This window comes from Magnolia sinica, chromosome 8, assembly GCF_029962835.1.
Source record: "Magnolia sinica isolate HGM2019 chromosome 8, MsV1, whole genome shotgun sequence".
NCBI classification, from domain to species: Eukaryota; Viridiplantae; Streptophyta; class Magnoliopsida; order Magnoliales; family Magnoliaceae; genus Magnolia; species Magnolia sinica.
In genome coordinates, this window is record NC_080580.1 from 9,093,381 (window position 1) to 9,147,904 (window position 54,524).

At 38.9% G+C, this 54,524-nt stretch overlaps 2 protein-coding genes across 6 annotated transcripts; one reads left to right on the forward strand and one right to left on the reverse strand.

Annotated features, from left to right (window-relative positions):
- Positions 1–19,498: 19,498 nt before the first annotated feature.
- LOC131252798 (transcription factor EMB1444-like) lies at positions 19,499–28,051 on the forward strand. 4 transcript variants are annotated; one of them, XM_058253511.1, is made up of 11 exons: positions 19,499–19,803; positions 19,908–20,706; positions 21,687–21,881; positions 22,405–22,483; positions 22,566–22,607; positions 22,764–22,823; positions 23,747–25,099; positions 25,227–25,328; positions 27,009–27,158; positions 27,285–27,410; positions 27,772–28,051. In XM_058253511.1, the coding sequence occupies exons 2-11, from the start codon at positions 20,606–20,608 to the stop codon at positions 27,859–27,861; spliced, it is 2,298 nt and encodes a 765-aa protein (XP_058109494.1). In that variant the 5' UTR covers positions 19,499–19,803; positions 19,908–20,605; the 3' UTR covers positions 27,862–28,051. The 4 variants fall into 4 exon arrangements, with proteins under 4 accessions (XP_058109494.1, XP_058109493.1, XP_058109496.1 ...); XM_058253510.1 differs by having other exon boundaries at positions 19,911–20,706; XM_058253512.1 differs by having other exon boundaries at positions 19,501–19,803; positions 19,911–20,706; positions 27,012–27,158.
- Positions 28,052–28,140: 89 nt separating this feature from the next.
- Positions 28,141–51,027, reverse strand: LOC131252799 (ultraviolet-B receptor UVR8-like). Of its 2 annotated transcripts, none has more exons than XM_058253515.1 (11): positions 50,694–51,027; positions 47,517–47,590; positions 47,340–47,424; positions 46,822–46,953; positions 46,492–46,725; positions 45,693–45,932; positions 44,056–44,099; positions 32,501–32,683; positions 31,963–32,053; positions 28,666–28,709; positions 28,141–28,479 (listed from the first exon to the last, which is right to left on the reverse strand). In XM_058253515.1, exons 1-11 carry the CDS (start codon positions 50,899–50,901, stop codon positions 28,357–28,359), a joined length of 1,458 nt encoding a protein of 485 aa, XP_058109498.1. In that variant the 5' UTR covers positions 50,902–51,027; the 3' UTR covers positions 28,141–28,356. The 2 variants fall into 2 exon arrangements, with proteins under 2 accessions (XP_058109498.1, XP_058109497.1); XM_058253514.1 differs by having other exon boundaries at positions 45,693–45,938.
- Positions 51,028–54,524: the final 3,497 nt, after the last annotated feature.

The window sequence follows — 54,524 nt, forward strand, 5'->3', positions numbered from 1 at the left end:
CTCAAACTGGTTACCAAACTATGACGGTAATGATGACACTAATGATGACAATGATGAACAATTATATTAACACCATCTACTCTTTGAATTACTAAATATAGATTTTCCTTTCTTTTTTTTTAATGTTTTTTAAAGTCCCATGGAATTTGTTAAAGGGTGTTTTGCTGTGGGCCCATTTTGACAGCTCTTCCAAGCCATTCATTTAAAAAAATTATTCAATTGTCTTGTCCAAATGGGCCATGTGTGCATTGGATCCATCTCATATACATCACTTTCTTAGGGTGTATTCTATGCAATATATTGTCTTTGTCTTGACATTTTTTTCATGTTTTTATAATGTATTTGACCTTTTTTGGGGCGGGTGTATGATATCATTCCTTACTTCATCAATGTGTGGTAGATGAGATCCATGGAAAAAATGCAACAAACAGCGGCAGGTGTAGCTTCTGTTCCACCCAGTAATGCATCCACTCTGTCCCATCCTTGGATGATCCAAACCGTTCATATTGTCGAACCCACGGCAGATTAGAGACCACCTCAAAATCACCCCACATGTTGATTTTAATGGCCAGATTTAATCCTGGTTAAATTTGGACATTGGTTGCATTTTAACTCTTTCCCATGACGGTTAGGATCGTCTGATTGATGAGATATTAAGGTATGGCTCATCCGATAATGGGGCCCACCAGATGGATGCCTTTGGTTACAAAATCGGGATCTACATGTGCCGTTGCTGGGTCAAATAGAAAAGCGTATTGTGTCCGTTGATCCTGTACAATGTGGAAGCATCCTCGGCGTTGAAGTTGGTGCATGTGGGACCCATGGTTCAGTGATCCCTGCCAATCATCTATTTTTGGCCCATGAGGAATGGACCATGCCCCATCCTACCTGCCAATCTTGAGCATTTCCTCAGCTTAACGTGGACCACTGCTGTATTTCGTTTCCTGACCGTCTATTTTACAGGATATAAACCAAATGGGATCCAGGATATATTTAACAATTGGTCCATCACCATGGTGGCCCGTCATATCAACGGCCGAGATCGTCCATCCATGGGCCCACTTGAAATAAAATGAAAACGCGAGTACATATTGCATGTAACACCTCCATTGGAAAAGACTATTATCGACAGGTCCACGTCCCTTTCGGGTCCCTTTGTCAGTAGAAGCATTTGAGAGGTTGAGGATGCTGGGAATCGCTCAAACCATCACTTTCTTTATGTAGAACTGTTAGTTGTAGTTTTTACAAAATGGCAAGGTTCCATGGCCACCCTATATTTCTACTTTTGGACGGTTATGATTTCACATCAACTAGGGGGAATAATACAAAGAGGCTGCGATCATGAGGATTCGCAAGGTGGGCCACCTACCCATACTTAAACAATTAAATGAAACAAAAGCGGATATTTGATACTCTGGCGGAGTGTGACGCTGGATACGCAGGTACTCAGAAAGTGTCCACGTGGCAACTATAAGTTGTGGGACCCGCTGTAGTTAAATCAAATCCCCAAAAATAAATTGTTTGGGCAATTTCTAACCGTTGATTGGCTGACAGTTTGTTGAAATAGGACAGTTGGATATTTGTAAGTTTTAACCGTCCAATACATGTCCACCAATCAAGTAATCAGGTAATCAGATTACCGTGAATTTTGGTTCCGGATACATCTAAACTGGAGCCCATAGTTTGGACAGTTAAATTTAATTAATTAAATGGCAAGAATTTAATTTGTATTGTATGAGCGTATCATCCATCACACTCGGCCAGAGTATCAAAGTTTTTTCCCGGAAGAGAAAAAGCTAACGTATGAATAGTGCGGACTGCGGACTGGAATTCTTTTTATGATCTTCGACACGATGATTTGGGCGCCATACTCGGGCTTTTCGATTGCACATACGTGCCCCTATGTTATTGATCTTAACCGTTGATCTGATGGAACTACTAATGGATGGGCTTTATTCTAAATTTTTTTCACGAAAATAGAAATCCTACCCTTCAAATAGAGGCATTAAAATTGACGGTTAATAACAAAGATACCACAGTGGTGAAGATGAAGATCAAAAGCACACCAGATTCTTAGTGGAATATCTGATCAAGGAGATTTCATGGCGTGATACGCCCAAGATGTTGCCCAAAAACCAACGGTCGGGATCGTCGGAGCATACGCAAGTGTTCCATCGATGTCCTCGGGTCGAGTATCATACACTTCCTTATCGTGAGGATTGGGCTGCTTGCTTTATCGTGCGTGATAGACACGACAAATCGTCCTTCAAGTAAACTTGTATTTATTGCTAACAAGTGGATGAGATCTGGTCCGTTTATTAGGTGGGCCTTTGTCGGGTTAATTGCTCCTAGACCAATCATAGTCATAGCCACTGGATGTGTACCATTGGTTCTCTTTCTCTTTTTTCTGCCTCGTCATCCCATACAAATTGCCAATCTTATCTTTAACATTGGATTGCCTGCCACCCCGACCCCATGAAGTTCCTCCAGTCGGAAGCTAGGTGGGGCCCACTCTAATGTTTGTCGAAAATCCACCCGTCCATCTGTTTTTCCAGCCCATGTCAAGACATGTTTTTTAAAAACGAGGCGGATCTAAAACTCAAGTGGGCCACACGACAAGTTAAAGTGGGGAGGTAAATGCTACGGTTGAAACTTTCCTAAGGCCCACCGTGATGTTTATATGCTATGCAAACCATTCATAAACTCGTACGTACTGGGATGAACTGAAACTACAACAATATTAGCATGGACTCCAAGAGTTCTGTGGCCCAAAAATGTTTCAACGGTGGCCTCTCAATCTCTACTGTTTCCTGGCTGTGGTCCACTTTGGATCTGCCATATTTTTAATTTAATGACCTAACATGAGCCGGCAAAAATGGACGGACGAGGTGGATTCCTCACAAATATCACGGTGGGCCCCACCTACCTTTCCCAAACACGGATCACCGGCAATTCCCGTCCTAACATTGTACGGTTTTTACGCGCTAAATGCTCCACTCGGTGTGGATTTAAAGCTGGGCTGCCAAAGCGACCGGTTTTGTCTTGTTATACCCGGACCCACACGCGGACCCGCCGAAGCCATTAGTGGGTTTAAATGAGATTAGGTGGTAGTGGGTTCTAAAATCCCATGGATTATCCCAACGTCCTGTCTAGGACTCGCATAAAGCATGGGTTGTAAAGCTCCTTCTGGAAACAGCAACGACGCAGAGGTTTCTGCGATCCTACTTTGAGTTTTGTATAGTTAATGGTTGGTGCTATATGGACCGACCATAATGTATGTGTTTTATCTATACCATCCATCCATTTTGAAATATAATTTTAGGGCTTATTCTCAAAAAGTGAGGTAGATATAAATCTCAGGTGGACCACACCATTGGAAAACAATAGTGATTGAATTATACCGTTAAAAACCTCCTAGGGCCAACTATGCGGTCCACTTGAGATTTGGATCAAACTCATTTTTGGGTTCATACCATAAAATGACATAGAAGAATTGGTGGACGGCATGGATGAAACGCATACATCATGGTGGGGCTTATACAGCAACGATTGGTATTGGCTAGATGAGTAGTCAACCTATTTCCCAAACATAAAGTGGGATGGGCCTGAGCAATGGATTAGACGACGATCCTTGACACAGTATAATTATTACATTTTAGTAATTTTATCTCACTTAAACCCATCTAATCCCATGCTGCAAGCACTCCTTTTAAGGTCCCCATCCCACGGACTCTGTAATTTACCATAGGGTTATAACACGATAATAATACGGTGCACTGAGGCCTAGTTGACTATCACCATAATGTGATAGAAAACTCACATGATAACAATTGATTGGATAGTGTCCAGCTGTCCAATCACCTAATCCTCTCAAGATGTGGATTGCAAAGATGTGTTGACATGGCAAAGTTATGTGAGCCCAATCATGATGTATGTGTTATATCAGCACAGTCCATCCATCCAGCAAGATCTTTCCATGATAAAAAAAATGAAGTAGATTTAAATCTTAAGTGAACCACATGTTTCTGGAAATTGAAGACCTGCGGTTGAAAATTTCTTAAGGTCCATGTAAGCGTTGGATCAAGCTAATTTTAATCTTCCAAGTTTTTCCTTCATTTAAGTTTATCTAGTGACAAAAAAATATCATGGTTGGCTCCAAAAAAGGTTTCAACTATATGCATGCTGCTTGGTCCAGTTTAACTTTACATCTGCTTGTTTTTTAGACCATGCTCCAGAACAATATTGCAAAATAGACGGGCACAGCGGATGAAGGACATTGAAGAATTTACATACATGTATCCAACCTCAATGGTTGTTCGCGTACATATCCATGGTCGGGAGTAATCCCATCTGAGTAGCATATGTGCTAATATTCCATATTTCATTTTACTTCCAATCACATTAATAATTATTAGAGTTCTACATGAATTGAGTTAGGTTGGTCAGCTTCCTTGACTCAACTCGGAAAAGCTCGACCCACCTTGGCTCAAAATTAGATTTGAACCGAGTTGAGCTTGTTTTAGGAGCTGGAAAATTTTCAAGTCAAGTTCAATCTTGCTTGAGCTTGACTCAACTCGGCCTAAACACCGACTTGAATCAACTCGAATTAAATCAACTAGGTGACTCGATTATTTTGATCTTGATGTTGCTTGATGAGTATTTGATGAAATGCTTTCATGAAGTGTTGTTTATTGGAATTCCCTTATATCATGTATTCTCAAAATTGGGTATTCCATGGAAGATTGAAAAAACAAATCCTCACAAAATAAAAAAAAAACTTTATATTTTATGATTATTCTTGTATTTTGATATTTACTTACTGAGTGTTTGATGAAATACTTACAAAACGCTTTTACTTATTTACATTTGAAGTGTGGGAGATTGAAGATGCAATCAATGTACTTGAGAAAATATCATATATGCTTAAACTTGGCTCGAGCTACTTGTGTTGTTGGTTGAATTGACCATGCTAGCTAATCAAGCTCAAGGATCGAGCCAAGCCGAGTTCGAATAGGAGTTAACCGCTAGCTAAGCTAGGTTTGGCTGCTTGCCAAGCCGAGTTGTGCCAAGCTCGACTCTAGTAATTATAATCATTACTTATAATACATTACAACATTAATGGCTAATCCAAACAACCCCTAAAATGCTATTTGAAATGGAGTCTGGATCCTTCATTTGCTAGGAAGAGGGATTTCCTGTTCTTTGTAATGTAATTGAGCCAAGAGGAATTTCCTATTCTTTGTAATGTAATTGAGCCATGCCATCATTGATGACATAGGATGTCGTAAGTGATGCCACGACCCAGTCACAATGCAAGAAAACAGGAAATCCATGTTCTTAGAAAACCAAGGATCCATATCCTTTGGATTTCTGTGTAAATGGTCAAATTTATAATTAAATATTCAGCCACTAAAGGTAGAAATCCCAAAATAATTTTTATATACAAATATTCAGCCACTAGAGGTAAACAGTTTGGCTTGAAAAGTTCTTTTCACGAACCTTAGCCCGAGAGTTAGAGGTTGTAAATGGTTTTATGGGTAAGCTGAAGAGGCAATTTAAACCTCATAAAAGTGCTGCATTAAAATAAAGGATTTAAATGTTTAATATGAAGTTAGACGACATTTTATTAAAAGTTGTATAATATAGAAGTGGATTGCATACTAAGTAAACCCTGTGGGGCCCACCATGATTTATGTCTTTTATCCATGCTCGTCCCTCCATTTTACCTGTTCATGTTCATTTTAGTGCATGAGTCTAAAATTAGAGCATATCCAAAGCTCAAGTAGACCGCACCTTAAGAAATGGTGTTTATTGAACGCCTACCATTGAAAACTTCGTAAGGTGATAAAAGTTTTGGATCAAACTTATATTTGTTTTTTTTAGTCCCTCATCTGTCTTTGTCACCTTATGAACAGCTTAAATGATAAATAAACATCACTTTGGGCCCTAAGAAGGTTTCAATAGTGGATATCACTTTTCTCATATTTCTTGTGTTGTGGTCTGTTTAAGATTTGAATATGATTCAATTTTGAGATCATGCCCTAGAATAATCTGTACAAACTTATGTACAGCGTGGGTAAGACACATACATCACATTAGGCCCTATAGAGTTTACTTATGCATACTGAGTATCTCAACAAGCAATCCAAGTGTAATACATATTTTACATATAAAGCATATAAATACATGTATTAAACTGAATCCTTTAATTATACATGAGATGGGATTGTTTTCAAAAGGAATGGCGAATACATACATTTGCTATGATGACGCAAATAACTTCCAATATGTCATGTCTATGAGACATCCAACCTATCCAATAGGTTGGCCGCAAATTGAAAATAGCCTGCAGCAAAAATCAACTCAATGTACTTGCCATGCAGACCCCACTTGTTTTTTATTATTTATCAGCATGCACCTATGCATTATTTTCTATGTTGTGGCCCACAATGGAGTGTATATGACATTCAATCTATCCATCACGTCACCCATCATGAAAATAAAATGGCCTAAAAATCATAGATGTAGTCATCATAAGGTTACGTGAAAGAAAATAATGGACAACCACTCAAAATCTCGAAATTCACATTATTAACGATTTGTTTGGTATGATTTACGAGGAAAACATCGTAAGCTTGTTAAATACAATACATACACCACAGTGGCCACATCTCTGGCTCATTGTATTGATGAGACCTCATTTGTAAGGGTGTACATGAACCAAGCTAGCTCGGTTAGCTCACTCGACTCGACTCGAAAAAGCTCGATTCGATCCTGTTCGAAGTCGAGTCGAGCTGATTTTTTTAGCTCGAAAATGAGTTCGAGCCGAGTTCAAGTTGGCCCTAGCTCAAATTGACATGGATCGAACCCAGCTCGAATCGAACTAGTTCGGTGACTCGGTTACTTTAATATTGATGTTGCCCACCAAGTGTTTGATAAAATGACTCAAAGAAGTGTGGTCGGTGGCAAGGCAGGTATGTATATGAAACCAATATTCTTTTTTTCTTGATTTTTATGTTGCTTAGAAGCTGTTTGATAAAATACTTGTAAATCATTGCTGCTGTCTCAAATACAGTGAGATTTTGAAGGTGCAGACTAAGTGTTTGTGAAAATGCTGCAATAGTGAACTCAGATTGATGTTGGCTCAAACTGGACTCGAACTGGCTTGAGTTGTTGACCGAACAGAGCCGAGCTGGCTAGTCGAGCTCAAGGACTAAGCCGAGCCGAGTTTAAGCTGAGGTCAGCTAGTGGCTGAGAGAGTTGAGCTAAGGCCAGCTCGACTCAATTCGACTCGATGTACACCCCTACTCACATGGAAGCAATTGCATCCTGCCTTCGAATAAGGCTCAACTCAATTCGACTTGATGTACACCCCTACTCATATGGAAGCAATTGCATCCTGCCTTGGAATAAGGCAGGGCTCCGTGGGTCCCACCATGATGTATGCGTTTTGTCCATGTTGTTCATCCATTTTTCTATATCATATTAGGATATGAGCTCAAAAGATAAATCCAAGGCATAAGTGCTTCATATGATGGGGATTGAACTCCCACCATTAAAAACTTACTGGGGGCCATGACAGTTTTGGATCAAGTCAGAATTTATGCTGTCCTTTCATCCAGGTTTGTGTGTCCTTATGAACAGGTTGGATGGATAATAAACATCATGATGGACCCTTAAAAAAATTCAACGGTGGGCATCATTATCACTACTTCATCCCGTGGTGTGGTCCACTTGAGCGTTGGATCAATCTCCTTTTTTTTGCTGATACTATAAAGTGATATGGAAATTTGGATGAATGGCATGGATAAATCCCATACATCATGGTGTGGTCCACTTCCTACTCATATATGTGTCTAATAATTATTAATATTGGATCCAATTGTATATTATCTACCGTGGTGGACCCAATCCCGACTCTAATTTTATTTTTTTTAACAAAAGTTAAATTCAGACCTGTTTAAATAGATGGACGGCCCACCATGATTTTTGTCTTTTATCCATGCCCATCCCTCTGTGTTAACCATTCATCTTAGTGCATGAGTCTAAAATTAGAGCATATCCAAAGCTCAAGTAGACCACACCTTAAGAAATGGTGTTTATTGAGCGCCTACCATTGAAAACTTCATAAGGCGACAAGTTTTGGATCAAGCTTATATATATATATGTATTTTTTGTCCCTCATACATGTCAACAGCTTAAATGATAAATAAACATCACTCAGGGCCCTAAGAAGGTTTCAATAGTAGATATCACTTTTCCCATATTTCCTATGGTATGGTCTATTTAAGATTTGGATATGATTCAATTTTGAGATCAAGCCCTAAATGATCTTTACAAACTTATGTACCGCGTGGGTAAGACACACACATCAATGGTGGGCCCTACGGAGTTTACTCATACATGCCGAGTAACTCAACAAGCAAACCAAATGTAATACATATGTTTATTATTTGTAAATAAGTATAAAACTTGTATAATACATATTTTACATATAAAGCATAAAAATACATGTATTAAACTGAATCTTTTTATTATACATGAGATGGGATTGTTTTCAATGGGAACGGAGAATACATACATTTGCTATGATGACGCAAATAACTTCCAATATGTCATGTCTATGAGACATCCAACCTATCCAACAGGTTGGCCGCAAATTGAAAATAGCCCGCAGCAAAAATCAACTCAATGTACTTGCCACGCAGACCGCACTTGTATTTTATTATTTATCAGCACGCACCTGTGCATTATTTTCTATGGTGTGGTCCACCATGGAGTGCATATGACATCCAATCTATCAACAGGTCACCCCATCGTAAAAATAAAATGGCCCAAAAATCATGCAGATGTAGTAATCATGAGGCTACACGTTAACCCGGCTAATTGTATTGATGACTGATGAGATCTCATATGGAAGCCGACTGGGTCCTGCCTTAGCCCTTACAGAAGAAGGCAGGGCACTGTGGGTCCCACCATGATGTATGCGTTTTATCCATGCCGTTCATCCATTTTTCTATATCATTTTAGGTTATGAGCTAAAAAATTAGGTAGATTCAAGGCATAAGTGCTCCATATGATGGGGATTGAACTCCACCATTAAAAACTTAATGGGGCCGTGAAAGTTTTGGATCAAGTCAGCATTTATGCTGTCCTTTCATCCAGGTTTGTGTGTCCTTATGAACAGATTGGATGGATAATAAACATCATGATAATTCAACGGTGGCCATCATCATCACTGCTTCATCCTGTGGTGTGGTCCACTTGAGCCTTGGATCGGTCTCATTTTTTGGTTCACATCATAAAATGATATGGAAAATTGGATGAATGGCATGGATAAAGACCATACATCATGCTAGGCCCCAGAGAGCAATGAAGGACACAATCCGCTTCCTACTCATATGTGTCCAATAATTATTAATATTGGATCCATTTGTATATTATCTACCGTAGTGGACCCAATCCCAACTCTAATTTTATTTTTTAACAAAAGTTAAATTCATGCCCGTTTAAATCCACGAATGGTCCAGATTTCATCCACATTTACCACGTGTACGGTTCCAAAGGGAAAGTCATGAAACTCAAATGAGACTTTTCCTATGTACTACATTTAGTAATGTACTTCCGCTAAAGGAAATTGTATTTAATCATGATGTGAACTTAGATAGGAAAGCTTGGTATGCAATCATGCAATGGTAGTATTTTCTAGCTTTGTTTTTATTTATTATTTAGGTAAGTTTTAATATAAAATTTCAATAATTTCCATTAATTTATGTGAGGGTTGACTAAAACTGGAAGAATTATCCATTAAATATTTACTATTTAAAGGAACTAACTTACACGTAAGAAGACTTGTTAATAATAATCTCCTGGCCGGTGTCCTAAGTGAGCCCATGACATCACAGCCGTCCAGTCCAAATCAAGCAGTTGGTAGGTGCGACGGCGCACCGACAACGCCCGGCCATCCAATCAGGATCGTGCATTTGTTCGCGCATTGCGAGTAGCATCGGCTCAAAGTTAATCACGTGCAGGCCCACCTTCCCTTCTCTCCTGTCGATGAATGAATACCGTCGGATTAATCACAGACAAGATTGTAAAAAAGGGATTTGTTTGTATGATACACGTGTTTGAGATGTGAGCTTTCCATGAGGTTTGAAATAATGCTTTTTGGCGGGTGACCCCAGCATCAGCCAGCTAGTTGTATCAAGGCTACGTGGGCCCCACCATGATGTATGTGTTTTATCAAAGCTGTCCATCTATTTTTCCGGCTTATATTAGAGCATGGTTCAAAAGATGGGGTAGATTTAAACCTCTGATGGACCACACAACAGGAGACGGTGGTGATTGAATTCCCACTGTTAAAAACTTCCTACGACTCACTGTAATGTTTATTTTCCATCCACACTGTTGATCAGGTCACATGACCCTGGATGAAGGGACACCACAAATATCTGCTTGAACCAAAACTTCTGTGGACCTTAAGAAGTTTTCAATGGTAAGAGTTCATTCCCTACTGTTTTAAGTGGTGTGGTCCACTTGAGATTTGGATATGCCTCATTCTTGGGATCATGATCTAAAATGGGCTGTAAAAATGGATGGACGGTGTGGATGAAACACATACATCATGGTGGGCCCCATGTAGCTTTGGCACAACTAGCTGGCTGATGTTCGGGTCACCACCCAAACCGCGCCCTGTATGATCTCTTGCCTAAAAATTCTGATAATTTCAAATCTTCAAGTGGGCCACACATGTACAAAGTAAATTTTTGGCCAGCTATTCATTTGTTTTGATACGTTGTGGCCCACCTGAGGCGTGAGATGGCCTGATTTTTATGCTAGAACATCTAAAGAATGTATCTCACCTGATGGAAAGCCGAGATCTTGTACACGTGTCACATTGTGACTCATGCCCAGCAGCACACTTGCGAAATAAACAAAGCTCGTGTTTAAGGAAAAAATAAAATAAAATCTCGTCAGCTTCCCATTTCATTTGTTTTAAAATTAAAAAAAAAAAAAAAAAAAAATCTTTCTTGTACTGCTTTGTTTTTTTATGTTTGTATTTTCATGAGGTTTTCCATTTCTCCTCGGCCGCCTCGTCTCGAACGTATGCAAGTCACGTGCCAAAATCCAGTGAGTTGCATGATCCTCCGCTGTGGAGATGATTTACTCAGGTTTTAGGTTCGTACACGTGGTGGCCATGGTTGAGTGATCCAGACCATTGAATATTTCTTTATCTGAGAAAACAATAGAAAAATTAAGAAACTACTTCGATACACTGGCGGCAATGTTATGGCTGATACGCGGGCACTTAGAAATTGAAGACGCCCCATGTGTAAGGGAGTGGATTAGGTGGGGCCCAGCCTCACCGAAGACAGTACAGTCCTTACTATGCTACCTTGATGTGTGTATTTATATCCACACCGTCCATCCGTTTTACCATATCATTTTAGGGCATGAGCCTAAAAACCAAGTAGATCGAATTCCCAGGTGGGCCATACCATAGGAAAGAATAGTGATTGGCCATTAATGGCCCCCATAAGTTTTGGATCAAGCTGATACTTGATTTTTCCCCTTATCAGTGGGTTGGATGGCAAATAAACATTAAAGTGGGCCGTACGAAGCTTCTAATGGTAGGGCATTCAATCACCACTGTTTCCTTTTGTATGGTCCACCTGAAATTAGGATTTTCTTCATTTTTTATTTCATGTCCTAAAATGATATAACATGACAGATGGGCACCGTGGATACAGAATACATACATCAATGTGGGCCCTTATTGAATTGGACCCCACAATAAGGACCCGCAACGTCTTGGATGAGGCCGGGCCGCACCAAATCTGATACCGTGTACTATTCATCTCAAACATATTGAACGGTAGAGAGAGTCGAACCAGCTTTGGATTAGTTTATATATATATATATATATATATATAAAAACTCATTTATTGTCACGATGCCTTAAATGACTGATTTATGGATATTTAATAGTTGGTCAAGATTGGAAAATAATCAACGCTTTGTATTTTCATAAATCAGGTATTATATTCATCCAACTAAATTATTTTAGGTTATAAACTATCAAAAGTTGGTTTTTTATTTAAATGTTTAACTTGATTTTAATATATGCCAGGTGTAAAATGCAAGTGCTTGTGCATCATCATGTACCCTGTAAGAGTATCAAATAACTGTCAAATGGGAGGGAAATTAATTAAATTAACTTTTAATTACAGCATCGTAAAACCTTTGACTTTAACATTTGAAGCCATTATTTGTTTAACTTCCGGGTATTTTTTGACTATTTTGGAACAAAAATACTCATTTATTAGCCATCTCTTCATACTGCGGTGACTTTTCATGAAATTCGAGAAAGCCTTTTAAGAATAGAGAGTGGGCCCCACTAAATCAACTACTGGAGCCAACACCCCGATCCATAACTTAAGTGATAGCCTGAGTGAAAGATACCTCACCTCAACACTAAGGTCTTGGAATCGATTCCCAAGTAGGGGTGGCTAACGGTGAAGTGTAAACTGACAATGTTGTGTACTAACAAACTAACAAAAAAAAAAAAAAAAAACTACTGGAGCCACCCATCAACCAGTATAATCAGTTCACTTTAATTAAAAAGTTCTGAACCTATTGTAGGATCATTTCAAATAATTTTGGAGTTGTCTTTAGCTCACGACCATATTAATGTTGTGAGTTAATTTCGAACAGTTTCCTCAAGTTTAGTCCATCCATGATGAGTTTTACTCTCAAACTTTGGCAAATGGCATGAAATTAAAATCTATTTCATGTTGATGGCTTAGATCTACTATAGGAGGATCCACTGGGCCACAAACAAGATGTAGGATGGGTTCAATAGGTCGGTCCCTCACGCTGAATGGTCATTTAGCATTTTCTTTCTTTTTCTTCTTCATTTTTTTTTTTCCACGATAGGAGACCATTTGGCTGTTAAGACTATTATCACCTTCTTGAGACCCACTCCGACGAGCTTTCAAAGTCATTCCTTCTATTCTGTTGAACTTCTGATTGTTTTTTTTTTTAATAAAGATTTATGACCACACACTCCAACATATATGTTATGGTAGCCAAAGGTAAGTTTAGTTTAGCATAATATTGTCTTTTTTATGTATATGTGTGGCTTTTTTTTTTTTTTGTGTGATAAGTATCAATAATGGGAGTTTGTGAAAAGGAGGATAGTGTAGTTGTTCTCGTTATAATTATTTCTTTATTATTTTATGGATATGAATTATGAACGTTTGTAAAAAGTGATAAATTTGTAATAGAAAAATATTATAATTGATGAATTTTAAAATAAAAGAATGCTGTAATGAATGAATATGATGAATGTTGTCCAAAAGTAAGCCCAAAGTTAATGTGGATCATCGGTACTAGGAAAATGAATATAACTTCCTCGTTACACATACAGTTTAGGTGATCTCATACTCATTGGAAATGTAATTTAATAAACTTTGAAATGACTTTGGAATCACTTCATTTAGACACTGTTTGATTACACAAAAGTGGGCCCAACATTATTGTGGATCACTAGTTCAATAAAAATGGTCAACTCTCCCTCGTTGTATGTTCGATTTAGCTAATCTTATACTTGTTGGAAAGTTAATTTGATGAAATTTCAAATAACTTTGGAATCACCTCATTAGGACATCATTTGATTTCCCCAAAGTTATTATGCATCACTAATACTCACTGTGGATCGTATATCCTATGAAAATGATCATTACTCTCACATTACATGTTCGATTTGGATGATCTTATACTCGTTGGAAAGTTAATTTAATGAAATTTTAAATCACCTCATTTGGACATCATTTGATTGTCCAAAGTGAGTCCAAAGTTACTATAACGGTGATACTCATTGTGAATTGTTGATCACATAAAAATGGTCATAATTCCCTCGTTACATGTCTGATTCGAGTGATCATGTACTTGTTCGAAAGATAATTTGATAAACTTTTAAATAACTTTGTAATCACGTTATTTGGACACTATTTAATTGTCTAAAAGTAAGCCTAAAGTTATTGTAGATCGTCGATATTCATTATGGATCACCGATACTCACTACGGATCATGGTTCCCAAAAAAATAGACATAACTCATTCATTACATGTTTCATTTAGGTGATTGTATACTCGTTTAAAAGCTAATTTGATGAAATTTCAAATGATTGTAAATCACCTCAATTGGACTCGTACTTAATTAGTTATGAGTTTTTGAAATCATATAATTTCCATTATCTAACAAAAAATAAGGAGAAAAAATTCTTAAGAGTACTATGGGGTCCAGATTTGCATATCTCATTTTATTTTTGGCTCATGCCTTAAAATAATCTAGCATAACAGATGGATGACATAAATAAGCCATATACATTATGGTGGACCCAATGTGAAATTTACACTCAATTTTAACGATAAAAAAACAAAAACGTGAATATAGTAGTGGGAGAAGTATTAGAATTACTACAATAAATAATTATTACTATTTCCTTCATATTTACCATGGGAATTAAAAAATGAACACCTTTAGGATTGTATGGATGGCATGAGAAAGAATAAAAATGTAATATATGTTTAATGTTTTTTTAATATTATTATTTAGATAACAAAGAAAAAGTAGATTCTATAAATAAAAAGTAAAAAATCACTAGATATTTTACTTAAGATTTTCTAACATAAAAAAGCTAAATAACTATTATAAAAGGAATGTAAAAATTTTAATTACTAATCAAACAAAACTTTTAAAAATGAAATTCATGGGAAACCATGTTTCAATGATACTTAAATTGAAATAATATGTAGATAATTATTACAATTTTCTTTTCTTTTCTCATAATTTGCAAACCCTAGATATAGAGCGTAGACTTGCGATGTAACTCTTCTTTTGTGCAAACATATCACTGCCAATAAATATTTGTAACGTGAAAATGATAAATTCCTTAGTTGAAATTATTTATCTCTGAAAGGACAGTGGTCCCAATATTAGTTGAGCCACAACTGCAACTTAAGTTAGATTGTCGAAATTCAAAAATAGTATGAATGAGTCCCTCATTAAATGAATTTACTGGCCTTATTTTTATTCCATGTAGGCCTACCATTTAAATGATACAAATATCTTACACAAATGCCGTGTGGTTGCAAGAAAATGGTAGTGCATGACAAGCTAGTTATATGCATTTAACTTTCTTTTCTATGAAGGTCAACATCCAAGCCATGCAAATGGTGGCCCACCTACTATTTGAATGAAACATATATTTTACACAAATGTCATGGTTGCGTGAAAATGATGGTGTATGACGTCTTACAAAAATGTGCTCAACTTTCTTTTCTACAAAAGTCGGCATCCAAGATGTACAAATGTTAGCCCACCTACCATTTGAATGATACTGATATCTTATACAAATGTCACGGTTGCAAGAAAATTGTGGTGTATGACAAGGTAACCAGATATTTTCAGCTTTCTTTTCTACAAAGGTTAGCATCCAAGACATATATGTGGTGGCCCACCTACCATCTAAATGATACGTATTTTATACAAATGTCATGATGGTTGAGCACCGTCTTCCTCAAAGGGAGAACTGTTTTGAATCCATGGAACTTCTCTGGACTCCTCACAGAGACTTCTCGAAATCATGAAGAAAAGAATAAAGGAAATAGAAAATAAATTCTATGAAATTTGAAACTGATTGATGATTGCCTAATCTATATGCGTTTGTTATATCATTAATATAGAAAAATAACTAAAATTCATAATTACAAAAAATAGTAAATGTATAACTTTAATATAAATCTTAATTTTACTAAAACTCTTCTAAAGCCTAATTTCTAGAATTTAAAATTTTAAATAAACTCTTGCTAGAAGAGTCCTAGAAAAATTACACGTTGTTTCTAAAAAGTGAATAAAATCTAAAACTCTAAAAATTGAAAAATATTAAAAAATTCAGAATCACTAAAAATAATAATTTTTTCCTAAAAATTTGTTTTTGAGCTAAAAGCGCATGTTTTCTAACAAAATGGACAAATGCAATCCACCTTGTGTATCAGTTCACCTTGAATGACCCATTTCAGTAAAGATTGATAGGTTGTGCACCCCGTAACGATACCTGGATAAAAAGTTATAGTCAAGTTACGGTCCACCTTCTTTTGACCCAACCATGGTAGGAATGTATCTGTGACACGTTGTACATCAGACAAGATAGCTAGATGTATCTGATTTTCTTTTCTACAAAAACTAAATCTAAGCCATATAAATGGTGGCTTGACTATCATTTGAATGATATAGATATCTTAAGCAAATGTTATGGCTGCAAGAAAATGGTGGTGTATGACAAGTTAGCCTGATGTATTTATTTTTCTTTTCTACATAGGCGAGCATCTAACTATAAAACTATATGCGGAATTGTAAAGGACTGTCATGTATCGAGTATGGACATCAAATAAATTGAATATATGACGTACCTGATTGGGACGTTATTGCTGTAGGCTTGATGTCGTAGTCTATCACACTTTACACCCTTATAGAAGTACTGGAATGAGATCGAAGCTTTTGTTATACGTATGATTGGGAACCCAACCCTATTTATATAGATTAGAAGATTGAGGAGTTTGGAACCTATCAAAACTCCTCTATTTAAGGCTCCACACGAATTTGATAATCCCGATTCGACTAACACACAGTATCATAGTTGCAGCACACTTCTCCTTACAAGATTTTGTATATATCACAACTAAGTGAGGTCCACTGGTACACCCAATCACATTATCCAACCCTTAAAACAATTCAAACTGCCCTCCTTATAGAAATCTTATACTACCATGTATAAATAGTGACCAACCTACCCTTTGAAATATTAAGATATCTTACACAAATGTCACGGTGGTGGGAAAATGGTAGTGTATGACAAGTTAACCAAATGTGTTCAGTTTTCTTTTTCAGAGAGGCTAACATCATGCTGTACAATTAGTGGCCCACCTATCATTTGAATGATACAGATATTTTGTACAAGAAATAATAGTGTGTAACGGTTAGCAATATTCAAGCTGACTGTGGCCCACCTAGCATTTGATTGATGTATTTAGTTTACATAAATGTCACGGTTGCAAGAAAATAACGGTGGATGACAAGTTAGCCATGCATGTTTCAATTTTCTTTTTTGTCAAGGACAACGTATGAAACGGATTGGCTACTCACCCTACCAGGAGCTCGATGGCTGGTGGCAGGCGCTCTGTGGGACCCTCCAGGATGTATGTGTTTCATCCATTTTTTACCAATCATTTTAGGGCGTGATCCAAAAATTGATAGGGATGTAAATCTCAGGTGGACCACACCACAGGAAAATAATAGAGATTGGATATCCACCATTAACATCCTCCTAAGGCCCATTGTACTGTTTATTTGAAATCCAATCTGTTGACTAGGTCACACAGACCCAAATGTGGCCCAAATGAATGGAAAAAACAAAGATGAGCTTGATCCAAAACTTTCATGCCCACAAAAAGCTTTTAAGAGCCGAAGTTCATTCAACACTGTTTCCGGTAATGGGGTCCACCTGAAATTTATATCCCTCTCGTTTTTGGGTTAAGGCCTAAAATGATCCGTAAAAAGGGATGAAACACAGACATCATGGTGGGCCCCATATAGCACCGACCACCAGCCACGGGGCTGGTGGCAGGGGGAGTAGCCAATCCGTTTCCGACAACATCTAAGCGGTACATATGGTGGCCCACTTCATGAAGGTGCCGTACCAATGGTGGCCCTTACTGTGAAGGCCACCTGGAGGGAAGAAAACATATGAAAAGAAGGAAACAAAGAAACAATCAACTCATTAGTTGGTCCACACATTCATTTAATCGAACCATCGATTGTCCATTGATTTGATGGTGCGACAATGGGCCATCTCTCTCTCTCTCTCTCTCTCTCTCTCTCTCTCTCTCTCTCCTTCCTGGAGTGATCTTTACGATGCTTTCGAGCATTTTAACGGTTACGATGGTATGGAGAGGTGACACGTGGCAGGAAAGAAGCTCTGCAAACCAATGATTCCTCACAGAAAGGAGATCCTCAGAGCTTAGACGGAAAATGGCAGGCAGAAAACCGAAGAGTTTCTGTAGTACGATCTGATGGGGTGTTTATCGTGGAGGAAAGATAAAATACTCTGAGAGACTATGGAAGTTCATACCCACCTTTCCCACCTATTGTACCGATGTCATAAGTCAATCCAAATGGTTTTCCACTTCCTATATAGACCGTCCCAAAAATTCTCCGTGATTAGACAAGCATAAGAATCCAATTAATAGAAGTTTTCTTATTGAATTTGGACGTACATATTTTCTTTTTAGACATCAAATAAGATGATAATCTTAAATAATCCAATCCGTGTAAATTTAATATAATTAATCTATCGACTATGTGTTCCATGATTTAAACGGTTTAGATTGAGTATATTATGGATACACGTGTCAAATGAACGAGTGAATGTATACGATTCCCATACTCAAGCAGAGTGTCATGTATATCCTCCCGTCCCCAACCCCAACCCGCCAAACATTAATTTATCACCCGGGAGTAATTGGATAGTTTGGGAGAGTCTAAGATTTATTTTATGCATGCATTCACACACGTACACGTGAAATAAAATAAATGAAGATAAACTGTAGAAAAAAAATGTGGGTCCCACTGTAATATAGAAGATAAACTCAAAAAAAAAAAAACTGATATAACCTAAGATTAGTAGAAATTTATCTTCTAAAATCAAACTGTTGGGTGGATTTTTAAGCATCGATTAAAATCAATTAATTACACATAAATTAATATTTTTTTTTGTGGCTTTTGGACTATAAAAACTGGTACAGAATATTTGTACGGTTAGATTGAGTTGAATATATGCCACGTGTCTAAATTTTGAGAGAATGTGTATTTAAATTCAATCTCTCTCGGACCACCAAAATTTTTCTTTAATTTATCTCTGTTGGATTATACCATACTCTCGCAGACGATCGCATGTATGCGCACATCTACATATATATGCGACAGACATACATTCCATCCAAACTGTCTGAATTGTGGACCACTTTTTTTGGGCATACATAATAAATAACACAATTAAAAAATTCCTAACCATTCAATTATTTAATATTTTCTCATTAACATAGATAGTTTTCTTTATAAACGTCCAATTGATGTACAAAAAAAATAAAATAAAAGACTAATTTTTAATAGATATAAACTTTTTAACTAAGTCTATACAATTTGGACGGATTGGATTGAGAAATAGTAAAATAATGAACATGTTACTAAGGGAGGTGTATAATATTTAGATGCTCTTACAGAGTAGATAGAAAAACCTCTTTTATCTCGTCCGAGGTGGGACCGGAATCCCACTCACCCCATGGAAAAATCATCAAATACGATTCTGAGTAGTTTGAAATCCGACAGTGAAAGAGAGAGAGCGCTGTGGTGCGGCTACTATTTAAGCTCAGAAGCTGTCTGGAGCAGGCATTTAGCGGAGAGAGAGAGAGGGAGAGGGCGAAAACCCTAGCTCGGAACTCATTTTGTCAGATTTTCATCCTCTCTGAGTATTTTTGAAGATAGAATCTCTTCTAGTAGCTAGATCGTTTCGTAGAGATCGGATTTTTTGCAATTTTTGGCGATTTTCTCAGCATTAGGGGCAGAGGAAGGAGCCAATTCGAGGAAGTTTTCGTCTCTGTAAGTCGAGGGTTCTTCGAAGCTTTGAACGAGGCGAAATCGACAGATTTCGACGGTCTTTCGAGGGAAAACGGTCGAGAAAGGGTAAGAACGCTGATTTATTCGGTCATTTTTGTGTTAGATTTTTCTCGGATTTTAAACTGATGAGGCAGCTGATTTCAGTAGGATTTTTTAATGATTTTTCTTAGCAGAATGCTGGATTTTGTCGTTTCTGATGGCGAGAAAGAGAGAGCTTCTTTAAGTTCCTCAGATCGTGATGGAAATTGAAAGGAAATTGCTGAGAGAGGTGGAAAATCTCTTTTCCTTTGTCTGAATGTTTTAAAATCGCTTAAGAAAGGGTTTGCGTTTTCCACAACGGCACTTCTCATTTCTTTTGGCGGGCAACGAGATCAAGACTGTGAGGATGGTGCCGTTTGAAAAGCGTGAGAAAGATTGCTTGTTTGAGGTTATTTGAGGAATTCCGGTAATTTCACTTTAGAAGGTTTGGGTTTTGAATATTTAAAAGGAGTATTTTGTGTTATATCTGGAAAAAACAAGCAAGAGAAGAAGATTGTTAGATTCTCTTTCTTTCGTGTGTAAACGGGAAAAATATGGCAACTGTCTCGCAGAAACTTGAGTACATGGAGAGATCTCTTGCTTTCAACCCCCTTTAACTCTCACTGTATTAAAAAAAAAGTCTGTTAAACAAAAGAACTCTGTTCATGAAAGCGGGTGAAGTGATGGGCTGTCTGCTACTTGGTTCAACGGGACCACCAATAAAACGGCGAGCAGGACTCCGTAGAAAGCAAGCTGGGCGAGGGTCATACAGAGGTAGCTAGTAGAGTGTTGTGTGTTGACTTGGCAATATCGTTTTCGACAGCGTTGGGCGTGTTTGTTCTCTCAGCAGATGGGAAGTGCTACTACACTGAGGCAGTTGCTGAGGAGCCTTTGCCATAATACGCTATGGAAATATGCAGTTTTTTGGAAGCTTAAGCATCGGAGTCGGATGTAAGTCGTTAACTGGCCATTTTGTTCAGTTGGGTGTTTTTCTATATTGTTTTTCTTGTTATGTGTGCGTTCATGTACTATGATCCTCAATGCTGTGCCAATGACGTAATCGCTGAGGTGCATTTTATAGGCTTATAAAAATTAATGACAGCAATCAAACAACACTATTGAATTTCTAGTGTTAGCTTCATAACCAACAGTGCTGTTCCTTTTCTCAGCAGTCATTTCCCCATTCTTAAATCTTTTTTTTTTTTTTTGGTGACTCTGTGAAGGTTTGAGACGGCACTAATTTCGAAGTACACTGGCAAGATTGCGTTTGTGTTTTAGACCAATGTTTTAAAGGTGGGAACGAAGGCCAGATTGTTGTTTCAGGTGGTGGTTTTGCATGTGCAAACGTTAACACAGAGGCATTCTCAGTATGATCTTCTTTAGATGTGCCTTTTTTTGAACTACATGCGTGCAACTCTAGATTTCTTGATCTGCGCTGTCTTTTCAATCAACCTTGTCAGGACAGAAATCAACATAACACTTTTATTTACCTTCTGCAGTATTATTCATTTATCTAATGCACATACAGTTCTCTTGTTTACCGTGGTATCTCATTTATAGTATTTTTATGTGCCTTTAAATGTATTAGTTTTTCTGGCGATGTTGTGTTCGGCAGCCTGTCCTTGAGTTTTGTAGGCTCAAGGCTATCTGATTATCGCCATTGTTACAGAATCACACTGCTTTTTTTGGTCCTGACTCCTGATTATTTTGTGGGACTTAGATCATCTAATGCTTTCTTTATGTAGCTCACATGGGTATATGATGTGCAACTCATGCAGCATGAATGTGTTGTACTCTTGATGGTAGAAAAAAATGATGCTTCTTGTTCAATAAAAATAACTTGGAGTTTCCTATGGTACTTTCTGTGATAAATGCTTGAACATTTACTCTGGTTTTATATGTTTGCTGAGGTTGGTTTCTTTCTATTGCAGGCTACTGACATGGGAGGATGCATACTGTGATTTTCCAAAACCGAGAGATACGGTGCAACATCTGCCTGACAATGTATGCTTCAATGACACAACTTTTGGCTCTGAAATAGACGAACGCAGTTTAACATCTGCAGCATATTCAATTGGACTGGCGGTGGTGAACATGTCGTGCCTTCTATATGCACTTGGAGAAGGGTATGTTCATGTGCTTACCCATTCATGCTCTTTCTTTGGGTGATCTTAAAGAAACAAATGTGCATTGTAATTCATCTACATGCTATCTGTGTGTCACTAAATTCTTATCTTCGTGTTCTCTTCCTTTCTGGAAAGGATAAACTGCTCTCTCTCTCTCTCTCCATGTGAGTTCAGCAATTCACTCAATCAATATCATTGCAGTGCATGCAACCGAAAATAAAGGCAATCTTATGCACAAAATCATAGGCTATTGCTGTCAGCTGCAGCACTTGTTCTTCAGTGTTTTGGTGACATTTTGCTAGATTTCGGCCTTCAGTGTGCTGTTTCGATGTCTGCTTCCCTCTATTTACAGTTAATAATAGTGCAGCAGAAGTAGACGTACTCTTCGAATGAATAGGTTTTTATTTCCCAGCAAGCGATGTAACTTGCCTAATATGTATTAAATCAGTTATAAAATGTGGCTGTGGTTCTGTTCTGAACGCTTTTTCTAGATGCGGGACTTATTCATACTTTTATCAAGCAGGATTGTGGGTAAAGTGGCATTCAATGGGAGACATTGTTGGAGATTTGCTCATGAATTTAGCTCTAAATTGGTGCCTGAGGTGAGAAATTATTAGCTGAAAAAAAATCGGCAAAAGCATTTCAAATAAGAATCAGAACTGATGCAAATTTTGACTATTGCAGTATCCAGAAGAATGGCACCTTCAGTTTGCAGCTGGTATCAAGGTAACTTACTTCTGATTGGTGATTGTTAATCTCACAGTGCCATTTTTTTGGTTCTTGTTTTTTTTGTTTTTTTTCCTTCCATTCTTTTTCTTCTTCTTGCCTATCGTGAGTATTTCAGTGGAGACAATGCTTCATTGCAGTTTTAATGGTTTGCAGACTATTTTGCTTGTTCCTGTGGTTCCGCATGGGGTTGTGCAACTTGGCTCCTTAGAAACGGTGCGTGAATATTCAAGTCATAGTTGGTTTTTGGATATGTAGGAGTTCAATTCCATCTCTATTATGTGGTCCTTATAGAATATTTCCATTGAGATATTTTCTTGCTCCAAGGTGTTCCATTGTGCGTAGTACATCCCCATTCACTATACTCATTAGATAGAACCTGGTATGCTTAGTACTGATTACTGAATATGGCTATTGTTGTCTGGAACTGTTAAGGGCAGACTAGTTGCATGAGTCTTTGACCTTGGGATTCCTAGTTTAGTTTCTCACTTGGCAACCTTGTAATTTCCAACTTAGTTTCTACTTTTTTGCTGCCTCTCCCGTCTACAGTCCTACTTCCAACCACTTGTAACTAACAGCCAGACCATTTTGAGGTATACTTAGGCCTGTGGTCACTGTATTCTACAACGGTAATGGTGACCATAACAGCCATTGCCGTTAATGTTACGATATCGGCGATAATGGCTTTTATGGATTTTTTTTGTCTTTGAAAAAACTTATTTCGGCCCTGTAATGGTCTTTTTCGCAGCCATTATGGGTCAATTTTTCCATAACATCCGTAACCATTTTGAACACTTGCCTCTAGTACTAGGACCTGCACATGTTCCCGGTGTCTATTGTGCTTTGGGCTCCTATAGCCCCTTTTTGTGTGGTGTAAGCATCATTTGCTAGACTGATGCAATCTGCAGTCATGATTAACTCATCCTTTTGGTTGTCTGATGAAATTGCCTGGAATGTAAGAGTCATGAAGAGATCTTTCTCTCTGTCCATCTTTGCTTTTCCTTTCTTTTACTTTTACTTTTTTTACTTTTTTGTAGTGTAAATATTGTTCAGCACACATGCATAAAATGACCTTCCAGTCCCCGAAAAGCTTAGAAAACTGCAAATATTCATCTCAATTTCCTTGTCTTTGGGATCAGGTGGCAGAGGATCTGACTCTGGTGGCCCATATCAAGGATTTATTCAATACCCTTCAAAATGTTTCTGGGGATTCTTCACCCTTCACTTCAAGCGGGAGTCTTCTTGGTCCATCATCGTTTCCCTCTCCTCTCTTTGGGGACTTTGCCATACCATCAGCTATGACCAGTAACCTGATGAATCCATCCCAACTGGAACTGTTAATGAGCAATGACCCATTGATTCCTGATGTGGGTCCAGTAACGGTGGACGTAATTTCCACTATCAATCCCAGCCTTCCCCCACTCATCATGGTTCAAGATAACCTTCAGGCCCCACAGAAAACCATGCAGCATTTGCTGGGAGCAGAGTCAAAAGGCAGTTGTATAGATGGAAATGCAAGGGAGGCGATGCATGGTGTTATGTCGGCAAACTCATCTGTAATACCATACGCTCAAAACCAGTTCATGAATCCCAACCATATGGAGATGACCGTTAATGACATTTCTGCCTTTTCTTGTGTCGAGGAAGTATTACAAATTGCCCCTCATTGCGATGCTGTTAATCCACGAATATCTGTGGAACAACCAAGCATGTTGGATTCTTACCAGTACCTGAAGGATCCGCTGAAGAGAAGTGGTCAGGATATGAATGCAAATTCAGCTAAAGGATATGATTTTTGTTCTTTAGGACATATAGTAGATCAACCATTTGCAAACATGATTGCTGAGGAGATCAGCCATAAAACTGGAAGTGACTTTTTAAGCTTCCCTGCTGACTCTGAACTGCACGAAGCACTTGGGCCCATTTTCAGGAAGGAATACGATGTCTGTGATTGGGACCCTGCTGTTTCAGGGGAAGATGGATGCAGCAGCTCGAGTCTGTTCTGCCAAACGGATGGATGGTTTTTGAGAGACCACCATGATGAAGAGCATCTCTTGGATGCAGTGGTTGCCAGTGTATATGGTGCGTTAGATGAGAATGTGCCTAACAGATCCAACAACATCAGATCTCCTAGCAGCTCATCAGGACAGCTTACCATCTCTTGCCAAACACAGAGCCGATCCGAAGGTGGTGTCTTGGCAGGAGACAATTCCAGTCCATGGAGCGTCAGTAAGCCTGGATTCACTGCTCGAGGCGATGGGTTCGCAGGTTCTCCAACTGGGTCATCATCGAGGACCACAAGTGTACTGATCGATGATGGGCCACAAAAAATGGAACTGGGATCTGTCCAGTCTAAGAAGGGCATGAAGGCCTATCAAGGAAGCAAAAGAAAGGCCAGAGCTGGTGATTTTCAGAGGCCAAGGCCAAGGGACAGACAGATGATCCAAGACCGTGTTAAAGAGCTGCGTGAAATTGTCCCGAATGGCGCAAAGGTACGTACTTGGTCATATGTTTCTCACACATGCACATCACTTGTGCACATGCATGCATGTGTTGGCTATATTCCAGTATCTGCACTAGCATGCAATTCACTGCGGTATATCTGCTTTGTTGATACAGTGTAGCATTGATGCACTATTGGAACGGACCATTAAGCATATGCTGTTCTTACGTAATGTTACCAACCAAGCTGAGAAGTTGAAACAATGCAGGCATCCGAAGGTATGGTAGATTCTGAGAAGCTGATCATGCAATGTAGGTTTCTTTTTCCAGCTGTTGCTTAACATGGTTTAAAGAATTGGCGACTTGACCCAAGGGGGTGACTTGAGGTATCGAACTGGATCAGGTCGGACCAATTCCAAGTTGACTTGGACTTATCATGTTAGACTCCATGGTTTGTTTGCTTGTGTTCAGATCTTGCAGTTATTGAAAATATTACATTATCATCAAATTCATCATCATCGCAATCTTGCTGCAAAAATAAATAAATAAATAAATAAAATTTCCACAACTACTTGGGGTTGGCGTTACAGATCCTGTTTTGCCGATCAATCTTATATGAGTCCCTAACCTCTGTAAGCCAGCAGGCAAGCTTTCATATCCCTTCTCAGCACATCAACAATCACATCACATCCCCTTTTCTGGCTCTTCGACCTTAAGGAATGTTGCCCTCCTTGATCTTTATTGCCTGTGACGGAACCATCTTAATATGCTGCTATCCATCATTTCATCTCTTATTGTGACTCTACTAGTAGGCTGATTAGGATGATCTAATTGTTAATTCTATAACTTCCCAATCTTCTTACACATTAATCTCAACATCCTCATTTCTGCAACACTCAAATCTTCTGCTCATCCTGCATTTACATTGGGCAACACTCGTGTAACAGAGCGGGTCAGATAGCACTATTACAAAAGTTTCTCTTGGGTAACGTGGGCGTGCAGAAAAATAAAATACCATGCTGTTTTATTTATCTAGAAAAAGATCAGTATCTTATTCAACCCTTTTTAAGGATAATCTGAGCACCACTTCGATGCTCCCATGGAGCAGGGAAAGTTGGTGCGTGCAATACTCCCACCAGTTAAATATGGTTGGTGGGAATCAATAAGCATTTGTAGTTTGAATTTTGGTAAGTCCATCTCCGAATGCGTGTTAAAATTCCCACCGTGATTTCTCCCAGTGTTCAATATTTCTTTCAAGTCTTATCATTTACATATTAATTTTGCTCTTCTACATCTTACTTTTAATTGCATTATTTCTCATGATATTTCCAGAAGGTAAATGCTGCCATTCCCATGAAGGAGGGCCTAAAGTTTTCTGAGTGAGACATGGCATGGCCAATCATCAACCTGGATGGTTCATTCAATCAATCATATTGTATTGGGATTTCGGGGCAAATCATGGTGCAGAAATCACACCAATAAGATGATCCTAACCATACAATCAATAATAGCATAGAAAATGGACGGTAAAGATAAGAGCGGAAAAACAAAAAAAAGTCTTAACCAACATGTTGAAAGGCTATTCGATGGGTCCCACCAAAGATTTTGGTCCATCAATGTTAACCATATGATCTATGGGTGATTATAAAAACCAAGATCATAGCACCTACATTCAAAGGGTTAGGGTTATTCGAGTAGTGTGATTTTATTTTTTTCTTCCAACATGCCTTCTCCTCGATGTAATGCATTAATGGGTCTAGGTCAGTGATTGAACATGCCTTGTGCCACCTTGAGCCATTTTATGAAAATCATGCACAAAAATGAACTCCACAATAGGAAGAAGATAGGAAATACCAGTTCTGCTTTTGTATTGTTTATGTTTTATCCCCAGCTTCTCAATCTACAAGTTGTAGTAATCTCTCATTTAACATTAGAAATTTACTGACCGAAAACACCCAGCAGGTTACTGGTGACGGGAATGAAAATTCATCGGTGCCTCCCCAAAGACAGCAGAATGATGGCACGTGGGCCTTTGAATTGGGAAGTCAATCTGGAATCTGCCCTATAATTGTTGAGAACCTGGACCAACCTGGGCACATGCTGGTGGAGGTGATTTATTTTATTTTATTTTTTATAATATCCTGGAATATGTAATGTTAAGTTGTGCTGCTGCTACTTGTTGGAATGCTAATTCTGAAACTGGTTTGATTCATTTGTTCGTGGCATTCATCTCAGATGCTATGCGAGGAGCACGGACTATTCTTGGAAATTGCCCAGGTCATCCGCCATTTGGAATTGACTATCCTGAAAGGAGTTATGGAGAGCCGGTCTGACAAGATATGGGCACATTTCATCGTCGAGGTGCTCAACCCTCCCTATTTCTTGACAAATTTCATAAGAAAAAAAAAAAAAGCAAATCGGTGGGCTACCTGCAAAACCTCCCTACTCGCTCTATTCATTCAGTCGGGCCCCAGTGCATGCAAGTCAGTGGTCCGTTCATCAGTTGCGCCACATGAATGTCAACCACAGATCAAATTTTTCCAAATCAAATCCATGTCTCTGTAACACTGGCCCACCTGATGTGGACACTGCATTGGATGGGAACACTATGGAGCGAGTGGGTCTGGATCAAATTCAGTGTATGTAGATTCAAAATTCTCTCTTTGCAGAAAGGGTGAGACATTGAACATTTTGTAACCTTCAATTTTTCCATGTGGAACAGGCATCTAGAGGCTTCCAGAGAATGGACATCCTTTGGCCCCTGATGCAGCTACTACAGCGCAACAGCAATCCCATCCCAAGCAAGTTCTGATAAGATTGATAATTTCTACTACATCTGTGACATTTTAGCTTGTGTGATTTAGAGAGATAAAAATACTCGAGTTATTCTTTTTAAAAACGTGCTTGGCATTTTACTTCTCAGAAGCTCATATCTTAAGTTACAGCCAAGAAAAAACCAACTGAACTTGTATTGAAACTAGTAGATTTTACACCAGGTGATATAGGTTTACATCTTCACACACATCATTTCTTCCAACTAGTCCATATGCATTGCATTGGCCACATCTTGTGGGGTAGAACAATTCCAACGGACCCAACCACAAAAGAATGATATACAAATGCATATGTAATGTGTAGTACAATAGGCTATATGTACATGGTTGGTTACATATACATATAACATTGGGTACATATATGTGTTCGCATGTCGAGAGCTCTACAAACCCTATCAAAATTCTGGGGTGCGCCCTCGTGCCATGCTGCTGTTTTGTCCTCCTTTTTTTCTTTTCTTTTTCATAGTTCAGATTCACGTGGGAGGCTCAGCGAGAGCAAGCGTGTGCCACCACCCGCAGGCAACTTTTGTTGGCAGGACATCATCGAGTGGGACTTGAGAAGGGGTGTTCCGGTCAATCATGTCGCCCAAGCCAAGCTGTTCATGTGTAGAAGAATAAAAAAAACATGGTTTAAGATAAAATGGGATACGAATAAGGAGCACCTGCGCCAGGGTTCGAACCCATGGCTCACTAGTAGACAGCATATTTCAACGTTGAGATTATGGGCGCTACCCATGTGGGGTGTGGGTTACAAAAGAAAATAAAAAAAAGAGTGGTTGTACCTGTCCGTACTTGTTCCATCCCCAGCAAAATACCTTCCCATCCTCTGTAGGAATCCACAAGCAAAAGTTAAATAAGGGTATGGATGAATGATTACATGGGATTTGACCGGCTAGGTGAGAATGGTGATTTCCTATAGGGTTTTACCAGATGGTATCATATTTCATTGAATGTTTTTGCTGGCTGTGATTGCCTGACCTATACCTACAGCAGGTCCCACGCCTCCAACTGGGGGAGCGGATTGGATACCGAACGCTTCAGTAGAAGCCGCGGATTGGATACCGAACGCTTCAGTAGCCTTGGCTACTGAAGTAACGGGGCAAAACTTCATTGGTTGAATACCAAGGGACTATTCCCTTGAAATAAATGCTCTTTCATTGGAGATTTGTTAGCCGATCTTTCTTCATTTCAAAACTGTGATCTTTCTTCATTTCAAAACTGTCAATTTAGATCTCATACACGTTTCATATTTACATGTGTGCCGTGAATGTATATGTGCTGCTCTACACACGTGTGGACATAATATTCATCCTTGTGTGTGGACAACTGAGGCCCTTGCATTGGCGATCCAGACCTTTGATTAACGGGCCACCACCATGAATGGGGGTTTCTTAGAAGACCTTAACATTGAACTATCTTAACCCTTCTATCAATGACCTAAAAATAGACGGCTAAGAAGAAAACACGTCCCATATGAATCAAAAGTCTCAATCTACGAATTGACAGCAGGTCGTCTATCTATTATGCATATCAACAATGTGGATCCTCACCTGTGAGCCCACTTTTTCATAACAACGCTGTGTATCTCCGCCAAGTGTATCCACCTTCACGTGCATGCATGCATGCCAATATTCACCGTCCAAATCGTATCTCTATGGACCATTCAAATTCTCTTAACAATCTGGTCCGATTAATAAGATTTTTCAGAGATGATCCATCCATAGTGGGATTCATGATTTGGACGGTCTGAAATTGGTGTGGATGTGTGCCACGTGTACGACCGATAAGGTGTAATAGTACAGTGATTTGTGACAAACACACGTGGTAAGGAAGGTGTTTGATTTAGGTGATTGATAAAAGGCAAGGGCCATATCCCAATGGATGAGTATAAGTTGGAAATTATATAGATCTTGACCGCCTAAATCATATCCCTGTGGATAGAGCATATCCTAGAAATCACACAGATCAAACTCTCTTAATAATCTGGTCCGATCCATGAGACTTTTGAGAGATGATATAGAATGGTGGATCAATGATTTGGACGGTCTAAGATTGGCATCAAGTGGGTAATGTTGCTGGCAAAAAGGAGGAGGGTAAGAAAATTGAGAGAGCGAAGAAAAAAAAAAACCTGAAAATGGAGTTAGTCGAGTGCGTGCACGGTTGAAACGGAGAAAGATTGGCTAACGGATCTCCAACAGAAGGGCATTCATTGCAAGGGAACAACCTGTTGGTATTCAACCAATGACGTTTTGCCACATTACTTAAGTAATCAGTAGCCAAAAGGCTACTGAAGCATACAGTATCTAATCCGCTCCCTCCAACTGGCCCCTAAGCTGTTGCAGTCATGCAGTGGCACACGCATGTTTATGGGGCGGGGGGCCTTGTGTCCATTGATGTGGTTATAGATGCCCTCTACCAAAAAGATGATTAATTCCATGGCCAAGGATGCCACTTAAAAAGTCCGTTTTGGGACTTCAGTCTCATTCTGTCATTCTCATTCTGTCATTCTCATTAAAGGTTTAATAGTCTGAAACTGGTAAGCATCACTTGATATGTGATATGTAATAGTACGACGACAAAGCTGTATTGCCCTTTGTCAGGTCAAAAAAAGCCCAAAACGGGGTCATACGGGGCCATGTCACACAGTTGTATTGCCCTTGTCAGGCCGAAAAAGCCCAATGCAGAGTGATACGGGGAAATGTCGGTGGTGAACAGTATGTTACCCAGCCCATTTCACCTATATTATTTTAAACCTTGGTTCTTGTGTACCTTTTCATGTGTGCTAATACATAAGAACTAGGCTAATCAATGGGTCCTCTATGACTTGCATGTGCATTGCAAAGAAAAATCAGGCTCACAAGATGGGACCCCACTTAGACAATGGTGTAGACTTGTCGGCAAAACTATTCTTTTTTTATTTTTTATTTTTTTTGGGACGTTGCCCACTAATTTGTGCATTTGTGTCATGCTTGATCGACAGATTTACTTGATTTTGGGGTACAGAAGATATAACTGGGATGTCACCCACATGCAATGTTAGCGCTTTGCACCGACAGACCCCCTTGGGATTTCTCTCATGGACATGTAGAGGTTGTTCGATGGTTTATAATGCAGGGTAAATTAGATCATGTACATCTAGAGGTCATCCTATTCTGCTATCAGCCTATTTCTTCTTCATTGGTTGTGGACTGCATGGATGAGATTTCCTAGTTGACACGAATCTCTACAATGGACTTCCTGATCAGACGTACGGCTTATAACAATGCGGCATGCATCAAATTTGTCTGGGAAATCCAAACAAGTTCCTTCTCCGTGGAAATGCTCTAATATTAGGGATTACATATCCATAACCATAACAACAACTAGCGTCCCCGCCTTTTTAGAACATGAGTCTCTCACTGCCCACTGATGTGACAGCATGGAATCTTTTCTAAGCTATGCTTCTAACGCTCAGTTTACATTTTAAAAAAAAAAAGAAAAGAAAGCAACATGCCTTTCGATCCTAAACAGATTTTCGGAATGATCCACCCTTGTCGCTTTAGCAGAATCAATGGCTGAAAAGTTCGTTGCCCTCTCTTTTTTTAAAGGAAAATCAGACAAGAATATATTACGATTTAACAGATCCTTTCTACTAAATGACGAGGACGCAAAATCAACGGCTTCTTTGGCGGAAAAATGTTGGCCATGTAAAAGGGTTCACGTTCTCTTTCAATCACTGAATGTAAACGGATCACAAAAAGTTCTTTTATTGCATCTGCACATGACTCGTACTTGACGAGGCAGACGCAAGTCCGTTGACTTAAAATTCACTGAATGCATGATCTGCCCATCGTTGCAACCTTGTTTCTTAAAGTTTTTTTTACTAAAGGTTTTCTTTTTTCTTTTTTTGGGTGTGGGGGCCGTTAAGAAGGCTTAGGCAACTTTAACTTAGGTGGGTTTTTTCAAGCATCTAATTTTCACTTGTGCCTGATTTTAACATTGACTAAATGCTCTTAGTTTTGACACGATACCACAGAGGAAAATACCCACTGCTGAAGCCAGAGGTGAATGAATCAGATGGATGGGGGTCGAAAGCATACCTGTTACAATAGCATTGTGACGAGCTCCACAGGAAACTGTTTTGGCATGCTTGTTTTCCAGACTTGGGGCATCCAGGATCCTTGGGAGTGTCTGAAAATGATATATTCCATGGATAGCTACATAAATCTAATATGCTTTCAACTGAATAGGAGAGTTTGTTATAAAGCACTGTGATGATTTGGGGGGTGGGGGGTTCCTACTCTCCGCTGGGAGACAGGTGAGATCCGAGCTGTTCATCAGGTGGTGGCGCATGTATGGAAAATGTGGGCCATTGGTTGATTGATTTAACTGCCACGCACTGCCCATCCGATAAAGAGACATGCTATTTTTTTTTTCAGGCCATGACACAGACAGTGAGCACTCTAGATGAACAACCCAGATCTTGCACATGTGCCACTTTGGCACATGGGGGAGAGTGAGACAACTTGGAATCTTGCGACTCGCGATAGCTTTTCTTGTTGTGTTACATACTTTTCCTCCTTTTCCATAGAAAAACAATTTGAGCAGTAAAACAGATTGGGTGAGCTTATGACGTACCTCAGCATGATCATCGCCGGTGCCCAACTGCCCAAATTGATTCCCACCAAAAGCATACACTTCTCCATCAACAGAAATGCAAACTGTATGCCACAACCCAGCTGCGATTCCCTGCATCCGAATGCCACAGAGCGACGATACGCAGGCAGGACTCAGCTCATCATCTGTACTTCCTTGCCCGCACTGGACAAAGAAAATGCCATGACGAAAAAACAATTCTTTATATACTCGTGATGTGATCATGGTAACAGAATATGAAGGAAAAGATTAAGAAAATTAAAAAATAAAACAATATCTCCTGTTTATAGCGAGCCTCATCTTGAACAATTTACAGTGCTTTTCTCCACCTTTTTCTACAATCCTACATATTAAGCCTGGAGAGTGGTTAATAGTTTGAAAGCAGCTTGAATGGATACAGTTGGAAAATATAGATCGCAAAGGGCGGAATCATTTCAAGGAGAAGAAAAATCTGTGCAGTAACCAGAATGCTCTTACCGAGGCATTTTTGAAGTGCGCACGTGTCCTACTTTCAAAGCTTCAATTGTTAATGAATCAAAAGGTGTCAATAGCAAAGAGGTGGGAAAGACAGGTGGGTAAAAACATGCAGGCATGGATTTCTCCAGTGTTATGGTTGCATATGGATGGCACTCCAATGCCTATAAAAGCAAAGAGATCTAATTTGCACATTTGGTTTATCAGATAAGAAGAAACTTCTGATGAAAAACTGATTTATCCACCTGCAAAAGTGAGTGTTTGGGGCGCCAAATATATGGGAATGCTTTTTGACCCCACAAATGATACATTAAACACATCCAATGAGCAAGAATGAAGCATATGTTAATTGCAATTTATTCAAGCAAAGGTCAGATTTAGACATTTTTCATTTGCTTCTGTGTGATTGTATTGCAATCATCTTAATGTATACAATGTGTGAACCCAGCCTTAAAAACACTTCTCGAATGTGCATTATAAGCACTTCAGTACAGTACTAAGACATGATTCCATGAAGGGCCACATCATTCAGTCAGTTCTTAAGAGACTGCTATAGCTACCAGGTCCGAAAGCCCAATGCTATCCTGCCTTTGTAACGTGGAAGTGTGACTCCTCCTTGGAAGAGTTCATCATGACGCAGATTCTGATGAGCTAGAAGCCTAGAACTAGCTAGGCAGATAGGGTGGCCCGCCAAACCAGCTTGGACATATCAGCTTAGCTGGTAGTCCAGGCTTGGGCTCAAGATGTTTTAGCCTGGTCCAGCCTGGCCCGATCTGACTTCATATCTGCTTGTTCCTATCCTACAAATATGCCATTCCGATCCTCGGTTAACCAACACATGCATCTTGCATGTGGGCCATTGGTTCCCTTCCTCTAAATGCCTATTTATTTGTGTACGTGCAGCCCACTTAATCAATGGATGGATTAGGAACATTCATGTGGCAAATATAAATTTGATCAATTTTCGGGCTCAGGCTTTGGCCTGTGGTGGGCCTTGGGTCTTATTGTGCTAGGCCATGTTGGGCACAGGCCTTGGTCTTATAGTACTAGGCCCATGCTAGGTGCAGGCCTTGGGTCTATAGTGTAGGCCGAGCGTGGCCCAGCACATTGCCACCCTTATAGGCAGAGATGTGCCAACTTTCCTACTAAGCATAAAAGATGGAACCGGCTGGCATGTGTTGGTTCCTTCACATGCTTTAAATGGATGAGCTTCTCCTGCCACTCCCAACAATCGAATGAAAGAAAATGGTGGGAGTTTAGGGAACAATTATCGAAACCAAAAATAGTGTCAGACCTCTTGTAGAAACTGAAAACACTGGGAAGTGGGGGTCATGCCACAAGCAAAGCAACTGGCTGGAAATTCTTGCTCATGAAATAGCCCAATTGACATTATTAGTATTTGTCACACGGGGCATGTATGGAGTCCATGCTTATTTGAAATTCCAATATGTGGAGTGCAGCAAAGCCACCTGGCAAAATGGTTTGATGAAGCAGGCTTTTTAAATTTTTTTTTTTTTTTTTTTCATTTCCAAAATGAGAATCCTTAACTGAAGAACTAAAGAGATCTCAGATCAGAAGATATGATTATTGCATCATCTAAAGATCTGTAGGTGTGAATAATTTAAGTTAAAAGGCTGTTGCTTGTCAGCATTTCTATGGACCAACAGTTCAGGGCATGAGGGAAAGAGGAAACTAAGTTACCTTTTTTGCTGTAGAAATTACTCAGCTGAATGTGAAATGTGTCACACAGGCGTACAAGACTCATATGCTGAGTCAGCATGCAAGGTATGATAAACCAGGGTGACAAAAGTGCCTGCTAGAGTCAAGACAAGCTATTGAATGAAGAAATCTTGGGATTACAATATTGAGTCAAGCTGGTGGCACAACTTAAATTCAAATCGACACGGTTGATGGACCATGATGGACAGTGATGATCTCACGTGTGGCCCACCTACTTCACAAGGAGATTATGGTTTCTATTGTTTCATATTATTATTTTCCTCTTTAGTCCTTAAAGATGATGCGTTAAAATAGAGTTTAAGTTAATTAAACCTTAAAGGTGATGTGTTAGAATAGAGTTTAAGTTAATAGGCTTTGGTTTATATAATCACTTAAGCATGGGGGTATTTTTTCCACTTCCACATACATTATGGAAGCCCTAAATGATAAGTAAGAAAAGAAGTTAGGGGCCATCACTACCCTCTTGAGTCTTGAGCCTACTCTCTTTTTCTTGCTTCTTCTCATATTGGCATTGGAGAGGTAAAAGATCTGGTATCTTGTTCCTACCCCTTTCTTTCAATTTCCTTCTCTTCTCTTCTTCTTCTTCTTTTCCTCTCTCTACAAGGTAAAACCCTAAAGCCATTGGGGGCTGATTTACACAAATCACCATCATTCTTTGTTCAACCACCATATGGTGGGTTATGTAGTTGTGCCCCATGAATGTTTGAGGCCTACTTCTATATACAACCACTCATGATGTGAGGGTGTAGAGATTGTGAATGAAAGTAGGCCTTTGTTCATCTATAGCCACATTTTAAGATCAAGTGAGGGTGTAGAAATCATGAATGAAATTGAAGGGTTTTTGCTATTCGTCATCAATCAGTCCTTTACATGTGTGATAGTGATCATTGATCTATACTCTCCTAAAGCAAGCGTTGAGTGAGTTGAAGTTTTTCTGTGTTTGATCTCCTCTTCCTTAAATATGGATGTCAAGAAAATACTAAGAGCAGTCTTCTAACTTGATCCGAGTCATTGAATCTTCAAGTTACATCCACCAAACTTAGCAGCGTGGATGGGCCACATTGGTGAAAGTGTCTTACAGGAAGAGGAAATTAAAGTATCTAACATCTCTTAAGCCTAATGAGAGCTCAACAAATTATAAAGATTGGGTAGTAGAAGATGCTAAGATTAGAGCTCTATTATGGAATTGCTTGGAACAACATATTAGTGCAAATATTATCCTTTTTAAAATGGCAAAAGAAGTTTGGGAAAATGAAAAGAATTTAACTCATATATAGAAGTAACTTCAAAATATCTTTGTGCTTCAACAAGGAGATCAAAGAGTGTAGGCGAGTATTACTTGGCATTAAAGGTGTATTAGGGAAGAACTAAAACCTTTGTTGACTGATTATGAGACCACAAGATGGCAGCGAGAGGAATTTTGTGAGGACAAATTCCTTGCTGGTCTACATCCTGAATTTGAACCCATGTAGGCTCAGATTCTTGGAGGTAGGAAGTTCCATCTACTATAGTGGCATCTGACTGTATTTGGCGTGCAGTTAGTGAAAAGACACCAAGTTCATCTACTTGGAATTGATTGGCATTTATTTCTTCTTCTGGTAGGAGAGATTGAGGAAGTCATGGTGTGCGATTTGGTGGTAAAGAGGAGGTCGTTTTGGTGGTTGTGTTACAGATTTTGCTGGCAGTTGTGGTCGTGAAAATCAATAATACTCTTATTGTGGGCTTCCTAAGCACACAATTGAAACATGTTGGGACCTCACCGCCAAGCCAGCTTGGACGAATCAAGTTCGATCTTCTAATGCTAGTTTTGAGGGCTATATAGTCAAGCTCATCTCAATTCATTCCAAATCAAGTACAACATGTAATACAGTTATGTTCAAGGATGCCAAATTACTAAAATATCATTCCAATCATGCATCCTCCTCCACTGCTACTCTTGCTAAATCAAGTAAGATATATCTTGCTTCCTCTAAAAATTTACCTTGAATTATTGATTCTAGAGCTTCAGACTATATGACTGATAACTATAGTGTCTTGTCTCAATTAGATAAGTCCACAAATATTTCCTCTTTAACATTAGTTAACAGTATTTCAACCCATGTGTCTAAGTTGGGTACTGTTTATCTTACTCCATCTCTTAAATTATTTCCTAAATTTCTTTCGAGTCTATTGTCAATAAGCCAGCTAGATCCTTGAACTATTTTATTATATTTTATCCCTCATATTGTGAATTTCAGGATCTAAAGATGTAGAGGACAATTGGTGGAGGGCATGAAGCGAATGGCCTTTATTACCTCAACAATGGAATAATTAGAGCTGCATTATAAACAAATGTTTCACTTCATCAATGGCATTGCAGGCTTGGTCACCCTTCTTTGAGTAGTTTAAAGAGTCTGCTTAATCATTGTCTTATGCGTCTGAGTTAGATTATGAAACTTCCAAATTAATAGAGCATCGCATAATCTCTTTTGCCTCGTGTGGACAAAAGGAGTGATGGCCCTTTCTCTTTAGTACATTCTAATGTTTGGGGTCCAGATCGTACCACTAGTTTATTTTATAATACTTCATTATTTTTGTGGACTATTATTCTCATATGACTTAATTATATTTAACGAAAATCATCCTAAAGTGTTTTCCTGCTTTAAAGAATTTCACGTGGAAGTGCAAAAAAAATCAATACCAAGTGTGTATTTTACATTCAGATAATGGTGAGGAATATGTATATCATGAATTTAATTCACATCTCACATCTCAAGGCATTATTCATCAAACCTCATGTGCACATACGCCACAACAAAATGGTATCGTTGAACGTAAGAATCGATACTTAATTAAGGTTGCTAAGGCATTGTTATTTAACATGAAGGTTTCTAAAATGTTTTGGGGTGATTCAGTAGACTAGAACTTGACACTAAATTAATATGGCGTTGAATGTCTCATAGGAGGAAGTCCAACTGGGAGTTCCTCATGTATAGGAGGCGGAATATCTGATTGTTGTCTTCTTTAACAACCAAGACATAAATGATGTCAGTCTCTGTGCTTTTTTCCTCAAACTTTTCTACGCTTAGCTAATTTTTTACTCTCATCTTTATTAGATTTGGATGTTGGAAGATGTTTCATTGCGGGTAATGTGATATTAACACTATCCTTGACAAAGGAATAATTTTTAGCGCGAGTCAAATGCACCATATTTCATTCCCATAATCATGACCTCTTTATCAAAATGTGGCATGCATCCATGGAGACTACATTACATTACACCTCATCCTCATACTTAGATCCAAAACAAAATGAAGCAAAGCACCTGAAGTTAACACAAACTTCTCCTCGTTTCTTAAACAAACAAATCTGGTATAAAATTAGATGTTTATGTTCTTTGAGTTTTAATATATCCACCATTTCTTGTGAAACAATGTGCTCACTAATCCTCTTGTCTATCAAAATAGTGCATATTTTCCCACCAGAAGTGCAAGTGGTATGGAAGATATTGTGTGCAACCACCATCCATCATCAATCACCCGAGGAGTTGATAGCATCATCTGTTGGATAACCAACCACTCGCCCCTATAACCATCCATATCCACTAATTTTTTTCTACCATGCATCCCATCTTGTGAGTTTTAATATATCCACCATTTCTTGTGAGACAATGTTCTCACTACTCTCCTCTTCTACCAAATTGTACATATCTTCCCATCAGAAGTGCAAGTGGTGCAGAAGAAATTGCATGCAACCATCCCCCCTCATCGATCACCCGAGTAGTCAATAACATCGTTTGTTAGTGATACGTGCTTAATTTTGAATGATTATCCTTAATTTCAAAATCTTTCTTCATGCATACCAAAGGTAAATTAGTGCTCAGTAGATGAATTTTCATTGTGCAGAAGATTGTTAGAAGGTTAAGATGATCCGAGCCGTTCATGAAGTTCAAAGCCCAAAGGAGATTAAGATCAAGCATGTTAGAGTTATAAAGAAGTTGAGTTTTGAAGATCAAACAATCGCTCACTTCTCACGATGGAGATGATCGAGAGCCTTAAATTCAAGTGCAAAAAGCAAAGTTTTCAATTTGATCGAAATATTCCTGAAAATCCAATTTGCTCATTGGACATTTTTGGACTCTGTCAATTCGATTGATGGTCTGTCGATTTTTGTCGATTCAATCTACAGTCAGATCAACAGCGCACGCGGAATTGCGAAAATGTCGGTTTTGTTTTCAAGTCGGTCGAAAATCTCTATATAAGCAGGTTTTAAATGCGATTATGGGATAACCACAGAGAGAGAGAGAGAGAGAGAGAGAGAGAGAGGAGAAGTGGAGCGTCTTCATCGTCCATCTTCCTCTTCATCTTCTAGTTTACGTTTTTCATGTTTTTCTTTGAAATTCGCTCTTCTTAACACGATGGTTGGCTAATCTCTTAGCTAAGGCTAAGGGGTGAACCTTTTGATAAATTGTTAATGTTTTGTTTGTTTTGATTCAATATTAGAGATTTGAATGATGAATTTTAATTAATTTGATTGGTTATTAATTTGGTGAACATCTTTGATCCATAAAATCCATTGATATATATATATATGTGTGTGTGTGTGTGTGTGTGTGTGTGTGTGTTGGGAATTATAAATAGATTTAATTGTTTCATTTTCCGATTGGGACAAATCCTTATTTGATTCCAATTGAGTTATAGGTTTGAATTAACAGATCAAGCATTATGAATTGATTAAAAGGGGTGATGGGGACATCACGCACGCACGCACGCGCACACCGCCCTCCCTATGCACGTACACAAGGAGGAGGGCCCCACCGTCGATCTGGATCAATGACGACGTCCAGAGAGGGCCTCCTAGTTAGAAGACGAAGTTTTGGTTTGTTGAAGTGGGCACGAGAGTTAAGTAAAGCCCATCATGGGATCTCATGATCATGGCCCAATAGTCTGATTAATCTTATATTTTAGGTTTTTCTTATTAATGTTATTTAGAATATCATAGACAGTTTAGATTTCTTTGATTAGTTTTTATTTTTGTTTACTTCATCGCCAAGTATTAGGTTGTATACATGGCGCGAGTTTTGTGGTATAGGGTTTTCTTATAAATAGGCACCCCTCATAGCTTTTTGATTCATTGAAGCTTAATAAAAATTTTGCATTTTTTTACTCCTTTGAGTTCTTGAGTTGTGGAAATCCAATTGAGTGCGAAGCCCTCCCTTCATCGAAGGGCTAACTACCATGGTGTGAAGTCACATCGATCCCGATTCGCCCCCATCTTCTACCATCTCTATTTTTCATCTCCTACCACCATCCGTGCTTCAAATCTATCCTTTATTGCAACAGTTTTCCTCTTTACAACAGAATTCCAGATTCTGGCACTGCAGGAGGGCTGAAACTTCGGCGAAGCACTACGCACAGATTGCGCATCTGATCGACGCGAAACTTGGGAGTTTTGAAGTCCTCCCCTGGCCGACCAGAGCCAAGGAGGCGCTCCCTCGCACGTGAGGCTAAACCCCTGGGCACGTGCGACACGCCTGGCCCGCTGTCTGTGCGCGGGAACTATCTCCAGGTTCGGATTTCTGCCTATTCTACTCCTCTCATGCCTATTCTCCCTAACCCTAACCCTAGATTACATTACTTTCAATTTATTTGCCTATTTTCTTACCCTAGGGTTCTCTGAATTGGAATTGGTGAATCCCTTGGATTAGGGACTGATTGTTGTGCATGTGTGAATGCTTTTCACTTCCCTTATCTTTTGGCTCATAATTTTTATTGATCCAGCCCTAACATGTGTAGGCCTGGACCCATACAAATTCCCCTTGCTTGAATGTTTGAACTTTTGTGTGGGATGTGAAAATTTTATGTGAATGTTTCTGAATTAGTTTGATTTAAAGCCTGAGATCTTGCATATCATAGTTAATTTTCATGTCTTGCATCAAGGGGATCTCTGAAGTCTCTGTTTTCTCTTATTATTGTTTTACGCAATTCAATTCGCTGGAGCGAAAACCAGATTTCTTCTCCTCTCTAATAGTGTTTTTATTCCCTCGGTCCATGTGGATCGACCTCGGATTCACCAAGTACTTTATTACTTCGCTACCTACATTTGGGTGTACAATTTTAAAGTTGTAGAAGTCGGATAACCAACCACTTGCCCCTATCACCTTACATATCTGCTAACGATCTTCATATTTTGTATCATCTTCAACTTCCATTTGCATGAGGTCGGGAGTATCTTCAACATATTCTCCTTCATTGGTCAAATTCACTTTCATTGTCGACTGATCTTCATGACAATGAAAAAGAAAAAAAACAATGTCCCGGCCGCCCACATTTGAAGCATGTAAAAGGAGTATTGGTTTTCCCTATCTTAAGGGTACTAGACCCACATCCATAACCACCTCCCCTCGGGTTAGGGTTTGCCTTCATTGTTGGATGTTGTTCCATAGTCTCTCGACCTATGGGAGCCCTGTGGTTGCCGTTTTTAGGAAGTTAACATGCTGCCCCATCATCAATGATAGTCCTTGTACGGCACCAAATCGTCTCCCAAGTCCCCAATTAATTGTCTCCTTGACCTTTATTGCAAATGTTTATGCATTAGACATCTTAAATACATCTTTAATAGCTAATTCATTTTTTTTTTTTTTATGTCCGGCTTAAGACTATTAAGATATCTTTAAAATTTTTGGTCTTCATACTCATGAGACCTTGCCCGTGATGTGAATGTATGAAACTCTTTGGTTTATTCACTTACTGATTTGTTCCCATAACGTAAATTGTAACATCTCTAATAGAGGTCACAAGCATAAGTTGCGAGTATGAACTTTCTTTTTAACTCTTTTTTTTTTTTTCATATTTTTTTTTTAAAGAATTTATTTTCTCCTTACCTTAGTGGATTCGTTCAGCTTGAAAATCATCCCACCATGCTAGCGCTTGACCGAAAATTTTCTTATCTACCAACTTTCCTTTCGATTGTCTGCAATTTTCTCGTACCTAAATACATTTTTCAACTTAATAGTCAATCGATGATGTCGTTAACATGCAACAAGCCATTACATACTTACATTCCAACAATCGAAGGATTAATTATTAGTGTCTTCACAAACCGAGGTTGCACGTAGTTGGTTAGGACCTTGGCAGGGACCTTCCCTACGTATCCACATGCTCTAGCTTCGGTTTCTGGATTCTCTCCTCGTCGGAGCTCTCCCACTTGATTAGTGAGATTGCTTACCATATGCATGACTTGATCTGCTCACTCTGTGAGTACGCGGATCAATTGAGCTACTTGCAAAAGATCTTCCTATGTCACCCCCTTAGACGCCATTAAGAGATGACATAGAATCGAAAATCCCCAAAGATAACACACTTTGGTGTAAAATTATCTAACCTGGTTATCGAATCAGTGAGACCTTGACACCCGAATCACAAAGATGAACAAGAGTACACCCACAAGAATAATGAATTAGAGGAAGAATTAACTTTCTTGATATTGAACTTCTAATAAACTTAAGAAAAACTCAAACTTTCAAAGTTTTGGAATGCTTACCTCCTCCCTCCCTTTTATACACCATAAATGAATCTTTAATTAGAATCCCCAACTAAGAGATTGATTTTAAATCAATCATAGTTGATTTCAAATCAATCTAATATATCTAAGATGGTAAAAGCGTAATAATTGTAAAAGCAAATTTAGGAAATAATCCTCAAAATCTTCAATCACATCTTTAAATCAACCCTCATATCATCAATCACATCTCCCATATCTCTCACAAATGATAAATTATAGCTCTTGATATTTGGGCCCCAAATCTATAAATAAACAGTCTAAAATCAGCATATGCTGAGCCCTATGGTGGGCTGTAGGCCTACATCACATCGTCATTGGCAGTGACAATGCGAGTATTGACAAGTTGAAAACATTTTTACAGCAGCACCTTTATACAACGGACTTGAGCAATCTTCAATACTTCTCAAGTATTGAGATAGCAAGATCTAATGTGGAATTCATTTGTCGCAACAGAAATATGTGATGGGTTTATTGGCCAAGGCAGGTCTTTTAGGAGCCAAACTAGTCAAAACTCTTATGGACCCAAATCAGAAGCTTGGTGTAGATAAGGGAGACTTGATTGATGATTCAAGAGGATATCATTGTCAAGTTAAAATTTTAATTTATTTAATGACTACTCAACCTAAAATCACTTTTCCTTGTGGTTCATCAATTTCGTAATGATTTATTTAATGACCACTTGACCTAAAATCAGTTTTTCTACAAGTGTTGATCCGTTAGTTTATGCAAGCTCCCCGTGTTTCTCATATGAAGCAATGTTTCATATACTCAAATAATTAAAGGGAGCTCTTGGTCATGGACTCATGGTATTCTATATAAGCCAATGCCGATCTTCAAGTAAAAGGGTATTTAGATGCAAACTGGGTTGGTTCTTCATCTGACAAATGAGCTAATAGAGGCTATTGTACCTTTGTAGAAGGTAACTTGATTGATTAAATGGAGTAAGAAGCAGTGTGTGGTGGCCCGTTCAAATGTAGGGGCAGAGTACAAGGCAATGACTCATGCTATGTGTGAGCTTGTTTAGTTGAAGACCTTGTTGGGCTTGATGGTCGATGTTATTGTGAAGCTATATTATGACAATCAAGTTGCTTCTCATATTGCCAATAATCTAATTTATCGAGAGAGTACTAAGCACATCGAAGTTTATCATTACATCATCAGGAAAAAAAAAATTGCGAGTAAGAAAATTTACATGTCGTTTGTTAAGTCTTAGGATCAATTGCCAGATGCGTTCACTGGGGCTCTTAGTTACACTCATTTGAATCGTCTCTTCATCAATCTGGGTATTCATTATATATATGCTCCAGCTTGAGGGGGAGTGTTGATGGATAATGATGAACGATGATGATCTCATGTGTGGCCCACCTCACACGGAAATTATGGTTTCCATTGTTTCATTTTATTATTTTCCTCTTTAGTCCTTAAAGGTGATGTGTTAGAATAAAATTTAAGTTAATGGACTTTAGTTTGTGTAATAACTTAAGCATGGGTGGTATTTTTATATTCTCACATATATTATTGAAGCCCTAATAAGGGACGGGCTAGGGGCGTCACCCTCCTCTTAAGCCTTGTCTCTATTTGGTTTACTTCCCCTCATATTCTCTTCCTCCTTAATCTTACCTAAGGAATAGACACATCAAGCCCTTCTACATAAAGGGAGCAATAAGTGTAAAGTAGCTTTGGCAAGGGAGTAGCATACTAAAAATAGAATTCATATAACAGTTTTATCAAAAGTAGAGCAAGAAAATGCATAGATGAGTAACTTATTCGAGGAAACTCACCTGTCCATAAAGTCCCCAGCCAAAAGTAAGCACTGCTCCAGCATCTGTTGATGCATAAAACAAAAGCATATATTTATATTAGCATCGGTCATGGTAATCAAATGCTTGAAGTATTGACTCAGGGGGGGAGTGCATCAGATGGAATAATTTCTTACATGTATAATGTATCCTAACAGATTGGGCCCAATTTTTACACACTAGTGGAATCTTTATGCCCCTAGGATTCTAGTAGTAATTTATTTGGAACCTCCCAAGGAACAAGAACTGCCATTCTAACACTTCTCAGGGAATTCCATCCACATACGCTACGTTTATGGTTGACTAAATATTGCTCATCATTATTTAGCTATTGCATTTACTTTTCTTGTTGTTGGTCATGTGTGTAGATTCTATAGAATTAACTTTGTACACTGACTTTGGGATTCCATCCACAGTTTATGATGAACAAGAACTGCCATTCTAACACTTCTCAGGGAATTCCATCCACATACGCTAAGTTTATGGTTGACTAAATATTGCTCATCATTATTTAGCTATTGCATTTACTTTTCTTGTTGTTGGTCATGTGTGTAGATTCTATAGAATTAACTTTGTACACTAACTTTGGGATTGGAAAGATCTTTTAGAAGCAAATACTTTTCTTTTCTTTTTTTATTTTTTTTTTGGGGGGGGGGGGGGGGGGTGTTTTACGTGGTCATAAGGGTCTTTATGACAAAATCAATAGTTGCATTCATTTTCATTAGAAGATTTGACACACAACACGTCAATGGAATCTTTATGCCCCAAACCCCAATTCCAACAGTGATTTATTTGGTCCCTACCAAAGAATAAGAACTGCCATTCTAACCCTTTTAAGGGGATTCCATCTACAAACGCAAAGTTTGCGGCTGACTAATATTGCTCATCATCATTTAGCTATTGCATTTACTTTTCTTGTTGTTGGTCATGTGTATAAAACTAACTTCAGGATTGGGCACAGTATGAAAGATTTTTTAGAAGCATATATTCCTCAAGGAGGCCGATTGGACGTGGTCATACGGGTCTTTATGAAAAAATCAATAATTGCATTCATTTTCACTAGAAGATTTGACACACGCAAAATCCAAAGTAAAATAAAAACTACTATCAAACCACCTACTTGCGGATATTGGATTGTATTACTAGTAGAATACAGTAGAATACATATCAATAATTGCATTCATTTTCACTAGAAGATTTGACACACGCAAAATCCAAAGTAAAATAAAAACTACTATCAAACCACCTACTTGCGGATATTGGATTGTATTACTAGTAGAATACAGTAGAATACATATCAATAATTGCATTCATTTTCACTAGAAGATTTGAAACACGCAAAATCCAAAGTAAAATAAAAACTACTATCAAACCACCTACTTGCGGATATTGGATTGTATTACTAGTAGAATATAGATGAATGCAAAATTCAAACATAAAACATAATACAGCCACATGATGAATTTAAACACATCATGCAACTATATAAACTAGAAATATTGCTTAAAGGGTAATTCAAAGCAGTTTCATGCTTTGGATCCATCACCTTAGCGATGAACCAAAGATATTATTTAGCAATGCCAACAACTTGGAAAGCAATATAGCCATCAAATGCTGACCTGTGATTACTGCACTATGCCGACCTCCACAAGCGATGGCCTTCACAAAATTTCCAAGTGCTTTGTGACACTGCCCCTCCGAACCTGTGCTTCCTCTAGGAGTAATTGAAGGTCCGCCTTTACCATGAGAATAGATCTCGATGCAAGGTATCAAATGAGGAGAGGACACCATACGGATACGAGAACCCAAACCTAGCTGCCCTTCCCCTCCATAGCCCCAACCCCACACCTGTCCTACATCTGAAACTTTGGGAAAAACAGGATGCATCAGTGTATTTGCCAAGTAAGAGAGCTCTCTTAACTTGATTCTTGTGAATAATGCACAAAACTAAATGAGACATATAAAGAGGTGGACTTTGACATGTTTCTACATCTATAAGCTTGCCTCGTGCCAGTGAGAAATGAAATGGCTAGGGCCGCGAGTTGGATCTCAAAGTCCAACTCTCCCAAATGTGGCAAATGTTCAAGACATGGGCCGCTTATCAGGTGGGCCCTGCCAACTATGTCAAGTGACCTTAAAATCAGTCCAGTCCAGTCATTGGGTGCCACATCCATCAGAAAATGGATAGTTTGAAGAAAGTGACCAGCTATCCGCATTCTAAAGACATGTGTGGCCCACATGATAACCACACCGACCTGATTTTCAAGCCATGTTACATGCACTGTGGACAACCTGGCTCTTGACATACTGCCACATTAGCATGTGTGGGGAGTCTAGGATTCAAGATCCTGCTCTTGCAAGCAGCCATAACAGAGCTCCTGTCTAGTGGTAATTCGGAAGAGAAAATACAGGATTTACCTGACAATGTTAATGTATGGCGTCCACCAGCAGCAACTGTGACAATCCTAACCCCTGGATTCAATGTTACCAGGCATGGAAGTGCTGAAAGAGTCTCGTCACCCGATGTTGAGCTTTCAGAAGCCTGTTTAGCTGATGATAGCTTTCTTCGCTTTGTAATTTCCCCACCCCCTCTACTGTCATAACTGGATGCTGCTGCACTACTCGATTTTGAAATTTGTGACCTGGGGCTAACTGTAACAGAGTCACCCTTCATTTAATTAGTAAGCAACAAGCTAAAGACCAACTTTGGTCACTGTCCCTGATAAACAAGGCATTTGGTGAAATCACCTTGTTCGCTCGACAACCCACTCTGTCTGTCCAGTGGTTCCTTTTCAAGGCCTCCCCCTGCCAATGCATCTCCGACGATCTTCCCGGATGGAATACACTCTTTCCAACCCCAAGTGTAGACTTCTCCACAGTCTGCTTTTAAAATGAGAGCAGTTGAAATATTTGATGAGTATAGATATTGATGTGACACCAGATAGTGAAAATAACAACATTTGTCCCATGCTCAGATGCAGTTTTGATTCGAATTGCAACAAATAGCTCAATAGAGAGGAAATGATCAAATTGCAATTACCGTGGTACTATTCATAATGAGAAAGTAGACCTCAAATTGCAATATATTCTAACTTGGACCTGTCCCCTAGATACAAATACTACAGAAATTGCAACTTGATAATTTCCTCTCTATTGAACTGATTATTGTAATCTAATTCAATTGTGTGCCCAAAGTCATCCTTAGAAGCCACCTTATGAAAACAAATTTCATGCATTACCAATCTTAAATAGAACAAACATGGTACCTGTAACTGCAACACAATGGGCCCAACCTGCTGCAGCCTTCACTATGGAAGTTTCGGTTGGAAGAGGAAACGGTTCTGGAGTTTCCTAAATGAAACAAAAGAACAAGACGGCAAATTTTAGTGCAGAGAAGAATTAAACATTCGATTGTATACAAAGAACACCAAGCACCTGACTACCTCATGCTTCCCAGAAGTCAAATAGCTTTGACCTAGATCATCAGCCGAACCCCACGTGATGAGCTTTCCCGATTCTGCTCCAGCATGGTGGAATTGCAAAATGAGATTCATTGATTATTGAGAGAGATTTCATCAGTGATTGAAACAATGTTCAAGATAAAGTTCTCGACAATTTTCAAAATTTTGTAACAAATAAATTTAAGCCTGCAATATCTGTGAAGCATATGGAAACCCCAAAAGGTGTATGTGACCCAAAGAAAAGAAAAGTCCAACTTCTTTCTCAGAAAAGCTATGAGAACAACAAAGGGCAACCAAAAGAGGATCTTAAATATGATAGGTGAATTTATGTGGAAAATTCTACACTTATCGGGATGTATAAAAAATCAATGATGTCAACTGATGTAGGACGGATGGCCTAAACTAGGATGATGCAAATAAATTAATTAACGGATTACCAAAATAAATCAAAGCATAAAATAAAGCCAATCTACCACAAAATTTGAGAAATCAAATATTTAATTAAGCTCACGTTCAAAACCACATCACAACTATTGATCGAACATAGCCCAATGGAAGGTAGAAGTTCCATTTAGCATAGGATTTGTTCGATTCACTTGTGCTTTGCTAGGGTTTAAATGAATTAGGTTTTGGGTTTGGAAATCAAGAAATTGGAAATTTAGGATTTTATAAAAGGCTAGGGCTAGGTTTAGGGTTAGAGTTTTATAAAATAGAGAAGAAAAGAGAAGAAAAGAGAGGGTTAATGAGGGGGAGGCCGTTTGGCTGTACAGACAGGTCTGTGCAGTGTACGGGCATACCCGTATAGTCGTACGGACGGTGTGGTGGGTTTGGGTCAGTTTGATCGGTGATGAGTTGGGTTGATGATGATGGAGTTGTGTTTGAGAAATAAGAGAAAAAAATATTCAATGGAAAAGGAGGGTTTGAGAGAGAGAGAGAGAGAAGCAAAAGAAGAAAGAAATATCTTCGAATCATTCCAATGGCTTCACACTAAGTTCCATTCACAGGAAGTTTTCTTACTCAGAAGAGGCAATGTAGAGAAATTTCATTCAATATGTCCATAATCTCAAGTCACAAGTCTCAAACAAGTATATATAAGAAAACCTAAGCAAACCCTAGGTCTAGAACTATTTTTGACCGTCTGAATCTATCAATGATTAAGATCAAAACATAAATCTCTAATAACCTAAAATAAAACTGAAAAATAAAGATGTGCCACACAGCACAAGGATGATGTCCAACGTGCAACAGGTCTGTCCACATGTGATAAACAGCCTGGATGAACGTGGTCCAATGTGTCCATGGCTCAGATGTGCAGACTAGGGTGTTCGCACACCTAAACCTGAGTCTCCTAACATATCCAACGGTCCAGATCACCAAACCGTTGTGTCCAAGATATCCAATGGTATGGTCTAATGTTTGTAACATCTAGATGTGGTCCAGGTCAGGCTGGATGACATCCAAACAGTCCAAAGTTGTATCAATCAGTTCCAAACAAGTAACCCACATGCATCTTCCTAGTGTGAGATCTTAAAAAGTACAAAACCATGCATGCGGCTGAGAACTTGAATTGGGTCCACTAAGCCCCATATAATGATCATCCAACCATAATGAAACTGGGGTTGGGGCCTCAACTCTCCTCCTCCCCCAATAAACTCGTGTAGGTGCTCGAATGCCCTCATAATCGGCTCTTCTAACATATAGTTAAAAGATATGCTGTGCTCAAACTTCCAAGAACTCTTGTGAACGTTTCTTTTCATGTGTGGATAAGCTAGGTAGGAATTACTCTAGGAAATCTCTAATGAGATACTAACAAATAGATATCCCTTATAGAAGCTTACATGGCTTGAAAAACACAAGAGAAAATATACAAAATACCCAAATAATAATAATAAGATAAGAAAACAAGTAAAACAAAAGAAAAAAGGTATCATTCCAGCTACCAAAAAACAGAGGAACTTAAGATCACGTTCTATCCACAATAAAATCAATCCCAGGAATTATGTGCAAGTAAAGAGAGCCAAGTAATAACCAAAAAAAAAATTGCAAAAGATGGCTACCGTTGTGTTTGGATGAATAATTGGATTGAATTGCAATAATTAGTTCAACAGAGAGGCCATGTCCAAATCGTGTATACCTTTTTTTTACACGCACACCTACCCACGCACACATGCACACCTGCACTCACGCCGTGGTGGGATTTCACCACCTATGGGTACTCGAACCCCAAACCTCATGTTGAAACTCCAACGAGTCTGCCACCGAGGCAAGGATAAGGACCCTCCAACTAACATTACACTTACTTTTAAGTCCAACTTTGAGGTATCATAATTGCGATCTCCAGACTATTCCCTCAAACACAAATATGAAAGGGAATTACAGTTTGGTCATTTCCATTCTCCTTTTCTTTTTGTTTCTTTTTTCATTTCTTTTTTGAAAGATAATGAACTTTTATTAAAAGAGAAAGAAGAAAACAGCAAAAACAAGCAGTAGACAAAGGCGCTAAGGCACGACTCAGTTACACCCCAAGAAAAGAAAATTGCAGCCCTTGAGACTTGAAAGACTGGAAGCCCAGTCAATAACAAGACATCTTGCCCTTTGGAAGTCCGCTCCATTGACTTTTGAGTTGTTTGTGAAGCACCTCGAATTCCTTTCCTCCCAAACTGCCAGAATAGAAATCCTCCAAAGCATCTTCCGTGCCAAGCATGAAGGAGGTTATCCACAGTCTGCGGGAAGCTCCAAAGAACCTTGAATTGATTAAAAAAATCTACCCAATAGAGCTCACAAAAGGGCAGTATATGAAAAGGTGACCCATCGTCTCCTCGTCACACATGTAAAGGAGACAAATGTTCAGGAGGATCATTTCCATTCTATAGCATCTACTATTGCAATCCATTTCAATTGTGCATGCAAACGCAGCTTACCACTTTGCGAGAATCAGAATCCAGATAATTAGCTAAAAATCCACAAAATGAACTAAAATTCATTTTAAAAAATTATAATGCAAATCTATCCAAACTAACATGAAGCTTTTCTGTACCATTTCAATTCAAGAACTGGAAAACGGGTGTATGAGAATCAATCAGGGTAGGTGTTGATATCAATTTCCTCAAAAACGACATTGAAACGGCTACGAATCGAAGAGAAAGTTCCAGAACTCACCGGAAATGGCGGTGGCGAAACCGCACCCGCCGCCGCAGACGTCCTTCCATGAATCTCCACCGTTGGATGCAGGAAGTTGGACAGCGGACGGAGAAAGCAGCGGCGATCGCTGCTGGGAAACTCCGGGAAGGTATCCCCACATGAAGACCAGCTTCTCCTTGCTGTCTTCTTCCATCCGATTCTCTTCTTCTCCTCCTCCAGCATTCATGGCGGATTTCAAGAAACGGAGAGGAAAAGATCTCAGCCTCTGGTTTTGACTAGGGTTTTTGGCAGAGAAAATGGAGTTTTTTTCGTTTTTCTCTGCTTCTGGTTGTAATGCACTGATACTGTTGTTTTCGGTTGAGGGGTGGGGGGATATCGTTTTCAGTGGAATCGCGGCGCCACGTTGGATGATGACGTGGCAATATAAAACACGTGGCGGTCAGGGAGCCGATAGATAGTCTACGCGATTCCTGGCCAGGAGTTGGCCGCGAAGTTTCTGGAATAGTTGGTCGGTCTTGCGGGGTTTCTCGTCTCTCTCTTCATCAGGTCGGATACAATACAAAGCTTTGTAGATTAGGCTCACTATACAACACCACGTTTGGGGTCTACCTTGATATTTGAATTTAATCTGATCCGTTCATCATATGAAAGTACAAATTTTCATATATAATAAAAATATTCATGACCATAAAAGTATTACAACTGTCACAATCAAGGGAACAGTTGGCACGGGCGTAGCCACCATTAAATAACTTCCTGTTCTTTTAGCCTCAAATTGTATTTTACATATCATCTAAGACGTTAAATAGATGTGGCTCAAAATAATGAATGCAATTTTTTAAAAAAAATGCTATTTTAAAACTTAGGTGGGCCGCCCTAAGTGATTTTATATGGTATGGTTAATTTGATTTTTTTATCGGCCTAATTTTTAAATTTTGAAAAGAGTAAAAGAGAAAGAAAATGATGGACGGATCAGATTTTATGATGATTTTAAAATGAGTTCAAACGCTGGCGCTGTATCTTAAGCTTAACCTCCAGAGCTTTGTAGTGGATCCGGCCTCTTAGCTTATAGTATAACCTTGGGACCACGTGCGAGGTGGTGACGTGGCTGTTCAAGCAACTGACACGTATTAAGTTCAAGATTGTTTTCAAATCATTTGTGTGGCCACGCGTCGTAAAGAAAGGGGCGATGACGATGGAAAATAAAGGTAGAATCGGGAGCACCGGAACAATGTAGATTCATCTCTCTACAAAACACGTGTTAAGCTTAGATTCAATCGTGACCGCCCATATAGTGGGCCTCATCGTGGATTGCCAGTTTTTTAAAAACTAAAGTATTCGAAAACTACTATTTCACTCTTTTTCCTAAATTTTAATTGGTCCATTACATTATTTTTGTTTTCTACCGTTACGTTTTCATGTCTACTGATCAGATATACAGGGTAATTAAAGTTTATCTTTAAATATACACCGTTCGCGATATGGTCCACTAGATAAAAGGTTTTGATTGATGCATGGACCTGTAATCTGTTTTTCTGGGGGATGACTCTACCATACTCCGGTTCTGCGGGCTCCACCCCTACTGCAACATTCCCCTGGCGCGATATAACAGGTTCAATGGAAGGGGACGCGGTTTGACTAGTGACGCCGCCACCAGCCAGGTGGCTAGTGATCGGTGCTATGGGGACCCCACTTTTATCCACGCCGTCCATCCATTTGAAAGATAATTTTAAGTTTGATCCCAAAAACATGAGGTATATCTAAATCTCAGGTAGACCACACCATGGGAAAACAGTAGCGGTTGAATGTCCACCATTAAAGACCTACCAGGGCCACTGTAATGGTTATTTGACATCTAAACCGTTGATTAGGTCGTACAGAATTGGATGAAGGGAAAAAATATATATTATCTTGATCCGAAACTTTTATAGGCCCCGAGAAGTTTTTTTAATAGTGGGCTTTCAATCAACACTTTGTGGTCCACTTGAGATTTGGATCAACCTCATTTTTGAATTCATACCATAAAATGATCTGGAAGAATAGTTGGATAGAATAGATGAAACATACCATGATATGGCTCACAGAGCACTGATTCGCTAGTGGCAGGGATTAGCCAGTCCCTTTCCCCAAACCGCGGAAGCGGATTGGCTGGTGTACCATACAGCAACTATACAGCCGCTGTAGGTACGTGTCGTGCAGGTCCGAGTTGTACGAACGATTTTCATTGTTAAATAATTGGTAAGGCTGATTATAATGTTTATTTTTCATCCAATATATTCATAAGCTCAAAATAACCTAAATTAAGAGGAAAAACAAATTTTATATGGATGCAAAACTTTTGTAACCCAAAAAGCATTTCAATAGTAAACGTTCAATCTTTTATTACTTTTTCCAGTGTGGTCTACTTGATAGTTAAATTTGTCTTATTTTTCATCTCAGGCTTTAAAGGCAAGCTAGACAAATGAATGGAAGGTTTGAACATAACACATACCTCATGATAAGACCCACAAAGCTTGCTGGCGTCGATACATTAGTTATATAGCTGGTTTGAGGTACACTAGCCAATCCGCTAGCAGATTAAGTGTTACCCGGGTAACACCGTATTCAGTGTTTCCCTAACTAGGGGACCCAAATTTATGTATTTTATTATATATCCATGCTGTCCATCAGTTTTTAAAACTCATCTTAAGGCATGATTTCGCACAATGAAGCAGATCCAAATCTCAAATGGACATACAGTCGGGATTGAATTTCCACCATTAAAAACTTCTTGAGCCCAAAAACGTTTTGGATCAAGCTTATATTTGTGATTTACCTCAATCCAGGTCTACGTTATCAACAGGTTCGATGGAAAATAAACATTACGGTGGGCCCTATGAAATCTCTTATGTTGGGCGTTTAATGACCACTATTTCCTATGGTATGGTCCACTTGAAATCTGGATCTTCTTCATTTTTTGGGACCATGCCTAAAAAGGTCTGAAAAACGTATGGACGCCGTGGATAGACAATACATACACCAAGGTTGGCCCTATGTTCAAGGAAACCCCTGATCCGGTCTTACCCGGGTAACACCAATGGCGAGTGAGTGGCAAGCGCCCGCATGCAGCCAAGAGAAAATTACCATTGTAAACGCTACCTTGTATCCAGCGTCTTTTATGAAAGTCTAAAACTTACCTTCTAAACTTAGACCTTGCACGTACGGACAGAGCATTTGAGGACGAAAATACTCCTGCTTCTCACGCGTAGCATTGCACGTACGGACAGAGGTATTTTCGTCCTCAAATGCGCTGTCCGTACGTACAAGGTCTAAGTTGGTAAGATAAGTTTTGCACTATCATAAAACACGCTGGATCAAAGGTGGTGTTTACAGTGATAATTTTCTCTGCAACCAATAGAAGCACTGCATAAGGGTCCACATTGCACACATGAGACAGATCCAGGCCGTTCATCAGTCTGGCCCCTTGAATGTTACCCGACCCGAAAATAAGATCCCTATCCATTTTTTTGTGGCCACTTATCTGCGGAAAAGGGATATCTGATAATTAAAAGGACAAAACCAGCCGTCCATGTATGGCCCATATAGTTAGTGAACTAGATCGATTTCTAAGGTAGGCCATATTAATCGTGGGGGCCTATGGATCTCTGGCACGTGCCGTCGGGCTTAAAAGCATAATATGCCGAAAGGGAGGAATTATAGGGTCCTGATGTGCGGAAAATGACCTAATCAATAGGCTATATGTCAAATAACAATTACAGAGGACCTAGGGAGGCTTTTAATGGTGGAAATTCAATCACTACCGTTTTTCCATGGTGTGGTCCACCTAAGATTTAGATTTACCTAATTTTT

Coding starts and splice junctions, on each gene's coding strand:
- LOC131252798 (XM_058253511.1), top strand. CDS start 20,606: ATGGGAAGTGCTACTACACTGAGGCAGTTGCTGAGGAGCCTTTGCCAT. Junction 20,707..21,686: donor CTTAAGCATCGGAGTCGGAT/GTAAGTCGTTAA, acceptor TTTCTATTGCAG/GCTACTGACATGGGAGGATG. Junction 27,411..27,771: donor GGGCACATTTCATCGTCGAG/GTGCTCAACCCT, acceptor CATGTGGAACAG/GCATCTAGAGGCTTCCAGAG.
- LOC131252799 (XM_058253514.1), bottom strand. CDS start 50,901: ATGAATGCTGGAGGAGGAGAAGAAGAGAATCGGATGGAAGAAGACAGC. Junction 44,100..45,692: donor GCATAGTGCAGTAATCACAG/GTCAGCATTTGA, acceptor ATGCATCAACAG/ATGCTGGAGCAGTGCTTACT. Junction 28,710..31,962: donor TCACAATGCTATTGTAACAG/GTATGCTTTCGA, acceptor GGATTCCTACAG/AGGATGGGAAGGTATTTTGC.